Raw genomic sequence first — 67,285 nt, forward strand, 5'->3', positions numbered from 1 at the left:
TGTTGAAACTATCTTGCTGCCAAATCCAGATATTGACTGGCCATCTTGCTTTGAGGTTATACTGGCACCATCTGTGGCTTCTGACTCAAATGCCTCATTCAAACCACCACTGCCTATTGCTGCACCTGTTCCAATGCTAACAGTGGGTTTGATCTGAGTTGCTGATGCTGAGCCATGTTCTATTCCTGCACCTGACCCTATACCAGCGGTGGAGTTGGCAGGACCAGACAGCATAGTCAAGTCTGCTGAGCTGTTGCATGCTGCTGACCTAGACTTAGAGCCAGCATTTGACGTAGGCTCAGCATATGCACCCCATTTGTTTACATGAAAGTTGGATGTCCCTGTTCTGGAGGCTTGTTTCGGGATGCCTACTGAAGGTACAGCTTTTGCATTAAGGCCCATAAGGCGGTTCTTGTTTGACACGAAGTCGTCCTTCGCAAAGTGCTGAAAGCACACGCGGGGACTTCGTGGTCTGTTGATCTCTGGATCGATGGGAACATTCTCCAGCCAAGCAGAGCGCAGTTGTGCACTGGTTTCTTCGCTAGGCAGCGCAAACAACCAGAGACCAATGAAGCACTGGCCAGTGCTTGAGGGACATCCTCGGACACTACACTTGTAAGGGCTGCCTTCTTCTTTCACCCTGCAGAAAGAACAAGTGGAGGTGGCTGGCTGAGTTAGTGCACTTAACTGGGACAAAGATTGTGTAGAACAGCACAACATTACACAAAGACACATGATCAACAAACACTGTCATCTTTTAAAATGGTGTGCTAGACAATGGATTATCAACTAGTCTGCTTCCATACTCTCATTAGAAATCACATGTGCAGTGCAGTAGTACTATCATCACATACACATCATGCTAGACTCATAAGACTCATACTGGCAAGCAGCAAAAGTGTCAAACTGTAGTTCTCGAGATAGATGCCCCAGCTTTTTGTGTGTACACAAGCAGCTCATCTGTGTAGCAGCCACCTAGAGTAGGTAGGCCAGTCGGCTGAAAGTGGTGCGGACATTCTGATGTCTACAAATGCCCAAGAAGACATTTAGCTTTGCCCAGTGCCATAGGTAGGCAAATTCACTCACACCAACTCATGAGTCTGAATCTTAATTAAATTGAATTCTGGGGTTTTACGTGCCAAAACCACCATCTGATTATGAGGCATGCCATAGTGGGGGACTCCGAATTTCGACCACCTGGGGTTCTTCAACATAAACCCATTGCATGGTACCCTGGCATTTTTTGCATTTTGACCCCATCGAAATGCAGCTGCCGCAGCTGGGATTTGATCCCGCAACCTCATGCTTAGTAGCACAATGCCAAAGCCATTAAGCAACCATGGTGGGCAGTCTGAATCTGAGGAAGCTTGACTAAGTAGGATTATGTCTTGAGCGAGGGATTTAATGGAAAGCCTGCACACTTATTCTCAAAGCAGCCAATCTTCCCACTGACACCACAGCTCTCACCGTCCATGTAACATTCCACAGTGCACAAACAGCCAGCAGCAACGCAAACTACAAAGGCATGTCCATGAAGCGCAGAACGCAATACTGCCACTGGAAATGTGTCATGCAGTGAGGAAAAAAAGACAAGGTGAGAAAGAAAAGAGGTAGGGTGTACGAAGTCCCACAGTTCCCTATCCCCCAGTAACTTACAAGGGAAGCCTCACAGGCCTGTCAAGCTGAAGGACTGGAAATGCTTTCACATTCCCGTCTGTGGGCTCACTCCGCATCACATCTGCTTTCTTCACCAGTGGAACAGTGTTCGAGCTGACTGCAGCATCCATCAGCTTGGCACTGCTTAATGGGGTCTTTCCGCAGCTGTTCTTGCGTTGCACAGGATTATTCCGAGACTTTTTGCCCACTTTTGGTTGCCAAAGTGGTTTGCCACACCCGGCCTTCTTTACGTTTTTTTTGGAAGGCTGTGCCGGCTGCTTGCTACTGCTGCTGGCTTGAGTGCTTGGCTTACAGGTGGATGGCTGTGGCGACTCCTTTGCCGTGCTTTTAATCAATGGCTGTGACTTTGAGCTTGTCCCCTCACTGTCATGAGGGTTGTCGACAATGTCTGATGCCTCTGAATCACTGGTGGGGAGTCCAGCAGCAGACCATGTGCAGACCTTGCCAGTCATCGTCGGTGTCCTTTGCAAGGGAAGTTTGTCATTTTCTGATTGGGAAGGTCCCTCCTCAGTGGACTTTCTGCCAGGCTTGGCTGTGGGCAACCTGATTGATTTTGTCTTCTTGCTTGTCTTGGCAGATTTCGGAGGCACTACCACTGGCTTGGAGGCCCTTACTAGAAGAAAGAGGGCATTATATAATTGAAAACACGTCGACGTTTGATATCACAGTTTCTTCCAACCGACATACACACATGTAATGCTAGCTTCCCTGCGGAGTCTTTAGGCAAATTAATGGAAGTGCAAGCTTCTGTTGCAATCAAATATGTTTTGTGAAATGGAAAGTGTAGGCAAGACTCATGATGAAATCATCTGCCTAAGACAAGTTGCAGCGTGCACAATCAAGTCTTACACTTTAACAGTAACTGGTGCTGCCATTGGTTGGGCAAGTGTTCAATGCAGATGAGCAAACTCCCAAGTAAGAAAAGAGTCTGTTACGTGGTCAGATAAATGGCAATGCAGTGCTGTTTTATGCAAAGAAATGCCAGGGAGAGTAAGCTTTCGATTGTCAACTTTTTCAGAGAGCTAGAACGATTTGCAGAAAGTCTGGGGCAGTATTCTTGACCAAACACTTTGGAAGATAGAATTACTTTCATGAGATTTCACATGAGTTGGCATTAGGAAACATCAAAGTATACAGTTGACAGAATTCATGGCATTGTGCAGTTTTTATCAATTCTGTGTGGCTTAGCAGTAGGTGCGCCGGTGTATGCAGCCGACAGTACTCCTGAACTGTGCCAAGCTATCTTTGCACCATGCCAGGAATGCTGCTGGCCATGTACTTCAACCGTGGAGGAAGTTTTTCATTCCTTTCACGACTTCACCACATCAGGTGCCAAGCCCCACAAATGTAATTGCTCAGGAATACCGCCCACAGTGACCAATCCTCAATTTGCCGTATGAAAATTTCTTAACTAGAACAGCGTGTAACAGAAATTCTGTGTACTGTTGTACGACTATTTTTACCTACAACAAATACTCACACTAAGTGTACAGGTTTTTCAAATGTGAATGGCAGCAGTGGTACGCTACTAAATTTGAAGAAAGCCCATGCTCATTGAGCATGCCTTTCAATCGCACATTTGAGGACAATTAAGACTTGTTTGTATCCAAGGAGGATTTATTGTACAGCCATGGCCGAGACGTGGCCAAGCCATGTCTGAGAAAAGCCATAACTTCCATATCCCATTATCCCATTCTTGCTCAGCAGTGGTGGTGACGAAAACAGTCAGCTCGTGACTAACCCCTATCGACCGACTTTGCAGGTAGTTACTGCCCAAGTGTGGTTACCGATCAGCGCCTGCTGCCCCGTTCACTTCTTCAACACCATATCAAGAATCCAGGAGCCGTATCAAGATCTTACAGTGCCCCCAACGTGACCTACATCATCGGGACGCTTCTACAAAAGGTGCTATCCAGACACCGGAGGACCATTTGCTCAGCGGTGGTGGCGACGAAAGCAGTCAGCTCGTGACTAACCCCTATCGACTGACTTTGCAGGTAGGTGTGCACTGTATCTGCACTTCACTAAAATTGTCGCTGTCCGCCACTGCCACCGCCGCTGTTGCAATAGCTTCCTGTTGGTGATCATTGTAGCTTCCTTTCAACAACCACTGTTACCGTGAGCCTTTGATTTTTGCTCTGTTCTATATGTCCAAGTCCGACGCCTGCCTAGTTTGTTTTGAGCCACTCCTTGATAGTAGCACATATTCAACATGCTCAGAATGCAAATATGGCTATCACCTGGGAGCATGCTCGGGTGTGAGCAAGACGCCCTTCAAAAAAGACGATGCCAGGAAGAAACCATGGAAGTGCCAGACATGCCTTGTTTTGGTGGCCCGAAGCGCACGTGGTGAAAAGAGTCACACCAGCGAGTATAAATTGGCCTACGAGAAAATACTTATTGAAATTAATAAGAAGCTGGCCAATACCTGACAAGCAAAGCAAGGTGGATTCACTAATCGTATTAAAGAATACAGCGGACAAATTGAAGCTGTCTGTTCAGCATTTGTCTGATCAATATGATTCGGTGCTTGCTAATATGCAAAAGCAATCAACTGAAATAGCCGCCCTTAAAAGAAGGGCAGATTCCATCGGGACATCTAACACCAGCATGAATGTTCTTCAGTTGCAAAAGCAAGTTAATGCCCTAGAGCAATACAGCAGGCGACGAAATATTGAAATCCATGGCTTACCTGTCACCCAGAATGAAAATTTGCTCGGGAAGCTGAATTTGGCAACTAAGCTTACCCTTCCTGGATTGACTAGCTCCGAAGTCGAAGGCGCGCATAGACTGCCATCAAAAGCTGGCAAAGTTCCTGTCGTGCTCGTCCGTTTCACATCACGTCACATGTGATCAATGGATGGCTAAGGAAGCCGAATTGAAAACCGCTAATTCTGGCGCGTATTTACTTGACAATCTGACGCCACAGAACAAGAAACTTCTCTGGCTAATAAAAGCAAAACCTGAGGAGTTATCATTATCAGTTCGCATGGTACAAAAACGGCAAGTTTTTTGTGCGCAAGGTGCATGGTGATCGAGCATTGCACTTCCACAGTGAAAGTGACCTTGATAATATTCACTGAATGGCTTCTTTTCTTTTATCCCTTGCATTATTTCAGTTGCTAGTGTTACTGCTATGGCTATCTTACATAAAGCCATATATCATGATGCTGAATCTTTTAAATCTCTTGTGCAGTGCCCTTCTTTTAAGAAGCAGGACAGAACATCGATTTTCCATTTAAACATATGCAGTCTTAGAAACAAACAACCTGATGTGCTGCTTGATTCATTAGATCATACGTTTCATCTTTAGGCCTTCACTGAGACCTGGCACTCATGTGTGCTCGATGTAGTATTTTTCGAAAGATACAAACATAAAGGTGCGTATAGACCAAATTGTAGGGCTGGTGGAGTGTCACTATATATCAAAGACGATATCTTATATGGCGTGGTTCCTGAATTTTGTTGTGTTTGCGCACATTATGAATTTATCGCCGTTCATTGTGTAACATCTCCGATTTCCTCAGTTTATCGCTCCCCATCAGGGGATACTCAGGAATTTTTTGGATTTATAATTACGGTTTTTGAATATGCGTCCTTAAGAAATTTGCCTATTGTCCTTGTTGGTGATTTTAATATTTATCTGCTATTACTTAGCCCACACAGTAGACAATTTTTAGATGTCATTGAATCATTCTTGTGTACGAACTTAATAGGATTACCCACCAGAATAACAACTGTAAGTGAAACTCTACTAGACTTATGTATAACTAACCATGATAGAAATGATGTCAATGCTGGTGTGCTAACAACTTATCTTAGTGTTCATTTATCAGTCTTTTGTTTTTTCCATGTGACAAAGAAAAAAAAAATGATGTTTACGATGCTCCTGTTGCATATCGTTCCTTCAATACCAATGCCTTGTCGACATTTCATGCTAGTATTGAAAGTATTGACTGGAGTGATGTGTACAGTGACCAAAACCCTAACGTATTGTATGATTTGTTCCTACAACATTTAAAGAACCGCAATGATGCTGCCTTCCCACTGCAATACTATAAAAGGCATAGAAAGTCCAGGAAACCATGGATCAACAGAAATCTTTACAACAGAATTAGAGAACGAGATAAACTATACTATAACTTCATTACACTAAGAGATGCATCTCTATTACATGAATACAAAAAAGTTCGCAACAAATCAGACTCAGATTTGAAGAGAGCTCGTATTCAATATTATCAAGCAAGATTTGCTGGAGTCTGCTGTAATCCCAGGAAAGCTTGGAACTCGGCACGTCTGCTCATAGGGAAAACAAAGGCTAGCCTTCCTACGACACTAACCATTGACGGCTTTGAGGTCACTGAAGCCGATCTAGCGGACAAATTCAATAATCACTTCCTAACTTCAGGTGCAGCAGGTCAAACAAATAATACAACAAATGAATGTGAACAATACATTTCTTCTTCCTGCGCACAATCTATTTTCTTGACTCCATGTAGTGAATTAGAAATATTTACATAACTGAAGTTGTTAAATAAATATACTGCCATTGGCTATGATGATGTTAAGGCTCACCCAATTAAACATGTTGCTGAATTACTATGACGCCCACTTCAGCACATCTGCAATCAAGCTTTCGCCACGGGTACTTTTCCTGAAGGCATGAAGACAGCCATTGTTGTAGTCATTCACGAAGGTGGCTCTCATAATGACTTGAATAACTACCGACCTATATCTGTGCTACCTTTATTTTCTAAAGTGTTGGAATATGCATTAAAATCATGATTAATGAAGTTTATTGGCGACCACCAAATGCTTTCAAAGCAGCAATTTGGCTTCCGTGAAATGAAATCAACCGAAACGGCACTCTTAGTTAATAATATTGATAATAAGCAATATATTCTTGGATTATTTCTAGACTTTAAAAAGGTGTTCGATTCTATTAAGCATCTCATTTTGTTTCGCAAACTCCCGCAGTACGGTGTTAGAGGTTTGGTATTAAATCTGATACGCAGTTATCTGTCCGACAGGGTGCAGTTTACTAGCCTAAATGGTTACTGTTCCCAATTACAGCCAATAAGATATGGCGTACCGCAAGGCTCTATCCTTGGACCGTTATTCTTTATATAAATGATATTGTGAACATACCACGAACTCCTGACATAGTTCCCTATGCAGACGACACAAATATTTCTTTTTACAGGTAAACACTTATTTGAAGTTGAAAAGGCAGCTAATAGATGGTTAACTAATCTATCAAATTGGGTGCATTATAATGAACTTCAACTAAATGTACAAAAGACTAAGTGTATTATTTTGAAAAGCCGTAATAAGCCTGATGACTATAGTACCTGTATTAGATTTAAAAATTGTGTTATCGAACGGGTTTCTACTTATAAAATTTCTAGGTGTCGTCTTTGAAGAAGACTTGAGCTGGACACCACATGTAAACAAGATACATGCAAATATGTGCAGGTCAATTTCTATTTTGTATAATACCAGAACCTTGGTGCCAAAATGGTTAAAACTACAGCTATACTATGCCCTTGTACATACACATATACACTACTGCCTACTAATCTGGGGTACAACTACTAAGGCAAATTTAGATAGGTTAATAATCCTACAAAAAAGAGCTGTGCGTTGCATAGAAAACCTTCAACGTAGTGACCACACTGCACCATACTTTTCCAAGCTAAACATACTCACAATGGATCATCTATTCCAACTAAGGCTTGCTATGTATACACATAGGAAAATTCTACATGACCCAAATACTCTGTTCACATTTTCGTCATCCAAAAACTGACAATATCACCTTAGGCATAACAGACTTAGAACACCTATGTTTAGAACCAAATAAGGTACTCAGACACTTGCCTACCTAATGCCTCATTTCCTAACTAATAATCAAGAAATCGCTACTATGATTCAGGAATGCAGATCAACTTACAGTCTAAAGAAAAAGGTTAGGAATTATCTTTTGCCAAGTTCCTAATGGTACTTACCTAGCAATTTCGATAACTTTCTTTTTATTTTAGTAATTTTTTCTCTTACATGTTTTCTCCTATTTGCTACATAATGTTTTGTAACACTGATCAGTATTACTCAATTGTTTAAATATTTCCTTGTTCTCGCACATCACTGATTATATATTATGTATAAAGAGCAACAATCTTACTTCTTTGTATACTTGATTGCTTGCCGCATACATTTGTTCTTTTGCTGTTTCTACATTGTTGCACTGTATATTCATGATGTTCCACCCCCTGAGCATTGTACGGGTAGGGGGGCCTTTTGTCAGGCAGTTGCATCTGCCTTTAGCCCCTGCATCCCAGACAATGCATTGTCTAAACAAAGCATTCAAACATTCCCACGGTGTCCCAGCGCCCTTTAGCATACTTATGTAGACAATGGTACCAAATTTCCGTTTATGTAGTACACAGGAAAAATCTAAAAGCTCATCATGCAGTAAATTACATCAGAGGAGAACTTGCTTTTCTTATATGGGTGGCACACGGTGCACTTTTGACCGCGATGAAGCCCGATCGGGATCGAATTTCTCGGTCGCGATTGGTTTATTTGCGCAAGCTGCGCGAGGGAGCCAATCGCGGTGAAGAATTTCGATCCGAATCAGGCTTGATCGCGATCGAAAGTGGTCGTGTGACACCTGTATTAAGAATTGTGACCGCACAGGTTCAAGCTTTTCAAAAAGCAATACAAATTAAGTTATTTTGTTGATGAGTGTTTCCACATGCAGACTTTTGGTCTTTTAGTGCCCTCTAGATTAGCGTCGTTAATGGCTGATACACAAGTTAAAACTAGAGAACGTTCTCTAGTTCAGCGAAACCTTACATGATATCGTATGCACAAGCCCAGAGTTGAAAATCACTTCATTTGAAATCACTTGAGAAGTACCACCACAAATTGCCTTGATAAGGATCGAAAGTGCCCGTGCTGCGTGTCGCCGATGCAATGGGAAGTCGTGCGCTGTGTGCAACGAAGACAAAAATTTCAGCGTGAACAAGTTTGCGCTTTTACTGGCCACATGGTAATAGTTCAGCCACGCTAGGTGCTTACAACCTCTCATAAGGACACTTTCAAGCACGCCCGAGTCAACTGCTATTTTTATAATCATTCGATCCCCTGCACTACTCAATCACATTTCGGTAATCTTTAGATCGAAGTGCTTGAGCGTGATCACAGGCGACGTCAGTTCGCTCGAATGTTGCGAGATGCCGAACGCAAAATGACGAAAAACTTCAATTGGGATTTAAGGCATTGGATTTTGTGCTTATCATTAACAAGTTTAACAAGAAGTAATAACATTTCGCATTAAGATTCAAGCCCGTGGTTCAAACGCTAGCACACATCAGATCAATAAAATCTAACGCTCGACTCATCCGCCGACTGTGCTAGAATTTTGTTCACTGCGACACCGGACACAATGTCGCCGACTTAGTTACTCGCTATTATATAACCAGCAATTACAAAATTACCTCAGTTCTTCATGACAACTTTCGATTTCGAGCACCGCCGTACCACCATAAAATGAAGAACCATAGAAGAACCAACCACTGCATGCCACTACGTTCGCTACAGACGCCGTTGTTGTGGGAACAGCCTTCCCATATCTCCGCGCCGTGCCGCCTCACTCGGCGTGCGTTCAGCCAAAGGCATTGGTTCAGCTTCCTCCATGGGTTCCGCCGTCGCACGGCTGAACATTGGGCATTGAGTAACGGGTTGAAACATTACCCCCCGAACATCTTCATGGGTAATGGTTGAAATAACCAAACGGGGGTTATCTGATTGGAGGCTAAAATCAAGGAAAGAGTGAAATTTCACCTTCCCGTAAGTACAAAATATATTACTAGTCACGGCTAGGTGGCGTGTGCCGCCGCCAGATTTAAAAAAAGTTGTTCAGCTAGTTCAGCATAGGTGTTCTGTAGTTCAGCCATGGTTCAGCGCTCTGCCATTCATCGCAAACACCATAACGACTGTCGCAGCATATTTCGGCCAGGTCCGCATCGCGTAGTGCATGGTCAAATGAGCACGCATCGACGCGCCGCCTCCACACCTTACCATTGACAACAGCGAGCTTACTTCAGGGAGCCAGTGAGAGAGCGTTGATAGTAAACTGCCAAAAAGCATGCACTCTACTCCCCACATCATTTCCTTCTTTAGGTCACTATCTACTTTACTCACATTTCTTGCGTATCGAAGACGACATTCCATATGCCAGCAAATGGCTACAGTCGTTGGAACCAGCGTCAACCAGCGCTTAGTCGTGCTTTCTCAAAAGAAACGCAATCGCTCGAAACAAGAAGGGAACGCCGCACGAGCAGGCTTGCGACCAAATCACAGAGCCAAATATAGTACAAAATTCCCTTGCGGGACCTCTAGGTGCCTAGGGACCATGCTAGAGCACAGCCATGGCCATAGGCATGGCATCCACGCTAGTTCCTCTGCCAGGGTCTCTACCGGTCTCTACTACTAATTTACGCTTCCAATAAAGTTTGCGTCTCTCTCTCTCTCTCTCTCTCTCTCTCTCTCTAGGGATTTTTAGAAGGTGCGATGGTGGCGCCAACTGACGCCGTGGTGCATTCGTTCCTGTATATGCTCCCGCACTAGTTGGTTCTTTATTCTAGGTAGTGACTGCGGATCTAGGATCTGCATCATGAGACAGAAATAATCAGAAGAATAAGAATGTGCGTTTGGCAGGCATTCTCAGATCATGAACAGCAGGTTGCCATTATCCCTCAAAAGAAAAGTGTATAACAGCTGTGTCTTACCAGTACTGCACCTACGGGGCAGAAACCTGGAGGCTTAAGGAAAGGGTTCTACTTAAATTGAGGGCGACGCAACGAGCTATGGAAAGAAGAATGATGGGTGTAACGTTAAGGGATAAGAAAAGAGCAGATTGGGTCAGGGAACAAATGCGAGTTAATGACGTCTTAGTTGAAATCAAGAAAAAGAAATGGGCATGGGCAGTGCGCTTATCTTCTCGTCTCATATATGTAATGAGAAGGGAAGATAAGCGATGGTCATTAAGTGTTACGGAATGGATTGCAAGGGAAGGAAAGTGTAGCAGTGGGCGGCAGAAAGTTAGGTCGGCGGATGAGATTGAGAAGTTTGCAAGGACAACATGGCCACAATTAGTACATGACCGGGGTAGTTGGAGAAGTATGGGAGAGGCCTTTGCCCTTCAGTGGGCGTAACCAGGCTTATGATGATGACAATTACAGTAGTCTTCCACTTGATGGGGACCGACGAAATTGATGGAATTATCCAGCGGGTCGAATTCAACAAGATGCATAAAAAACGCCAAAACACATCGCTGATTGATTTGGCAGTATTTGCCCAATTTCAACATGAATCAAGTTTGCCCGAATCAAACGCGCGCCCACTTTGTAGGTGTCCAAATTAGTAAACATAGAAATGACCATAAAGCTCCTAAACGTGTAGAACTCTGACGCGCACCTGATTTTTTAGCAAGAAAAGAATTGCTGAACAATGGCGACCTTTGTTTAAAGTGAGATGTGTCACACGGTAGTTTAAGTTTGCTTCGCCGCAATACTTACCTGTTGTGCGGCAAAGCATGCAAATGCTGCGAAAGCGTTTGTGATCCTGTGTCTGCACCACGCAGGCAATCTTCGTCCCTATTTTCTTTTAAAAATATTTCACCGGCGATTATGATACCCCCTAATTCGAAATTGGAGCGCAGCTACTTGTTCTCATTTCGCGATATATTGAGGCATCACACCGATCACTGCACCGACTGGCAGAGCCGCGACGTGCGATGCTGCAGCCTGCAACTGCAGCCTATGTAACGGCAATCTTTACCGGGAACGCTATGCGTAAAGGCGAGCTTTCTTGTCTTTTTTTTTTCCTGGCTTGGCCGGTGCCGCGGATGGATGGATGGATGTTATGAGCGTCCCCTTTGGAACGGGGCGGTGGCTTGCGCCACCAAGCTCTTGCTACTATGCTGTCTAATATCCTACCTAGGTTAACCAATGAAGAAAAACAAAACACTATGAACTACCACGTCCAAATTTTCTGATCCCCTATTGCGAACTGTGCTTTTGTACGTCTCCGTCTTTTGTCATTTCCCTACTTTTCTTCCACCAATGGCACTCACGCAGACGTGAGTGCCATCTGGTGGTGCTTTAAGGTGGCTTCTTCCGCTTTCCTCCTCGCACTCTCTTCCCTATTGCAGTCTTTCCCCAGCCATCCCTTGCTGCGCTCTGCGTTCGCTCTTTCATCTTTTGATGGGCTCGTTAGCTCTGTTACGCCGAGGCACACCGATGCTCAACGCAGGAACGGGCACCTAAGAGCTGCGCTCTAATGAGGCACACATTATCAGACATTGTGAGCTGTGGTTATTGCTTAAAAATCTTCTTGGGGCTGGTCGAAAATAGGTGTTTTAGATGAAAGATGACGTGTGCTCAACTCAGTACCCTAAGCTGCGTCAAGACAAACGTTGCCACAAGAAGGGTAGCTATCGGGGCCACAGTAGAGGTCAGTAACATGCATGCTGACTGGTCAAGTTCAAATTATCCAGCAAATGCCAATTTCAGCATCAAAATAATAAATGTTTGTGCTCACAGACATGCATGGGCACCAGTCGGAACAAATTAACCGATAAATTGCACTGACAGGAGTCAAATTAATGTAAGTCTGCTGTGCTACCCATCATTCCCTTAGGCAGCACCAGGACGGACGGAGGGTGTTTCACTTGGGAATTTCCACCCTTCTTTAGTAACTTTAGGAGCAGTACTATGCTTTTTCACACCCTGCTGTGGTCAAACACAGTGACACAGTGCAGTTTAAAGACCACAATGTCAAATACAAGCTTTATTTACATGTAAAATGAAGGAACGGGGGTAAAAGCTCTGCAGCAAAGGCAATTGTAGATGCCAGGTGATTGTGGGAGCAGAAGATGTCAGAGCTTCTTGCAGAGGTTCTCAATGGCCTCGCAGAGCTTTTTAACTGACTCATCACTGGTGTTACTGGCCATCATTTTAACCACCTGCACACAGAAAGGAAAAGGCAAATGAGGTAGTCAAAGTTTGGTCGTTGCTAAAAAGTAAAACAATGTATATACGATAATATCCCCTTCGGACATGGCATGCACAATTGTGTATGTGACTTCATTTTGCCAGCTCTGCACAATGGTTTCAAAGGAAAAACCATGGATGTTTATAAATTCTATACCCTCTGCATATTGAGTGTGTTTTATTTTTTCCGCTTCAATGTACTGCATATTCCTATGGACGACATATTATGAATGCACTAGCCTGTTTGATGAATTGGTGGTCGTGCCGGATTCCACAAGCAACAATGCAAGAATATTTTTTTTCTTTCTAGCTTGCCGGCAATAATTAACTCGTGTACATGCTGTGAGTCAGTAATTGAACTCTTTCAGTGCAACATGTGAATGCAACATTCCTTACTCCCACAATATATGGGTACTTAATTACTATAATTATGAGCATCATCCTACCACCTTGTCTCTCTTGCAGAGGAGACTGCTGCATTTTCGTATTAAATCATGTAACTGACACACTTAGCAACAGCCCATCTCAATTAGTTACAGAAGGATTAGTGAACATGAAGACAATATAATGAATCATTGGTATAATGGACAAAGATATAACGACGTGAATCAAACATTCCTCACCAATATCAGTGTTTGACAAATATAAGATTTTAATAAATAACATATACTATAATGATGGCATTTGAATGTTGTATATGTGACTTCGTTATACTGCTAATGTTCAACTGCATAAAAAGTAATCTAAGCTAGTGCATGCAAAAGATATCAGCATGTAAAGGATATTGGATATAACGAAAGTATCTTTCTGTCTGATGCAACCTTATTACAATTGAATTGAGCTGTGTTAAAGGGACCTCATAGAGTTTGTTTCACACAATGAAGGAGCTTGCTTAGGCACCGTACAATGCTGTCACAAACATCTGAGTCAAATACTTATGGACTAAACAATAATTTGCACTGTTCAAACAACTGCAGTGTTGGAGTCATCACACAACATTCTGCTCATATTTTTTTTATTTTTGATGAAAAACCGCCGTGAGTGCTTAGTGGCTATGGTGTTAGGCTGCTAAGCATGAGGTTGCGGGATCGAATCCTGGCCACGGCGGTTGCATTTCGATGTGGGCGAAATGCGAAAACACCCATGTACTTAGATTTAGGTGCGCATTAAAGAACCCCAGGTGGGCGAAATTTCTGGAGTCCCCCACTACGCCGCGCCTCATAATCAGAAAGTGGTTTTGGTACATAAAACCCCATAATTATTTTTTTTTATGAAGAACAGTTGTTGTTCTATAAATGACCTATGAGACTGCACTATGAGGAGATGCTTCAAGTCAGTGAAGCAAGTATATAATGTGCATGCCCTGATGGGCATGAAGCTTATACTCTCAGTTTCTGAATAGTGTCTAAAGCATAGCACACATTCTTCAACTTATATATATACTGCAGATATGTGAAAACTCAAGATTTCAATTATGAATCAAGTACTTTTCTTCCAGATGACATATTACATTTGGGAATTAAATGAAAAATTTCTTTTAACGCTAGGCTACAGCTGTATGTGTGGCATTACTAGTTACTAATTGTGTTGGATCATGTCTGCCACGCAAAAGGGGCCCATCCATAAGGTCCAAACGTCCACCAGCTGCATTGAATGGCTGTTGCAGGACTTGCTGTTGTGGCGACTTTTCACTTCTGCTCATATTTTCATCAAGCTGCCCAATCCAAGACACTTCCACACAGCATTGCTTGTGTTAAAGGAAATAAATTGGTTTTTATTTTCTCCCCTGGTTTTCTTCTTTAATTTTGTTAAACAAAAAATACTCATTGAGTCAAACTTCAGGATAACAAACACGGATATAACGATGATCAAATACAATGAAGTGAATCCACCATTTGGTTGGTGTTGCTTTATTTCAGTTAGCGTTATGCTGCTATTATAGTTGTTGAGTGAGTTGAGTTGTTGTAGGCTACTGGTGGGATTAGCCTTGCAGTTGCTGCCGGCAATTGCTCCACCGTAGCGACACTTAAAATAAGTAAATCGCATAATCAGACACAGACCACACAAAATACAAATGGTCCCTCCTCAGTATTATAATGCTGCTATTATAATGAAACAGTAAATGCATGGTTTTAGGCAACACCGGCTGCAGCAAAGCGAATGATGTTCGCTCAGCAGCTTAAGGGGGCACTAAACACAAATATTAATTCAAGCTAAAGTGATAGATTAGTACTCCAGAATGTGAATATTACCGAGAACAGAGCTTTAGTAATCGACAAATTGAGGTAACTGCAGGACACGCTTTGAGACTCCATTGGGACATCCAAGTACTAGTCTCACTCACCAACGATAGCAAAGGACAATGACACCGTATACGTCAAATCACGTCTCCCCAGTCAGGGTTGGGTGATATGAATTGCACCAAAGGTGTGCAGACCCTTCAGATGCAGTTTTCTCTTAAACTAAGTCTCTTCTTGGCACAAAGCAAGCACTGGGAGGTTTGTGGAATGGTATGGTAACAGTCCATGTAGACTTAATGTTTGCCATAAGTGTCCCTTTAAAGTATGTTTTCTCATAGCAAAAATGACAAATACTCAGCGAGAGCAACTTGACATGGCATGCTCTTGATGCACATGCATGTTTTAGCCAACGGCTCGGATTGGTTGGCTCTCAACCGGCAAGCCAACATGCCAAGTTTATGTGGTCACACCAATCACACAAACTGTTACTTATTAACAAAGTGCAGAGCAAGTATTTTTAATTCAGCAATCTTCATATTGCCATGTATCGGCATGGTGCACTGTAGGTCAGCGTACTCACCCACAATTACAGTAACTCATCATCGCTCCATACTCATTTCTCAGGCGAGTGGATGTGGCTGTGAACGGAAGTGAGTGTCAATTAACATGGGTATGAATGAAAGTCAGTAATGGCGAGTTTGACTGGATGTGTATGAACATGGGCGACTGTCGGTGAGCGTGAGCGTGAGTCATGCATGTGAGAGTGCTGGGAGGTGGGAGTAGAAGCAACTGTGACACGAGTGAGTGTTGGTGGTTATGAGTAGGCACAAGTAGGACCACAAGTGAGTATCGATGAGTGCGAATGCACATGAGTGTGAGTGAATGCATAGCCTATAAAAGTATTAGTGAGCGAGTGTGAGAGGGTATTTGCTTGTTCTGCCAACCTATGCTGAGCACAGCCAACTCGCAATCACAGTCAACTGGAGACCCTTTCATTTCATTTCATTTTTCATTTCATTTTATTACCTTAAAGACCCACGAGGGTATTACATAAGGGGTGGGTACATATATTTTGGTGAGCGAGTGTTAACACAATGAAACATGACTGGTAACGTTATCGGCAAAGTTGGATGAGCACGTGATGGCTGCGATGTCATTGTGTAGGTCGTTCCAGTCTGCTGCAGTACGGGAGAAAAATGATGCGGCAAAAGTGGTAGTTCGGGCACGAGGTCGGGAAACTTGAAGCGGATGACGAGCGCGATGAGATATGCGGGCTGGAGGGACGATGTAGGGTGGGCGACCTAGTGAACTATGGAAAAATTTATGAAACAAGCAAAGGCTGGCAATGCGGTGACGAAGTGATAAGGGCAATAAGTCGGATTCAGCTTTCAAAGCTGACACGCTGATGTCGTAAGAATATGATGAATGGATGAATCTGGCTGCTCTGTTTTGGACTGATTCGAGTGCATTTATAAGGTAAGCTTGGTGCGGGTTCCAAATGGGTGAGGCATATTCTAATTTTGGTCTGACAAGGGATTTGTACGCTAATAATTTCACATGTTTAGGGGCTTGGCGGAGATGACGTCTTAAAAATCCAAGTGTTTTATTAGCGGATGAAATGATGTTCATAACGTGTGTACTCCAGGACAAGTCGCTACACAAGGTAATGCCTAAGTACTTGTATGATAGAACCGGTTGTACCGGGACGTTAGCTATGACGTATGGGAAATGAAGTGGGTTACGGCGACGCGTGAAGGACAAGATATTGCATTTTTGAGGGTTAAGTTCCATTAACCAATTGGCACACCATTCCTGAATGCGGTTAAGGTCGTCTTGAAGAGATGTTTGGTCAGAAGCGTTATTAACCTTGCGATAAATTACACAATCATCGGCGAACATGCGAATATTACTAGAGACATGCGTTGGTAAATCGTTAATATAAATTAGAAACAGAAGCGGACCGAGGACAGACCCTTGCGGGACACCTGACGTTACTGGGATAGGATTGGAGTTATGGTTGTTAACGGTGACGTCCTGTGAGCGGTTAGTCAAGAATTCTTCTATCCATTTAAAGATATTAGAGGGAAGGTTCAAATATGAAAGTTTTAGTAGTAGGCGTTTGTGAGGAACCTTGTCAAACGCTTTTGCATAGTCGAGAAAGATAGCATCGGTCTGTACGTTAGAGTCAAGATTAGCCTGCAAATCATGAATAAAAATGGCCAGCTGTGGTGTTTCACATGAGAAGCCTTTTCGAAAACCGTGTTGCGCAGAATGAAAAAAGTTGTGACAATCGAGAAAGCTCATGACATTGGAGTAGATGACGTGTTCCATGAGTTTGCAGGGTACGCTGGTAAGGGAAATGGGACGGTAGTTAAGGGGTGAATTTTTTTTACCCGATTTGAAGACTGGAACGACCTTACCGCTTTTCCACTCGCGTGGTAGTTGACCTGTTAACAGTGACTGTGAAAAAAGTAAGCATAAAAATTGCGCACAAATATCCTTGTTATTCTTCAAAAGCTTTGGGTTAATATTGTCGATATCGGATGAAGATGAAATTTTCATGGTTTCAATTAGGGACGAAATGCCAGATGACGTAAAGACAACTGGTGGCATAGCATAATTTATCACTGAGGGTGGTGCTGAAAATGATGGTGGCATCAGTGAAAACTGTGCCTGACTCATCTGTGAGGGTTATTTCTGGTGCGTGATGCGGATTGATAACTTGCCAGAAGTTTCTGGGGTTACTAGTTAGCATATTCGGCAAGTCTGAGTGAAAAAAGGTATGCTTGGCATCAGAAATAGCGGCGAGATATGATCGTTCAGCTTCGTGATATTTCACCCATGCGCTATGCGTCCCCTGAGACCTGGCTTAACGGTAAAGACGCTTCTTTTTGTTCTCCAAACGTTTCAGTGTTTTAGTAAACCATGGCTTTTGTGAATTAGAGTGAAAACTAATTTGGGGGATGAATCTATTAGTTAGACTTTCGAGTTTGTCTTTGAACAGTAACCAATTTTCTTGAACACTGCGGGAATAAAAACGTGACTAGAAGACTTGAAAAAACGCGTTAAGTTCATTATTTATGGTGTTATAATTTCCTTTGGAAATTAACTGGAGACCCTTTGCTGCTCAGTTCGGCAAAAATATCTAGCCTGGATTTACGTTTGTTTGAGGTTCAATACAAAATCAGTAGACTCAATCGGTAATTTATGCAGTACTATTGTCTCAAGAGACTGTAGAAATATCTTTGATTTAACAAGAGTTTTGCTTACTGACACGCATTGTAGGGGTGCAGCACTATGTGTCATGCGCTCTCTTGACACTGTTTTAAGAAAGGGTAACCGTAGCAGCTGCAAGTATTCACAAAAGCAGAAAATGACATGGTGCTTTGGCACAACATTTACATTTGCTTTGCAAAGAAAATTTAACGCGTGGGGCAGGGTTTTAGAACATTTTGGATTCTGGTTCTTCCTGAAAAGAAGAAAGAAAAATAAAAAAATCTGTCAGTGCCAATTGTGTTTGTTAAAGTGCCACAGTATTGATGTGCGTCCATGTTTATCGCTTTCCTGTCACCGGCTAACAAATGTTGAAAGTTAACACAGCGCAAGATGTGTCTGCGCATATCTGAGCATTCTTGATTGTTGTTTATTTTATCTGCTGTCTGTGCTGACACAGGATATTGTGTAATCAAACTGAGTGCGTGATGTGAATAGTGCTGTACTTTTTGGAAGGTGTGTGAGTGCCAATTGTTATACTGGAACTGTCTATGAGTCATGTATAAATATCCGACATGTCTGACCTCGATATCAGATTTTGATGATCATCGAGCAAGCTCACCACTATCATTGTGTTACTTGTTTTACTGGGCACAGATTCATCCAATGAACAGTTAGTTTCGTGACTGTTAAATTTGTGACTTAGTTTTGTGACTTGCGTTGTGCCACTGTGGTTGTCCACCATCACTACAACATGAAAGTATCATCTGAGATTCAGTTTTACACAGAAATATAAAAATTCTGGTTCCGATAAACAAACGTTTTTTAATTACTGAAACTGATTTAGGGGCAATTCTTCTATTTGAGGGATTTACATTTATCAGGACTCTGTAATATTGATATCTAGTCGATGAGGATATCAATTTTTGTGTTCTAATGAATCTGCAGGTGATAATCTATAGCTTTAATATTCTTTCTTTACATGTCCAGAGATATTAAATGAAGCATAAGAAATGTCAGGAATTCTTTGTGCTTTGGCAGAATTAAGAACTGGTAATTGTAGCTAACATATTTTTCAACTCCATAGCAAAAAATTGTTCTGAAGACAATTATTATTGCAATTTTTTACCGAGAGCATCTGACTGCTCGGCAGCATTGATTACATGCATCTTTAGGACGGGTACTTGCTGGGCCCATCAGATCATCTGTACGGGCTTATGCAAGATGTGAAAATCTACTCACAAGCTGCTTCATCACAACAGCTTTACAGGTGTGGCTGTGCTAATCAGAAAAATTCACAGCGTAGTGCAATTGGATACTTAATTCACTCACTGCTGACGTGATACCCTAATGCTTTACCACTCAATGGTTTGAATCATTAAAAGACAACCATGTGAAGGCTAGCTGCTATAAAACTGAAGTACTATCTGAACCCAATCCATTACAGGACCATGCAATGAATGATGCAATGAAAAATTATAAGGCAATGTTAAAGAACATAAGCCAGGGGTTTGGGTTAATGTTCTAGTTGACAATATAGGGAGCGAGAACCAATTTTTATGATAGCCATCATTTAGTGCGACGTACAGCTTACTGGCCAGAGTGTCCAAGCTTGCAGTGATAAGTAAAACATCATGCAACATTTTTTAACAATTTTTTAAGGCATAGTCTCGATCGTGTTTATGAAGTCCTATACTTGAAGAGTGATTGGAGAGTGCAATAGCCATTGTACGCTGGCATTAGTGGGAAGCAGACAAGTGTGGTCCTAGTTGTAAGAAACTAGTCTGTTTATCAAGCCGATATTCAGGCAGTTCATTCCTGAAATGTTGAAATATTTCTGCAATAATAGCTATGTGCTTTCTTGGTTTCTTGTCCAACTGCATTTGTCGTATAACAGGCAAGCAAAGTTCTTTTTAGCCAAGTCAAGAAACACATTTTTAACTGTATGCGCAGTTCTGTCTGCTGCTCTAACCATGCAAACGCTTTTGATTTCAGTAGCATGTTGTCTCTAGAAAACTTGAGCGAGCTGGAGTGAGAAGAATTTTAGCTTGCACATGTCATTAGAACTTAGATCCACAAGAAATGCTGTAAGGCAATGAGGGAAGCCACTGTTCTGCTATTCAACGCATTCCCATGGCAGCAGTGCCACTTGTAAGTGTGAACTTTTTTAGATCTTAATAGATGTAGAATAAAGCACAAACGAATATAAACTATAAAGAATGCGATATTAAACAATAAATGCGGTGCACTTAAGGACAGCCGACTTATGAACATTAATCTGGGGTCACGTGGTGAACCTGCAATGCCAATATACCAATGTTCCGCCGTCTTTTGCGACTTTCTTTGTGAATTTAAAGTTTAAATTCCTATTCAAACTGAGAACGGGATGTTCAGTTGCATCAGTACGAATCATGTTCTTTTCATTGCCACCAATATTTTGTGACACATTCTGGGAAATTGTCAGTTTTGGGAGTTGAGCAGGGCATGTAAGTTGTAAGGGCCGATTGGTGGTCTTTTACAGTTACAGTACATATGCCAAAAGAAAGGAAGAGTAGTTGAGGACACTAGAGAATTAGGTGGTGGCATAAGACAGCAGTAATTGTAGATTTCCGGGAGAGGTGTTTGTCTTACAATGGATATAAATAGGCTGATGATGAACGTTGTTTTTACAAATAGGACCTTATGCGTAATATTCGCCGCACCAGACCACAGAAACAGTAGGCGATTAGTGTCCATTAAAGATGTAGAAACCAAGTACTTGGGACATGTTCCAGGATTGTCAGTTTTAGAACAAGGTGTTTAGGGAGGCCAAGCTCAACAAGCCTCGTGTTTTAGGGGACAATATGCATATATAATAATGGACAAGGAATGTGCAAGCTCATTGTTGCAGTACCTGCGCCACACAGGGCCACATGGGTGTATTTGATGTGTTTTCGTTCACTTCCATTTTTTTATTGCATATGCCTTGCAGCAAATCCCCCAAATAAAGGCAAAAAAATTATGATGTAATCTGTTCTTGCGTTGCATTTTTGTGGTGGACTGGTCCCACACACTAGTCAGAGTGAACAATATTCATTTCAATGCAACCAATATTGTCATGGATCTAGCATTTCTGGTTTCATTACAGCACTGGAGTACTAATTGAAATAAAGCATAGCCAATCAATTATTATAAAATCTGATCATGTTATAATGAAGTCACATCCGGCAAGAAGACACCATCATATTTTTAATTTGTTCAGAATATGTACGCTGAGATCGAGAAAATGGGGAATTTTATATTCACTTCATTATAATTGCATTCAATTTATCGAGATTCGACTGTATCGACTTCTTCGAATCCAGTAACTCGCTATGTCCATATTCGCTATATCGTGGCTTGATCGTAAATACTGCGAGCCACTGTGTTGTGCACTCTCTTGTTATGTGACAAGCTGCCACCTTCACACTACTCACCTGGCCTTTGTCGACGTGGATATGTACGGGAACCTCCGGAGGCTTGATTGAAACGGGGCTGCCCGTGAGGGACAGCAGTGTCTCTCCCTGGCGCGCCTTTCGTGCCGTTGTTGGCTTCTTTCTGCATGCGCAAGATGATCACCACGGGTTACGCTTGCCTGTTGAATAAAAACACGGCTGCGCAAATTCAGCTCAGAGGGATGTAGTTTTTAAATGGTACAGATACTCGTGCATTTGAATTTCACTGGAACAACCCGTAATCAGAAAAAATAAGAAAAAATCGAGAAGCTAAAATTCCTGCTATATAATCGTGTTTCAAATCTGAAAAAATTTCCTGTGCCAGATAGCACTACAGTGGAGCCCACCTATAAGGATACCGGTTTTAACAATATATTGGTTATAACAATGAAAAGCTGCTGCACCGTCAACTTTTGTATGTTTTCTATGGACGTCAGACTCTGGAGTTTTGCAAGACGCATAGCACCACCTGCCGGTGTGAGAGGCAGTAATTGAGTAGTGCGAAGCCCGACTCCCTTGCTAAGTTGCCTATGCAGCTAGCGACTGCGAAACAACAATTTAACTAGAGTTTGGTCCATATTGCGAGTATTTTGTGCATTTAGCACCCAGACAGAGAGCAATGAATTTCGACGCTAGTCGGACGCGCCGTCGAACTGCCATAAAGCGCTTGCTGGCTCACTCTTCAGACTGATGGCGGAAACGACGGCAACCGGGATAGCTCCTCGTGCTACGAAGAAACACCGCAATCGACGCTACTGTTGTGTTGTAAATTGCCATGAATGTGAAGGACGAAATAACAATGTTCAGTTTTACCGATTTCCATTGCGATCGTATGAAGGGGAAAGGCGAGAGCACTGGATACGGGCCATTCAACCTGTTGGGTAATCGGATTACTTGCACTCCCCACAACAAAGCGGCTCGCATGAGAAAGTGCGACAATTTTGTTCTTCTGTAATTGTGTTGCGTAGCCCTGACAGAAGACCATGGTAACCAAGTGAAAACTCAAGAATCTGCAGCCGCCACTTCGCTGGTAACAGAAAAAACAACGTTGCAAACCATCCTGCACATGTGCTATCGATATCTCCACCTTTTAACAGACGTCCGCCTCTGCTTGACTCAACAAGTGGAATGAAGAGATTTGGCAGGTCAGCTTAACCAAACATTTTGGTTCGTTTATCAATTCAAAATCCTGTTCTAGAGCATCGTTGTATCGCGGGCTCATTTCTACTTTCGGTATTTTGTATGTTCTGCGCAGATACAACAAGCATGCTTCGCAATGTGCTGAGCCTGTTCGACTGCGTTTTTCAAATGTGAGCAATAAAGTTGCTGTAGCAGCACTGGATGTGTAATTGTGAAGTAATGCACATGTGTAAAGAAAAATATTTCACGTTTATTTACATTTATTTGTGCGCGCTTGTTGCTCGAAGGGTCTGCAAAAAGTTAAAATTAAGGTACTGAGCGATGCTGTAGCTCCTGCGAGAAAGAAAGATGCAGCGCGTAGGCACTGTAGGAAGCTTACTTTCGTTATGATCGCACGCTGTTTGCTGCCTTGGAAAATGTTTTCTGTTTGCTACCTTGGAAAAGGCTATGAAAGGATTTACTCTGTAAATAATTGCGAGACAATACATTACTATAAAATACATAAAAATATAGGCGATACTTAAGTCTTGTGTTCAGGACTTATTCAATATGAACCAATTTGAAATGCTTAGATTTTTGTGCTGATATGCCTATAGACAAACCTGATGCTCTCTGTACTTGAGAATTGCAGCACGCCGAAATAACACTTGAGACTTTATTTTATATTGTACACGTACTTAGCCCTGCTGCGCTTCCTTTCCGTAGCGTGGATGAGCAGAAGAAGCTTTCCAGGTCCTTGATTTTTAGGAAACCGTGCCTCAACACAAAGGAAAGAGAAGGGTCCATTGTGGCCTATGCACCTTCGCTTGCGGACAGCTCTCCTTGCACTACTCAGTTCGCGCCAAGACTCCGATGGGGGCGCTGGTGACGGATTTTTCCGCAGCGCCGCCTGGACAGAGTCTGAGGTCTTATGGAGAGATAACCCGCTTACTACAATGTCTCCATGCTGCATTATCGATCGGTTATAACGATGAAGTCTGGGTGCTAGGTGTCGGTGCCCGAAAGGTAATGGAATGGGAAACACTTGAAAAGAAAAATGAACAAGTGAAATGGGAGCCGCTGCACGATTTCCCGCCACGCCAACTGCCGCCGCGCCCTTCTCTCCATAATACATCCTTGCCAGCATCGTGTGCATCTCTGCCGTCGCCCTTCCAACCCTCCGAACACGAATGGGCTGCGTCCATAGCTCTGCGCCGCGCCCCCCTCCGAAACACTAATGGACTGCCCACACTGCACTGACAACGCTGTCGGCGTAAAATGCCAGTGCTGCTGCCAGATTGCTCGTTAGGCGTTCTTTATTATATGGCTAGGCTTCTATGGCTGGGCCCTCATACTGCGCAATTAGTATGCTAACGGATTATCGCTCGTGCTTGTCTTTGTTCGTTGCGTCGAAGTCGTTGCTGTCCACGTAGTTTCTCATCCTCGTTTGACTCGCCGCCGAAACGGAACGTGGCTGATCCGCCGGCTGATCGTCGGCAATGCATGACGTTGCCGGTGAAAAGAAAGCGCAACGAAGTGCTTCTAGCCGATGAGACGATCGTCGCGAACGTGCTTGCATCGGATAGCAACAGTGACGGCCACGACGGCAACGCTGGCGTGGTAGGGCAGGCTGCCTCAACTTTTTCCCCGCGGGTGGTCTTGCAGATGATTCAGTCCCTCACGGGCTTGTTTTCGCGAGGGGTACCTTCCGCTTCACCACGTGGATCCCCTGGATGCCTTGGAAAAGGATGTCGGCAAACTTCGCGTAAATCAAGCAAGGCTGACGGACATGCGGTTTTCTCGTGCAAGCCTCCAGAAAGTACGTGGCGAGATGTTTGTGGCGATCTAGTCCCAGCGTTTCTTCTGGATTTCTCAAGCTGATATGCTACCGCGGCAACCTTCCCGCATTTTTGAAAAGGCGCTTTTTGGGGCCATCAAAGTGATCCCTCGGTGGAGCTCGTATGTCACTTGCCGCCCGTGACCCCTGTTTGCAGTTGTTATAGCAGTGCCATTCTTGAACGTCGGCAGCTGCGGCTTGTTAACAACACGCGATCAAAGCGCGCAGGAACCAGAGTTAAACAGCTAAACGAGTCGACACAATCAGAAGCCGGATGGATGAAGGTGGTGGGAAGAACTGGCCTTTCGCCATTATAGTTTTCTCAGAACAGCTATGCCAGCCCCTATTTTGATTTCTTTTTTTTTTCATGCAACCCTGTTATAACAATTATCGGTCATAAGAGTGGAATTTTCGTGGCACTTGAATATTGTTATAAGTGGGTTCGACTGTATTCTAATCCTTGTGCCGGACTGTGAACAGGACTGGACAGGAAAACTTTATTGGGCTCCTGCAGGACGCACTTCGCGCGTAGCAGGCACACGTTATCTACACAAGAAATCAAAATGCGTACTAATAGATCATCTTCACCACCTTAAGAGCACCCGAAGAACTTCAGTTTGACCTAGTTGGTGTTTACTGCATATCATATTGACCGCAAATGAAGACGGGGACAGCGGAAGAGAACGCAAAAACGACACGGGCGGTACGCCCGCGTCGTTCTTGCGTTCTCTTCCGCTGTCCCCGTCTTTATTTGCGGTCACTATGATATGCGGTTTAGAGCACATGCTCTGGGGCAATGCGGTGCCAGAATAACTGTATCCCTTGGGGCTTTCTCGACCGAGTTCAAGGGACCATTAAGGGGAATGTCAAAACAATGCACTGTTCGTGTATTTTTTCATTTAACTTTAGGGGAAGTTGGGGGGAGTCCACTCCCATTGCAGAATATTTTTATCCTTACCTCTATCATGGTGCAAACACATTTCCTTTACCACAGTTGCCCTTCACCCCGCCAGGAACTACTATAACTACTACTGGCGTGCCTTGCAGCAGTAAAAACTTAGCAAAACTCGCGAGGTTGGTCTATGGATTAAATGATAACAATGCACTTCTGTATCTTTAACCAATTACTTTATGACACATACGGCAATTTACGAATTGAAACCGAGGAGCATCTACTGAGAACAAATTTTGAAACTGGGTCATCATCAGTAATAATATAAGCGCAATAACACTTGCAGTAAGATGCACTGTTGTCCTGCTTATTTTTTTTAACAAGACACTCTTTTACACTGCATGACGAGAACAACAGGGACACCAATGCATTTTGCCGCACAATATACGAATGCATGTCTCAAAATCAGGAGTCATGCTCAGTATTCACCTTAAAGGGAATCTCGAAATGCTTTTCTAACATCATAGTTACCCGCTGTTAATTATAGTACTCTTAAGAATGTGCTCACGATGATGAAATCAGCCAATAACTGTTGGTGGGTTTGGCTGCTTGCAATGTAGCACATTATGGCAATACGAAGGAGAGAGCAAATATTTCTCACCGCTTTTGACACGAGATTGTAAATTACCTGCAGCCTACAGTGCAATAATAGGCGTCTCACATGTTCACAGAAGCCTACCGGTCGGCAATGTTTTCCTACATCCACAAGAACGAACTCACAGGCTACCATGCCTAAAATATAATAAAAAATAAATGAATAAAAATGGGGATCTGCATGTGCGGTGGTGAAACGTGCGTCTTGGGTGAATACGTGCGCCGTGACCACACTGCGAGGAAAGTAGTAAGACAATCTCCGCTGCGAGCGCTGATCAGTCACAAGATTACGAGAATTGTAGCTTCCGTGCTGCTTTTCTGTGGAATAGATACAGGATTTGTTGATTCATTAAGGAAGTAAAAGCGTGTTGATGTAGTAAGCATTTGCTTGTTTTCTTGATACCGGTGATATATCGACATTCGTTTAATTCGGACATATGTTCTGGCCTTGTGACATCCGAATTAATTAGGTTTTACTAGCTTTCTTGGAGAACCACAGATAACAATCGTTGTGCACGGTAGTCTGGGTGTCTCACACGGGGAGGGGCTTGTCCCGTCACCTGGTGGCTACCGCGTATGTACGCTGCGCAGCGGCATGACCTCCAAGATTCCAGACGTCATGTCAAGCAGCCGCACATTACCTCATTTGTAATTTTCAGGAAGCGGTAATGGCGGTGTTTTCTTTAGAGCGCAGCTCTTTGGCGCTTGTTGTTGCAGCGAACATCGGCGTCGGCGTAACCAAGCGAAGGAGTGCAGCGAAGGATGAAAGTGAACGCAGAGCGCAGCGACAGATGAAAGACGGCGATAGCGAAGAGAGCGCGAGGAGGAGGGCGCAGCATTAACATGAGGCGGAAAGCGGAGGAGGAGGGTATGGTGCAGGCGTTAGAAGTGTAGTGCCGCGCAAGACGGGCCCTGCGGCGCCTCTTCTTTTTGACAGCTACACACTCTCTCTCTCTGCGACGACGATGGCTACAAGATAGTGCCAGAGTAGTACACGTCTTCGAGGAGGCCTATCTGCGGTGGCTGCTGTTGCACCGCACTCGGTCCGTACCAACCAATATATCGCGAAATTGAAACATGTATAGTGCTGCGCTCAAATTTCGCATTACCGGGTATCGTAATTGTCAGCGATTTTTTTTTTGATCAGAAATGGCTATTTTTCCGAGATTTTCGTGATGCGCCCGCTTGTATTTAAACATCAAATTTCGCACTGAGGCTCCTTCATATCTGCATCATATTAAACTAAACTTCTTACACGGTCCAAGATTTTGTTGCCTTTAATGCTGTATTGAACGGTGGTGAATGCGAGTACATGTTTAGTGAAATCGATCTCTTTGTAGCCTTCAGAGTGTTCCCTGCTATGTGTAACATAGATTATAAAGAAAGAATAGAAAATGAGAACAGGTGTTATAGCCATGTTTCCTGCTGTACATCTTCCACTGGGAGTTTCGCTGCTTGCTAATAGAGGATAAAGTCACTATACTAGTGGCAGTGTTATGTATCCGCCAAATAGTGTTACGTGTCGGAAGCTTAGTTTCAGATCACTAGTTAAGAAATGCGGTTTTATTAGGTTTTGGGGTTTTATGTGTCAAAACCACAATATGACTAAGAGACAAGCCAAGGATTGCGGCGTCTCAATTGCCATGAATAGCTTCGAAGACTAGGTGCTCTGTCCTGCTGTAGATGATAACGAGGCCTTCGAGAGGAATGATGAGTGACCTCTGTGGATCCAGTATTGCTCAAGTGCAATAAGTTTACTTTTCCAATTGGGAACAAATTACTGTTACTTATTTTTCTTAACCACAAAAATCAGGTGACGGAACAATCAAGGCCGTCGCATGTTGAGATTTTCTTTAATTTTGAAAATCGGGTTGGATGTTACATTTGATGGCAATGGATTTTTATTTACGCTCATTAAAATCAAATGCGTGTTATAAGTGGGTTTATTGGGAGTGCAATAGAGTGCATTATAAATATAATAACAGCAAAGCTAATCAGTGGTCTAGCAAATCCATGATGAACACTCTATTCATGTATGCCAGGGTAAGTTATGTCAAGCTGCAAAAAGGTTGCTTTACCTCTAGCGTACTTCTTTTATAATTACTTGATGTCGTTGCCAAATCATCTTGTGTATACCGCAGGAGGACTTGGGCTAGTTGGTGTTTGCTTAACGACATATTTAGCGTGAAGGCAAAATCACAAAGGCGACACACAGACGCATCACACATGCCACTGATATGCCTGTGTGTCTTCTTTTTGATGGTGCCTTTGCGCTACATCTCATATATAGAATGCTGTGTTTTGTTTCTTTGCTAAGGCTGAAATCAGTGCCCCTTTTCATGTTTTAGGCCAATCATTCATCTCAATGAAGATTTGAATGAAAAGCTGCACTTGCCGGATGTCAAACTTGGGTGCAATGACCGGGGCCCTTCCACCTTTGCTGACTTGTCCAAGTGGAGTCCACGGGCTCCCTTTGCACCGCACCTCTGATGGCTTCCTGGTGGTCTCGCGAGTCTGGCTTCTTGTCTACAAACAAGAGCATGTAGGTCACAGAAATGTCAGATTGTTTGGTGGCCAAGCTGAGACAAAGGATTTATTTATTTATTTATTTATTTATTTATTGACAGGCAGGGTTTGACATCCCAAAACAATGTAGCGGATTTCAGAGACACCACACTGGAGAACCCCGGGTTAATTTTGATTGCCTATGGTTTTTGCATTACACCTCGAGCAGAATGCAGCCATAGCAGCTGGGAGACGAATGTGCCCCTACTGATTAGCTGTCATTTTTTAAAAATGTGAATAGTCATAAACACACCATCAAGAGATATGCAATGTGCAGCTGCAGTTACATTATGCATCAGGACAGATTGAATAAAAGGGTTGTCACGACCTCAGACGGCAGGCTATAAACATTAGCAGTAGTTGTGAAGTATTACTAACTATTAATAACTACTGTTAATAGTGCCAGTGGAGCTTATCAATAATACAATGATGCGTAAACAGTATTAGTATCTGACACATCAATAAATGTTAAATTCAAAGCATTAGTTAACGGTATATGGTCGACTCGTTATTTCTACCCTGACGGAACGGACAAAATTGATCGAATTATCCAGCGGACCGAATTAAACCAAATAAATAGAACGCCAAAAGACACTTGATTCAATAATACCTTGGTTTGGACGAGTTGGTTCATCTTGACAGTTTTCGTAAAAACGCACTAAACACGAAGACGAAAGGAACACATATGCACCCGTCCCTTCGTGTGTGTTCCTTTCGTATTCATATTTACCGCGCTTTTATGAACACTTGATGTATATGGCAATATTTGACCTATTCTACCACGCCCCCGAATCAAGTGCGCGCCCACATCTTATAAGGACAAAACTAGCGCAGAAAAAAATATTAGGGCTCCTTAAAAAAAGTTGAAATCTGAAGCGCACCCGATTTTTTAGCAAAACGAAAGTGTGTGTGTTTGTGGGGAGGCTCCGGTCTAATATACGTTGCGCTGCGGCAGCCAGTTCTTGAGAGTCAACTTCGACGCGCAAATACCTAACGTCGCCTTTGCCCCAGGACGCTTCTGTTAAGTGGTAAAGCATACAAACGCCGCGAATGCGCTTTTGTTTTTGCATCCGATTGCACCATGCAGGCAATTTGCGGCCCAATTTGTCGAAAAAAAATTCGCCATCGATTACGATACATTATAATGCGAAATTTGCGCGCAGCTCTATATGTATTTTTATTCCGTGATATATATTAATTGGCGCAGACAGTCTGTCTCGTGCAGATTGTCGTGCCGAATGTGGCGCGACTGCCTTGCTTATCAGAAAATCGTGAGAGGCAGCGCGTGGGTGACGCGTGCACGCGATTCACAGTGGTCTCCGCTGACTAACATCCGCTCTCGCAACGCTCGTTCTCATATATTGCATCAGTGGCGTCATTGCTGAACTAACGACCCGCCCTACTCTGGCACCATCGTCGCCCCAAAGCCCGTCTTGCGCAGCGCGACGCTTTTCTCATGACGCTTTCGCCATACCATCATCCTCCGCTTTCCTCCTCGCACCCTCTTCGCTCACGCTGTCTTTCATCCACCGCTGCGCTCCGTGTTCGTTCTTTCATTCTTCGCGGTGCTCGTTCGCTCGGTTACGTCGAGGGATGCCGACGCAAGAACGGGCACCTAAGAGCTGCAGCCTAAAAAGGCACTCGCTAGGATTGGGGAAATACCGTAATGAGGCATTGCGGAGCTATGGTTATTACTTGAAAATCGTCCTAGCGCCGGCCTAAAACAGGCGTTTTCGATGGGAGATGACGTGTTCAAGACATTCATTGTCTCGTAACCGTTCTGAGGCAGAAGCTGCCACTAGAAGGATTGCTGTTGGGTCCCCACAGCGGTCAGGTGCGTGCGTGCTAACTGGTCAAGTTTGATTGTTCAGTGAACGCCAATGTTGGGATCGAAATTATTTCGATCCCGACATTGGCCTTCGCTGAACAATCAAACTTGGCCAGTTAGCACGCACGCACCTGACCCCTATGGGAACTTTCGATCCCAGCGTTGGCCTTCGCTGAAAGTTTTATCAAGTTTCGGCCCATAGAAATGCATGGGCGCTGGCTGGGATATATATAAATTAAAACTCAAATTAATGAAAGTCTACTAGCACTTAAAACTTGTTTGATATTGAGGAGCTAAATAATGACTACTATATAGATATATATGCACACGAGATCAGGCGGACATGGTCAAGCAATGTCGTGATTACCAGAGTAGTATTATTGTGGCAATAACTTTACTGTATGCTGGCTTCAATTTACAAACGAACATGGTACATAGCCACACACAAGGTGCACATATGTGGCGCCCGCTGCTGGTCACTCAGAATTTTCAGATATGCACTATACTTACCTTCTTTGTCTCTACACTGGCCGGAACCGTGGCTTGCATGCACGAGCTGGAAAGAAAGTTACATGTCGGAAGCTGCTGTAATTAACCTCATATTTGCACAACTCATATTATTTGAGAAACTAGAGAAAGATAAAATTTTCGCTTCTCAGAAATGTTTGGCAAAGTGAGCCCTCAGGGTATAGCCTTTTGCAATCGTACCATCCTGCTATGTCTTCTTTCCAACACCTTATTTTCGATATGTCATCACAAATTATAAAATGAATAAGGTCTACCACAAAAAAGAAGTGACATCTATTAAACCTGATGTGTCAAGGCCATCTCAGGTACCTCCCTCGAGGGTTAAACGATAGATGGCAGTACAGTGCCACTTTATGTAGACTTTGTGTACACTCAAGGCAAAATTATGCTCGTTCCACCTTTCTAATGGGCAGATGAGCGTGTGAGTGCAGGATTTGCATAGAAACAGGTTATTGATTGCACGCACTCACAGGTATCACTGAGTTCACTGTGGTGTTCTGACATGCAGACAGTGAGTACGTCACAAGATATGACCCTGAAAACGCAAGCTTGGTTCCCCACAGTGAGATGGGTGAATTACTAATGATATTCCAGCACCTGCACCACAAATAGTGTTGTTGAATACTACAAAGGAAGAGCGGTGGCAGGCCCTTGACTGCAAGAAGAATAACTTTAGTGAATATCCTGTCATTCTGGTTTCATCAATGCAAAGTACACGAAAGAGAAGTAAACCAAGTTTGGCATGCTGCGATAGCTTGCGCGCTGGTGTGGTCATCTAGCATGGCTGAGTGCGTCATTGCAGACACATGCAGTATTTGGCTATATCATAAGGTCAACTAGTCACAACCACAGTTGCTTAGCATCTGATCCATGGATCAACAAACATGATCAAATGAAACATGACCAAATCAGAACCATTCCCGCTAGGAAACAGAGGCACGCCACAAGGGGCGGTGATCTCCCCCCTCCTATTTAACATTGCAATGCACGGACTCTCGAAGCGGCTGGCCGCCGTGCCAAACGTGGGACACGCGCTGTACGCCGACGACATTACGATCTGGTGTCCGGGAGGCTCGGAGGCGGCCGTGGAACAGGCGCTCCAGGAGGCCTTGGACGTGACCCAGTCCTTCCTGGAGGGCACGGGTCTCCAACTCTCCCCGACCAAGTCAGAGCTCATGTTATACAGACCGGCAAGGCAGGGGGTTCGGGGGCTCGTGCCGCTCGAGCAAATCCCCATAGATGTATACACGCGGGACGGCCAGAAGATCCCCAGGGTGAATTCGATTAGAGTTCTAGGATTGTTGCTCGATGCCAGGGGCTGTAATGCCAAAACCATTGCGCATCTGACCGCCAAAACCGAGAATATTCTCAGATTAATCATGAGAGTCTCCAATAAGAAGGGGGGCCTAGGCGAGGACAACCTACTTAGGGTGCATCACGCTTTTCTTATGAGCCACATCAACTATGTGGTCTCGGCCCTGCAGTGGACAAAGACTGAAAGGGACAAGCTTGACACGTTGATGCGGAAAAGCGTCAAGAAGGTACTGGGTATTCCGATCACGGCGAGCACGGACAGGCTAATGCAGCTCGGCGTTCATAACACGACCCTCGAACTCATAGAGGCGCAACGAGCGGCGCAGATCACGAGGCTTTCGGGCTCCAGCGCCGGTAGGCGCCTCTTGGAGGCTGCGGGCTTGCAGCCACGTTACAGTCACAGCGAGGTGGTTCAGCTGGACGAGAACTCCAGAGGGACCTACGTCGTCAGCCCCTTCCCTAGAAACGTTCACCCGCAACATAATGCGGGCAGGCGAGCAGCTCGTGCCAGGGCGATATTGAAGAAAACGGTCGGCATAAAAGCCTTCGCGGACGCAGCTCAATATGGGCGCTCCGGTAAATTCACGGTCACGGCGGTCAGCGAAAAGGGCGAGCTCCTATCTGCGGCCTCGATAGGCGCTGTGACGGCCGACGTGGCAGAACAGGTGGCGGTGGCGCTGGCGATGCAGGATTCAAAAAGGCCGTATATCTACACTGACTCACGCGCGGCCGTCAGGGCTTTCGCTTCGGGAATGGTTGCGAGACAGGTGGAGGCGATTCTGAAAAACAAGTCCAGTACTAATTGTGACCCCGTGCATTATATTATATCGTTCCCAGCTCACATGGGCGACAACGTGCTGCCGGACCGCCCGAACCCCAATGAAATTGCTCACTGCCGTGCGCGAGAATTAACGCGCCGCGACGGCGATGGGGCTACATTGGATCCGGAGGAGCTCGGCCACAGCGACCCCTTATTAACCTTCCACGAGATCGTCTCCCATTATAAAGAGGAACGCAGGCGCTTCCCGCCTCCACATCCAAATCTATGCAGATCGCAGTCGATCACGCTTAGGATGCTTCAGACGAGGTCATATCCCTCGCGAGGTTTCTTAAGCAGGATTTATCCAGAAATTGACCCACAGTGCCCGGATTGTGGGGAGGTTAGCACTCTACCTCATATGCTCTGGCAGTGTCCTGCGTTACGGGATACGTCCCTCACCAGCGAACGGGACTGGGACGAGGCCATATCTAGTACGCAACTCATCCATGGCCGTCCAGAGGGCCCGTGAAAGAGCGGAGAGGCTTGGCCTCCCGATTCCGACATGGAAGCAGCCAGCGGCGAGCCGGGGGCCCCAACGGGTCTCTACCGGCTAGTCCCTCAGGACCTCAATAAAAGTTCATTGTCTGTCTGTCTGTCTGTCTGTCTGTCTGTCTGTCTGTCTGTCTGTCTGTCTGTCTGTCTGTCTGTCTGTCTGTCTGTCTGTCTGTCTGTCTGTCTGTCTGTCTCAGAAATGTTTGGCAAAGTGAGCCCTCAGGGTATAGCCTTTTGCAATCGTACCATCCTGCTATGTCTTCTTTCCAACACCTTATTTTCGAAATGTCATCACAAATTATAAAATGAATAAGGTCTACCACAAAAAAGAAGTGACATCTATTAAACCTGATGTGTCAAGACCATCTCAGGTACCTCCCTCGAGGGTTAAACGATAGATGGCAGTACAGTGCCACTTTATGTGGACTTTGTGCACACTCAAGGCAAAATTATGCTCGTTCCACCTTTCTAATGGGCAGATGAGCGTGTGAGTGCAGGATTTGCATAGAAACAGGTTATTGATTGCACGCACTCACAGGTATCACTGAGTTCACTGTGGTGTTCTGACATGCAGACAGTGAGTACGTCACAATATATGACCCTGAAAACGCAAGCTTGGTTCCCCACAGTGAGATGGGTGAATTACTAATGATATTCCAGCACCTGCACCACGAATAGTGTTGTTGAATACTACAAAGGAAGAGCGGTGGCAGGCCCTTGACTGCAAGAAGGATAACTTCTTTAGTGAATATCCTGTCATTCTGGTTTCATCAATGCAAAGTACACGAAAGAGAAGTAAACCAAGTTTGGCATGCTGCGATAGCTTGCGCACTGGTGTGGTCATCTAGCATGGCTGAAGTGCGTCATTGCAGACACATGCAGTATTTGGCTATATCATAAGGTCAACTAGTCACAACCACAGTTGCTTAGCATCTGATCCATGGATCAACAAACATGACTGCTGTCATCTACATGGCTTTATGCTAGTTACGTTAGCTCATAAGTGCTCATTCTGCAAGCTGCCCTGCATTTTACTGATGAAATTCAGAAAAATGCATATTGAATGAAAAAGCAAATTGAATAGGACATATGTGTTTTCTACTTTTGCATGTACTATACACTCTGCACGTGGCGTTCTGGTAGGTGGTAGTGACGTAGTGTTTGGATATGTTTGCGGCACGAAAACTTCAATTTAACGCTGTGCATGAGGGCTCATTAGCATGGGAAACTCACCGAGATCGCAAAAGCAAGTTGTCTACAAAGCGATCCAACGCAAGTGGTCGTAAATAGTTATTTTGTTCGAAAAGTGACTGTTTTGGTTGGTCATTTATTCACTGCTCGATTTTTCTGTTGTGCAACTGCAGTTGCAAAGCTGCTGAATCGATCAACGGCGCACGAGCAGGACATTTGTATACTATGACACTTATCTTACGTGTCGATCGTGGTGCGGGCAGACATTAATGGCACCAATCATAAGAATTTTTGTATGGTGAAGGAAGATCATGTATGCTAGTGTGTGCATCGGTTGCTGTGAGTGGCTCCTTGGTTGCCAGTCGCGGTCGGTCACGCGACCTCTGTCAATCACCATTGTGAATGCATCCAAGTAGCCTTTGTGGAAACCACACAGCAATTCTGGCGAATAGAGGTCGAATAGAGTTGCGAATAGAGAACTGTGCTTGCTTTGGCCAGTGAGACTAATGTCCAGGCAGAGACAGCATGGAAGAGCTATTTTGTAGTTGGTCAAGTTAAGAGGGTGAACAAGCGAGCCATGCACAAGTGTGACAGTGTGTCACTGACATGCATTACCAGCTTGAGACATTTCTGCTACCTCCTGAAGTATTTCGTGAAATATTTTTTTCCATATGATGAAAAAACTGAAGGTAGGCCCACCATTTCATCAGAAAAAAGGAGTGTTGCAACTTGTGCATCCTTGAAACAAAGCTGGACTAACCAAAGGAAATTGCGCTCATGGACTCACTCGAAATCTGCAGCTCAGATTCACTGTGCAAGACATCCTGCAGTCACATCACTGGAACGACCCACAAGCCCCCATTCATCTGGTTGTCGCACACCTATATATCTATGAGCGGAAAAGATGAGTTGAGAACTCTTCGTGAGGTCCCTTGCTGTGATTTCCGAATGTTTCAAGAAGACGCAGTGCTGGTCTCTGTGAGTCAAAGAGAAGTTTCAACCAAGGTGAAGAGGATAAATTACCAGAAACAAGAAGGATCCACTACTTTATTAAGAGTGAGGAATATCAATATAAAAATAAGAAGAACTTCTTAAACCAGTGCCACAATAAAAACGATGTTGGTGTGGCAGCAGAGTGGAACTTTTTTTTCAATGTTCCATTGCAACAGTGTTTGCCATGCCATAAAGCACCTGGCAGCTAGGCAATCCTTCCATGACGAAATAGCTACACTATTGCAACTGATAAGCTCATAGATTTCACAGCCCTGTGAGTGCTAACCAACAGTGTTGAAAAAATAAGAGCGAAACCAACTGTGAGGCTGAGCACAGCAGTAGCTGTTGTGGGCATGTGAAGGTTTCATCTTTCTGTACGTATGTAACTGTCAATTCTCTGTGCCAGGCTCACATTTTAAGGAATTACCGACAATGTGAAAACCTCCAAAAACGCATGAGAGACTAGCTAAACCCAAATCATCACCACACATACAAACATGACATCTGGTGATGTATCATCTTGCTGAAGATTCAATATTTGAGTGCAAGAGCCTAACCACCATGCTTCATTAGGTACAATATTCGAATAAGAACAATAAACGCAATTAACCATTCTTGCTTAGGAGTAACATTAAATTTCAGTATTTAAATATTGGTACATAAACCTATTATATGTGCACTGAACCAGGACAGCATTGATATCAAGTCGTAGCGCTGAGCAACAGCAGTTCGCGTGAAAAAAAATTGTCACTTTAAACAAAAATCACCCTGATTAATATGTACTTGTTAATTTTATAATGGAAAAGCATGTATTTTGCAAGGCAACAAAATATACATTTGACGTTTTACATCAGTGATGGATGCAAAAACATTACAGAAGTAGCCGCTGCATGAAGATAATTTCCTTAATTTCCTTAAACCGGCACCGCTTGGCATTACAGAAAAGAGAATAAAAATAGCAGATGTTTGAATAAACTCTAAATTTAGACAAGTATTAAAAAACGATGTTCCTAGAGCACCAATGTGTTACTCTCAAGTTATAGTACAAGTAAACGCTTTTTCATATCATGGGTAGTTTCACTTATTTGGAGAAAATTCGGTTGTTGGTCGGATGATGATTACACTTTTCTTCAAGAAAAAGAGCTTCAAGGGACCATACGTATTGCCAGAATTTTATAAATCTAGGAACATAAGATGGTTGAGAGCAATGTCTGGAATGCTTGGCCTGCAATGGCGCCTCCATCACAAATAGTGCGAGATATGTGTGAACGGATGTATGGCCATGCAGCTGGGAAGTTCACAGACGAAGTTGGTGCACAACAAGCAATATTGAATTTTGCGCAATTATGTAAATTATATAGCAGCAACATTATATAGTCAGAGCTGTCCCCACAGACACAGCGCTTGCATAGCGGCACACGTACATCAGTCGATTGGCATACCACATTTCAAGAATTACCGACACAAGAAGTTCGTGTCCCACATTGGTTGCTTTTTTAGATATTTGATGACTCCGTATTAAAACATAAAGGCTCTACTTCTCGTGAGGGCCATAAATAATTAATTCGAGCACATTTTAATGCTACCTAATCAAAATTTACATAAAGTACCGCAAGGCTTCGGATGTCAAAAAGGGAGCCTCACCACATCACCAAAAGTGAGTGACAGTCACATGGCACTATCACATACAAATGGAAGAGCCTGCCAGTGAGCCTTGTTCGGTGGCTGAAGGCCATCTAATCTGGCACTTCCAAACGTTTGCTTCTCTAGGAAACACAGGGGAGCACGCTCTGTTCTCTCTTGTCTCGTCAAGTGCTTAAATGACTTGGCTTTGGTGGCATGGCCATAGCGTTTATGTATGCTCCAGCAGTGTCAGGTAGCATAATACTGCCACGACACGTCTCTATAGCGTGAAGAGTCTTCTTTCTTACGTCCGAAGTTGCGCTGCACTTGGCATACATATTGAACTGCTCACATTAAAGGGTAACATAATTACTTATTTGGAGAATTAATTATTCGATGTCCTCCATGACAAGAGTTCTGGTTGTGTTGTAGAACTTTTGTCATGGAGGACATCAAACGTTGGACGTTTGCTATTTTCACCCCTTCTCCAAAGGTGTTTCTGATATGTGTTTACGAGTGCTTCTGCATAATTCAAAAGGATGGTCTAATCACCCGTCAATGCTCGTCTTAACGGTGTGGAAAAAGCAATTTCGTTTATACTGTCGAGCAAGAAGCAAACAGTTGTCTACCGTTTCTTGATGTACTTGTCAAGCGGAGTAACTCTGGCCTGTCTTTCAACGTCTACAGAAAGCCCACACATGCCCACACATGCAGGCTGGTGCCTGCATTTTAACTCTAAATCCGCATTCACACTAAAGGTCTGTTTCTACTGCGCAGTCTCGGCGATCAACCATGTTTGAACAAGACAGGATGACTGTGCGAGGACCATGCGAAAAAGGAGGAGTGTGCGAAAAAGGACGGAGCTACCCTTCGTCCTTTTTGTTCTCTGTATGGAAAAGGTGTCGCTCTTAGCAAGCTGTGCGTTCGACGTCGCCTTCCCATAAAACAAACTCGCATTCATACGTCCCTGACACAAGTGAGACCATCGCCCGTATCATGCGCAGGTACGATGTCAAAATTGCGCATTTCCCAACACGCAAACTAAGGAATCTTTTAGTAAACGTAAAAGACAAGTTGTCACAAAAAAATTTCCCTGATGTAGTCTACGTCATAAAAACTAATGACTTTGATTACAAGTGTATCGGAAAGACAGTTGACTTCAAGAAATACGTGAAACAGCATGGGTATGACGTTAGGAAAAAGGACGTAGTCTCGAGTGCCCTTGCTGAACATGTGGAATATACAGGCCACAATATTGACTGAGCAAGTGCACGTGTTCTGGCCAAGAAGCTTGTGTCGCGCCTGCATCTAGAATCCTTGCTCATATGGACAACAGCGCACACATTCAATAGGAATGACGTGACACTTCCAAAGGTGTATACTTGTTGCTTGCGTCACGTCCAGAAATGTACTTAAATACGCTGTGTCTCTGTTATGCGTTTTATTGTGAACAAGGTTCCCGAATGGGGAGCCGAAATGTCATTACATTTTTAGTTCTTTTGGTCGGTGTATCTTTTCGTGCTTCCTCATTAGGTATTCCCCTGGCCAGGTGGGTCGCTGTCAAACTTTGGGTTTCTGTAAATCTTTGTTGCGCTCTTGGGGGATTGAGGCTCCAAAACGTAGTGTCTGGGTCAACAGTTATCCAACAAAACAATAAAAAATCCAGAATTTTTCTGTCCCACTCCTTTCAGTGAAGGAATACTGGAGAAACAGCACAATATATACAAGCACATAGTGGTGCAGGCAAACAGCCTATCAGACACACCGTGTCTATCCCACATAGTGGGCGCTGGAAGCCAACGTCACCGCACTGCAGCACAGGGTTATCAGCTTTGCGCAAGTATCCTATAGAAGGTCTCGCTCAGATTGCTTATCAGAGGAGAACTAATCGCTTGATCTTACTGTGGCTGTTTAGACGTTGATGCTTCACCATCAGCCGAGGTGCTTGCAACAAGCGAGGATCCAGCAGAGCTTGGCAGCGATGCAGTCGCCATGGACATGTCTGGAGGTGGGTTGGGGGCTGAAAACAGAAAAGGCACCAGTAGTTACATGAATGAATGTTGCAAAACACGTAGAACATGCACCTACAATTTTTAAGGTGTCAGTACTTTGCAGAACACTCAATGCATCTGCCCCTCTCACCCCAGTCTGTACAAACTCTGTGTTGCTTTGTGTTTTCAAGCACTGCTAAATATACGTCAGTATGACAATTTCTATGATATCGTGTCCTTATACTGCACTCTGCATGTACATATCTCCCTTCTTGTGTGATACAAATAATTAAATTCGACAGGCTTACATACTTCCTTCCCACTTGTGTTCAGTTTCTACACACATAATCTTGTGAAGCTGGCTCTTTTGTGTTATGTTTTTTCTCGACATGGCTATTGTTCTGTATTATTCTGTACAAACTGCTTGTTAACCTGACTGACTAGCTAAGTGGCTGAATTCTGATGGGGGTGGAATGCAAGAACACTCGTTTACCATGCTTTGTATGCACATTAAAAAACCACATGTATGCACAAAACTTTTTCTACAGTCTCCCATGTCCTGTGACTTGCTTTACCACATTAAAAATCACAATTTCATTTTTAACAATATTCAAGCAGTGTCAAGCTGATAGACGGTTGCCTGTTTGTTGTGCTAAAGTTGCTGGATTGCTTGATTGATTGCTGAGATGTTTTAACTTTAACTGGGAGGTTAGATGCCTTCGTAAAACATGCAAGGGGATGTTCACCACATAAGTCCCCCCTTGTAAACTTTGAAGATACACTCTTAAAGTGCTGCAATGAATAACAGTGAAAACTGATTTGTTTATTTCCTTGTGTTGGGGGCAACAGCAAAAGCAAAAAAAATTCAATTTGTTTCCCTTGTTTGGGATTGATCATCCACACAATACAGAAGAGGACACAGACATCTGCGAAGATGAGTTCTTGTAAAGCGAATGCTGCATTAAATTTGAATGTTGGCCACGGGGACATACCATGACGTCATCTACTGGAAGCTCTCTCTGACGTAGAAAGCAACATTATGGGACACCAGCTGCGAAGTCGGCCTCTCCAGCGGTTCAGTCACAATTTATTCCAAGTGTTTGCATGATTTAAGTGTTGTAGGTGTGGCGTCTTGGCTGCAAAACCGCTTAGTACTTACATCCCAGTCGTTTGTGTATTGAAGCAAAGGCTTTCAGGAAGAGAGAAGCCTAATGCTTTCATACTGGTTATTCAGTTCGCACGATCTTTCATAAAAGTAGTTATACGCACTTATGCCGCAACACACTACTGTTCAACATTTGTCATGGGGAGTGCAGCTTGCAACATTGGCCAGAATTATTGTGGGACAATGACTTACCACAGGTCTATTGTAATATGCGTATCTTCAATCGTTTTCTCCTCAATCTGTGCTTCCACTACGTGTGCACATGCAAGTCACATGCATGTCTGCGAAGGGTATTTTGACAGATGTTATGCCAGGCAAGCACGCTACAAACCCCGAGTGCATTGCTTGCTCGACTCTTACGATTACCATAATATCTCGTTTTCAGTGACCTTATAAGCCAAGTATCTCGCTGCCGCTTCATTTTGGAGTACGCTTAAAAGCTAACATCGGGCTTGGTCGGATACATCTGACACTGCAGCACCTAGTAGTAAACCGTGCTGTAAGAGTAGGCAAACTGAATTGCTGCTTTGGGAATGAAACACAATATCTGCAATCTTACAATGAAGGCTTCAGTTTTCCAGCTAATGAGCTGCGTTGGCTATTGCAAAGGTGCAAGCGTATGTCGCATGATATCACCTTCTATGTCATAACGATAGTTGCGCCGATCTTTACAGTGGTGACCCTCGAGGTGAATAAACATCATAGCCTTTAAGGAAAGGTGAGCAAATTAATCAAGTCTAACCAGTGCAATACTCTGTGGTTTGGGGCTTTTCTGCCTGCTAAACTGAACATGCTACACACAGGGGGAACTTTATGAACAATGCTCAGAAAAACAAAACACCGCTTAGTGTTGCTTACACACTTACATATGCTATCCCACACCTCCTTGTAAGGGCGGTTGAGCACGTCCTGAAAAAAAACATATTCATTCGTTCAAAAACATATTCGGGTGCTTCGATGTAAACCGACAAATACCAAAGAAGTGCACCTGCTTGTATTTCATAATTCGATGCTAAGCAAAACCTTCCAGAATCTCAAAGTTAATTTATTGACCGCTCTACAAACTGATATTGAGGCCGCCCCAACCATGGCTGGTGTTTTGAAAGCTACACTAATCAGAGTGCAAACAAAAGTGTTGAAAGACATGGTGAATATATAGAGTGTGAAAACATACGAGGACACTATATACAAGGGGACAATTGTCCTGTCCTTTAACACATCCTTGTCCATCCTGCTGCCCTTTTAATTGTTTGTCATTTTCTCGCGTTCTGTATATTCGACATGAATGGAACCAAACTTGCAGCATAAAGCTAGTCGGGAAAGTATAGGGGAAGTGCTACAGAACAGAAACAATCGCCAATCTTTCAAACCTGCTGTCACTTGTAATAAATTCTGCACGTGCTGGCATTCAGTGCTAACACGGACCAGAGTTTTCGGCATATCTACTTCGCACACCGAAAATTGGAGTGCTGCTTCAACCGCAACTTACGAGTGACGCATGTTTTTGCCTGTAAATGTATGGACCCACCAAGAAGCTTTAGTTACAATTATTTCATGCTCCATCATTCTGAAGTACTTGCAAGCGCTAATGAAGTGCAAGTAACATGGAACACTTCTGCGCATGTCTTTTTTTTATTTTCACAGCACCTGTAAGCAAACTTACATTTATCAGACGCATGTTTTTGCCTGTAAATGTATGGACCCACCAAGAAGCTTTAGTTACAATTATTTCATGCTCCATCATTCTGAAGTACTTGCAAGCGCTAATGAAGTGCAAGTAACATGGAACACTTCTGCGCATGTCTTTTTTTTATTTTCACAGCACCTGTAAGCAAACTTACATTTATCAGACAGATATAACAACAGAAGATAATACTGGGGATATTTAAAATGCAGGAAATTTGTAACACAATCAACAATTGCCAAACTTTATGACAGAAAGCAAGTACTAATGACTGCCCACCAAATTGACGGCGCACCAATTATCCATATTGTGTAAATGTCACCGCAGCAGTAGTACAGTTGACTGGGGGAAATTTGAACATCTAGAGAGCAGAGATACTCGTCTAAATGATCAAATATTGGAATTAACGAATGTTAACGGAATACTCAGTACAACACACACATACATACGTGCAGGAACACGAGCACACGCATGCACACACACACGCACACATTAATATTAGTATAAATCTTGCAGATATGTCAAAGAGAAGTAGGTATAGCACACATTTTTAAAAAGTTTCTCCTCAGCGCACATATTTTCTGAAATACATACACATTTCATTTACAATGATTTACCTTTTTAGACACGGAATTTTAGACACGGAGTAGCAGACTTGAATACCATAAAAAGCAATACATAGTTTCTCGATCGTGGTAACTATTTCAGTTACATTGCTCATGCCAATTTGGCCTACTTCAGAAAATTGTCCTCATAAACTTGTTCAAAGCAAATACTCTACTCGCATAATGCTTCTTGTGCTGCCACAAAAGGATGGTGGTGGTACTGTGCCAATTTATTTTCTGTGTGGATTTTTGTCGTCTTGCCTTGCCCCATCTTTCAACAACCTTAGTTTTTTTTTCAATATACTTGATGCAACATTTCTAAAACCGTAGAACGAGCCCACATTCTTAAGCGTTACGGAAAATTTCGGAGATTTGGAAGGCATGTCAATGAGTTCAAACGCTCATTGCTGCAAAGGCACACAGGATTGTTGGAACCAGGGAATAAGCAGCGGAGTGGATATCAAATGTGAGCATGTTTCTGCTATCGAAACATGCCCACCGTGGATGTGCTCTCGTCAACTGTATTAGTCGAATTTGCCTTTTCCTGAGAATTTAAGCTGAAGACTTCAATGTAAGTGAAAAGGGTTGTTTGAATTGATCGATTGTAAGATGTATGGGAAGCAAGGCAGCTAAAAAAATTTCATTTATCCAGCTAAAATTTGCATTATGCGAGTGAATGGTCAAGATTCCATTGTAGCTGCGAGCACGATGAATTACGTGCAGTGTGGAAGCGTGGCGAATTGGAAACCTTAAACTCAGAAGAAAATACACTGACTGAAGAAATACAGTGGCAACTGTATAATGCCAACATCACAGAATGCTTATTCCGTGCCATAAATGTGCCGTGATACTGCGACGCTTTAAAGGGCCCCTTACGAAGCACCATTGAGATTTTTGGTTATAGACGATGGAAATGTGCAGCAATATCTAGGAAGTGTTACAGTGCTAGAATTTTTTCAAATTAGTTTATAATTGGAGGAAATAAGACAAATTGAAATACCGCTTCGTCATGCTGCCATAAGGTAAGCTCCACTGCCAGCAAATGCACTCTCTCCTTTTGCCTCAACTGGCATCCGCAAAAGACATTCTTTCCTTCCCCTTTACTTTATTGGGGCCGAGGGAGTGTGCCACGTTTATATCAGATGTCCACCTCCTGTTTTCTTTTCTTATTTTGATGAGTGACACAAAATAACGGTGCAAGTTTGGTCGTTCTTCATTGAACAATTTACCGAAATTACGTGCCATAATCCGCGATATTTCATGCAGTGCATATGACGTAGATGTGCTTATGCAAGCGACCTTGATTTTCCAGCAGGAAGTAGGGCTTTTGAAGAGCATGGGCGCAAAGGCTTTCTTTTGAAATTTCAGTCATTTTGGTGCCATATAGCATTTTGACATTCTGCAGACGCAATTGTCAACGCATTTTATACGCAGTGCGCTTGCCTAATTGCAATGCCAAAACTTGGCGAGGTGTCCTTTAAGCATTCCCGCATGCCATCGTGATGTTTACTAATTACTAGCTGAATAAGTTTTAGCTGAAACTAAGATTTCAATGTGCTTTTTCTTTAGAAATGTACTCTCCATTGCCACAAATAAAGGTGAATGGGTTGTCTTAATTTTCCTTGATGTGAAATTGTGTTTGGGCATTACAACATAAAGATACACTCAATATTTATGCAGGTGTGGAAGTGTAGATTAATAACAAAAGAACGACAACACTTGCATATAAATCTACAACAAGGATATAGTAGTCACAGTGAAGGGTCAAAAAATAGATCAAGTTGTTGGTGTTATCCAGAAAAGTATCCATGGTAACTGAGATAAATAAAGTATGAGGCAACATGTTCCATTCCGCAATGCACTACTGCCCTTGTGGCATAAGGAGGTGATGCCTTTGTTACACAAAGAAATGCCTTCAACGTGTACTGATGGGCGCATTAGGACCCAGTGAATGCTTGCTTTGCATAGTGAAAAAGGCTCCCTTGTTGTTGTTTATTCTTGGTGGGGGGGGGGGGGGGGGGGAGGGTAGGGTAGGGGCAAACACCCAAAAGAGAAAACAGTGCGGTGGGCACTGGCAACCCAGTATTTACCTTGGGCACGGTGCGGATGATGTTGTCGAACCACATGTCTGCGTTGCGGCAGATCAGACGTGCATAGGCCTCAGTTGTGGCAAATGTTGATTCCAAGGTACACTCCAGCTCTTTGACCATTAACTCCAGATACCTGCACTCAACAACAGAAAGGAGATGCGGCAGGAGCATTGTTATGACATTTTTTTCGCATCGACTGCTGCTAATTACACTTATTTCTTATGTATATATTTGTATGTAAAGGCTCATAAAGTTGTTGGCACAGGGAGGGAAGGGCTATATTTTAAGTCATCTTTGCGGCAAACTACTTGAGAATTTTATCTATACGCAATGATTTTAATTATCTCTGGACCCACTGGATATAAAATGGAAACAATATACATAAGAAGGTATGAATATATCATTAAATGCAAATACATTGCCATGTACCATGCCGACAAGGACAGAAAGCACCAAAAAAGCAAGAAAATGAAAGAGAACTAGAGATAAGCACACGCTAGGTAACATGAAAGAAGGAAATAAATACATAAGAAAGCTCCTTCAAGGAAAGTATCATGCAACTTTCGATGAATTAATAACGTGACGGTTCCATATGCAGGCAAATCTCTATGTATAACAAAGCAGGTGTAGTGCTTAGGATGAGAACAGCGCTTTCAGACGGGATGGTGAGTGCACGACAGACCAGGCGCTGTCACAGCCAGGCGCTCACCGTCCCATCTTCAACCACCTTTTGTTCTCGTCCTAATGACATACCAACCAGCTTGCGAGGTGTGCTGCAATTTTATCTGACACAGATACTTCGAACAAGAATAAAAGGTATGGCCTTCAATTGCAACCTATGGGTCATCATTAGTTTTCATTTTAAATAAGATGACCTTTCTTTTTTTTATGTACATGCTGAAGCACTACCTAAAGGGCAATGTTCAATAACAATGTAACTTGCTCCAATGTTGACCTTCACTATCCTTTTTTTCAAGTGGCCACCACAGCTGCTAGACACTATTCTGACACTAATCCGCCAAACAAATCTAACTGCAATATAACGACAGAAATACGGAAACAGAAGCAACATCCACAGGCGTTTTCGTATTTCACGCCCATCGAAATGTGGCCGTGGCGGTTGGGATTTGATCCCACGGTTTAGCAGTGGGATTTAGCAGTCACTTAGACACCGGAGCAGGTTCGCTAAAGGATACTAAAAAGAAACACTGAATGAGCTTAGACCGGTATTCATTCGAAGTGACATCTTCATTCATTTTAGGTACTACGGCACTTATTAGAAGAAATAACGAAGGTCCAGGTTCAACTTCGTTAATTCGCCACAACTGCAGTGCCACTGTCTCGGTGTGACGGTAAAGATTTGAAAGTATTTTCTCCCATGTTCTCTTTGGCTCTTATGGAGTAAGTGTCCAGTCTTGATATTACAAACGCAAATATAATGAATTAAATATAAATTATTTATTGTCAATATTAGAATGTAACAAAGAGTTGCTTACCTATTATTAGAAGAGGGGTGCAAATTAACACATACGCAGATATGGACAGGCACTTGTCCTGCCACTTGCTCTGTGTGTGCGTTAATTTGCACCCCTCTTCTATTAGCTATGTTTTACCAGCTAGCCCAAGAAGAAGTGCGCATACGGTATTAAGGAACATCAGATAAAACAAAGGTATACTTATTATGACTTTGTGATGGTGAGTTTTGATTGTACAATATAGTCAATCCTTAATGGTGAAAGATTAACTATAACACGGCCTGAGCAGACGCGAAATCCAAGACATCACGGCAAGCTGCTGCGGGAAACTTCGAGGTGGTGCCGCCACTCTTTAGTTTTTGCATTTTCTTTCCTGATTTACCAAGCTGGCTTTCGCTACATATAAATGTGGCCTTTCTTACAGTATTGTAGAAATATCATTTGCCAATAAGGCTCAACTTACCTTGCAATTGGTGCCCCTTTAACATGCACCCAAAGCAAGTTACTAAACATTTTTGCACTCTACCTCCAGTGGAACGCAATGGCCAAGAATCGAATCGATGCTGTCGGAGCACCATACCTAGTGAGGCACCATAGTGGGGCAGCAAAGCAGGGTGTCCATGAGTATGATTGTCAGTCAGTCGATTAAGCATTTTATTTCCGTCTATTTCGACTGATGGGTTTTCATTGTCCATCAGTTTGCAGTGTAACATATTATTGTCACAATGCAGTGGCGGTGAAGAAGCAGAAATATTATCAGAAACAATGTATGAGGAATCAAACTGTTCATTGGGTGAAATTGTGCCCAGAAAGGAAAGGAACACTGAAATGATGGGAGCACTGAGCACAGTCGTTGAATCTAAATCAACTGCTGATGACTGTCAGTTACTTATGCATGCCGCATTCCATAAGAATAATTGGTACTCACATAGATTCGTGTTGTACAGCACCTCTTGCATCACGTTTGCCATATGATGAGGAATTGCCACTAAATTCACGATGATAATCGTGACATTTCAGATACAGCAATTAAGCACAGCTTGCATCAAAAATGATTGAACAAAAGCGGTCAGCGACTAAAAGTGTGATGATGACACATAGCAATACCATGAGAAGTAGACAAAGGTGAAAATGTGGCTTAATATCATGGCTGTCAGTGTAGCTCACCTGACTTGGTCGCTGTCGGGGTCAGCTTCATGAAGGGATGACGAGTGGCGCGAACGTGCACCCACTGTCTTGGTCCGAGGCATCTTCTAAATCAGCCGTGGAGACCGGTGAAAGGGTCTGGGTCACAGCAGCAGGCTAAAATAAAAAAAATAATTCTGGATCAATATGTGCGTAAACGAAAATGTGATTGTGAGGCACGCCGTAGTGCGTTGGGGTACTCAGGATAAATTTTGACCACCCGGGGTTCTTTAACATGCACCTAAATCTAAGCGCACAAGCATTGTTGCATTTCGCCCCCATCAAAACATCTCCGCCGTGGCTTGCATCAAACCCGTGCTTCATGCTCAGCAGCAGAACCCCTCGTCACTTAGTTATTGCAGTGGGTTACAAGTAGCAGGTGCAGTACATGCGTTGTAATTACTAGAATAAATTTGAGGGGCATTAATATCGAGAAATTGTTTAAAGGTTCAATTCTCCCGGACTTTACTGACCGTGGCACTGGTTTCTGCAGCTGTCTTGCTGAATAGCTTGCACTTAAAGAAAAATTAATTACGTGCCTGATGGTCGGATCAAACCTCAGTATCCAAGTACAGCAGCTGAATGCCACTTTCACAATCACACTTTTTGTCTTTGCTGCATATAAACAATGTCAAAGATGTAGAACACATTATTTACAATAAGTGTAGACACACACATGGACAAAACAAGCACACTGTGGAAGTATATTTAGATCAATATTGCCTTACACTAACGATTCAGGTTAGTGCGTAGTTTAACAATGTAAAAAAAACAAAAGTACCATGAGAATTATTTTATTGCAAGAAGTCGGTCCATAGGACGTGAAATGTCTTCGTCATAGTGGAGCTAGTGGAGCAAGTTGCAGCCAGGATACTAGGGATGCTACGTAGTTTCAACTGGGGTGCGGTGATTACAGAAAGCTACACTGTGTCGTGGTATCATTTGGCATCATGGCTGGCAGCGAGATTGCCTCTGTGTTTTTGTGGTGGCAATACGATGTGTCGTTACATTGCTTTATTGGTAATTGCATTAACATTGAAATTCATTGCGAGATGGGTTCCGTCGAAATTGTTGCAAAGTAACTATACAAAATTCCAGTGGCAAAATAATTGTTGAAAGGGAATGCACTCACTCTGGTGTGTTCTCACTTCTGAAAAAAAAAAAAAACATGCTCCAGACCCATTTAATTTTGTATGAGCAAAGTTGTAATCCACTGAACCCAGATGGGTAACAGAGCACGGGTCCGCCTTGGATAACGCAGCCACCCAAGGAAGCTGAGTACAGCGAGGTCAAAGAAAATTTTTTGTGCATATGTGCACACGTTGGCTGCAGCCCAAGTGATATTGTTGGTGCAACAAGCTGGTGGCCACATGCGACTCAAATTGTTGTCTGTTAGATATTATATGACAGTCATACGTGCAAAGATACTGCTACTTGATCAGTATTGAGCATGCTGCATACATAGGTGCATACAGAAACATTTATGTTTCATGTATTGTTAGGTGTCATAATATTTCAGTAGACTCCTTAAAACTCCATGGCTAAACGAACTTCAGTGAGGCTTCGCCGTGCTTTGCTAACCAAGGTTGGTATTTTAAGGAAATATTATGGAAATGATGGGGCAAAACATGTGAGCAAAATTGATTTACATAGTATTACACATGTAATGGTAGTTAAATGTGAAAGGTTCAATGATTTGGCAGCTTGTGAATAAGCAACATGGGAATGGTCATCATGAAAAGTGAAAGTGTAACAATGTATAGTCAAGACAAATAGGGGTGTTGTGCAAGAAGGTACACATAAATATCTTACTTGATCGTAAACACTGCCCTTCACGTTTTGAGTAAAGCTTTCTAAGGAATACATGCGTGTGCACCTGCACACGCAAACCGAACAGAGAAAAGTTGCAATTATTTGACCACATTGCCAATCCATGTTTAGATGCATAAAACTGCTGAAAACTGAGCAAGGGTGATAAGTCAGAGTTGCTTTGTTCTAACGTCTCTATACAAAGGATGTGTGCAACACTAGTTTATACAGGGTGTCACAGCTAACATTAACCAAGTCGTTAGAAACTGGCAATTCGTGGTTATGGGCCTAGCGGTGTTCAGTCACAAGTTCTCTTCTACCATAGGGGTAATTTTTGTGTAGTACCAATTACACGGCTAAATAGAGGAGAATAATTAAAGTTAGTTTTTTTCTAAATTAAAGCCGTGACATCTAATGAAAAATCTGTCATTGTATTCTGAAATATCCTATTATTCGTTTCCAGCATGCAATATGTGAAAAACACTGCATGATTATGCGTGCTCCGACACCAGTGGTCCCAAAGTGATTTGATGGAACTAACTCCGCTGATAGTCTGACTCGGCAAATGCTTGGACGCAGCAAGCTGTTGGCATAACTAGACATCTGTTTATCACGAACTGCATGTCCCTCCCGTAAGATGATCGCCGCTCCATAATGACCACGCAGTTGCAGAGCCAGGCAATGAGTGGAGTTATTTCCTTTCAACAACTTTTGGGACTGCTGGTGTCGTAATGCATGAACATGTAAATCAGGCGGCAGTTTTAGTACTTTGCACGTTAGTATATTGCAGGAAAATAATTACACAGGACATAGTGTGCTGAACATGACTGAATAGGGTGATTTAGGACACAATGACAGCGTTCCCATTGAAATTCACACCCTTTATACACAAATAAAGAAAAGTTATTGTTATCTAATTAGCCACGTAATTAGGATTAAAACATTCTTCTGGCGGCAGAAGAGGACTGACCAAAGACCATACATTTCATAATCGTATGTTGCATTAGTTTTTTCAAACAGTACACTAGGATAAGTTAACTGGGATGCTCGATTTACTCGTAGCGATACTTATTCTGAAGGATAACTAAATTATGGCTTGGAAGCAAAAAGAACATTCACTGGCAGTCTCACTTCAAATATGTTTTGTGGAACGCAAGCTTTCTCTGCAGATAGTGCGGTATCTGTGCTTTCTCAAAGACCAAAGTCATTGGATATGCAACATACAGTCAAACCCCGAATATATCGAATGATTACTTATATCGAACACTTTCTAATCACCTGGAAAATCGCATGCATTCTTTATTTAGAACGGGGTCGGGCGTAAAATGAGTATATCGAACTCCGCCACCCCAGACCACGTGGGCTCTGTTGACTGGCGGCGAGTATTCCCGCAACAACCTCGAAGATAGCGGTGGCGCGGTGGGCGTTCTCTACAGCTGCGTCGACAGCGCCATTTAAACGTTGCGGCGCACGCACGTGGCGGCTTGGCTATTTGGACAACGTCAACGATGCACTATATTGGGTGCAATGACTCCTTCTCAGTGCCGCGCCTTTATTCTATGGCCGCGCTCTGACGAGAAGTTCATTTTAAGGCTCGCCAACCGTTTGGGCGTAGACGCAAGTAAGAGAGGGCGCGAGAGAGAAAATTTGGGGGCTTTTGCTCTTTGAATATATGACTGCCTAGACACTACGGAGGAGATTTCTTAGCGCGCGTTCTAATGTTGTATTCGTTTGTAGTCAGACGTGCCGGCATTGCGGAGTACGGTCGAGTTTAAGGGCCGATTTACGCTCAAACAGCGACAAGTTTCTGACTGGTGTTGTATAAGTCGCGGGTCGCTTTTTTCGTCGCTACGATAGATTGCATTTTTTACAAGCACTGCTCCAGGAGGGCACATGTAACCGGCAAACGGAGGCCTCAGGGGAGCACCTGAGTTTATAATAAAGCAGGCGGCGCAGGATCGCCAGGGCACCCAAGGAGTCGCGGGGACACCAAAGCTGGAAGAAGTGCGGCCCGCGAGTTGGAGCCGCGGAGGCCGAAGCGTGCCAAGGGGTGTTCGCATAAAAAATTTGCTGTCAGCGACAGCGGATAGCCGATCTTATACACCCCTTTGCACGCACAGGCCTCGGCGAGCCCCAACCCACCTACCAGTCCAGGTTCCAGCTTTGGTGTCCCCGTTGCCGCTTTGGTGTCCTGAAGGCGCCGCCAATAATGCGAAATAATGACACGTAGTTACAATTAGTAAAAACACGATTGAATAAATGTAATTACGTCCTGCCGCCAACGTGTGACGCTAAGTTCAGCCCTACCGCGTCCCGCGACTGCTGCAACACCAGTCAGACCTTGCGACTCTCCGAGGTACTTGGAGAGCAGCTTGGCGGAAATGCCTGGAGGAGTAGAGGGCACACACAACCAGACCAGCGAGCCAGGAGCGAAGTACGTAGCTCGTATTCGATATTAGATGCCTACTCCATACATCACCGGAGAAAGGACACCACGTGACGTTTCAGTGGCTGCCAAGTCACTGCGGTCTCATAGGAAACGAAGACGCCGATAATGTCGCTCGGGCAGCTCTTGAAGACACACAGGAAGAGGCCATACCACTTTCACGGTCCGACGCAGCTAGCAGACTTCAAGTGCTTGCACAGGAGATCACGCTCTCTCTATGGTGCACACCAACCAGCCAGACCAACCGGAGCAATGGTCAATACCACCTGCCCTCTTTGATGCATTTCTGTGTGCCAACTGGACTCCGCCGAAGAGAGGCTGCTTTATCGCTTATGGCTAGGGGTGGTATGCACGAAATCTTACTCTTTTCGCATTGGAATGACCGACAACGCTCTCTGCAATGTCTATCTTTGCGAGGGGACGCTAGAACACATTCTGTGCGACTGTCCTGAATATAATGATCAGCGACAGTCCCTGGCGTCCGTTATAGCGCACCTTGACAATAGACCATTCTCACTTGAAACGATTTTCACATGTCGCCGACGCAAGACATAGCAGCTGAAGGCGACGAAGGGACTACTTCGGTTTTTGAAAGAAACGGGATTGGACAAGCGGCTGTGACAGTGATGTCACGTACCACGCAAGAGTGATGGACTCTAACTGACGATGTGTGTGCTGTGTTATGTGCTCTCTCTCTCCTTTCCCCATCTTTCATCCCCCCATCCCGCTCCCATGTGTAGGGTAGCAAACCGGTTGAGCTAAACTGGTTAACCTCCCTGCCTTTCCGTCTCCACTTTTCCTTCCTTGCTTCCTTGCCTCTGTAGGTACGTTGGACAGACTTCCTCGCGCCTACGGCGCTGGTGCTGAGTCAGTCACCGTCACCGGCAGCCTTTCGCCCACTTGCGCTCAACCGTGGTTGCTAAGGCGCTCTGCCTTCTAGATTTTCAATATATGCGGCCCGGGCTCTACTACGGTCGCTATACTGCTCCCACAGAAACATCTGTGATGTTATTTACAAGCTACGGTGAGGCGATCGCCAAATCGCTTCACCTATTTTACCGCGCCGGCAGCCAGCGTTCGAACGTAAACAAACTCGACCCCACTACGCAATGACGGCGTAGTCATATATTAAAGCAGCAAAAGCGGCCAAATTTTCTCTCTCGCGCCCGCTAAAATGCTTCGATTGACGGACGTGGAGATCGCCGCGGAAGTGGCGGCCAAACAAAGACGCTGCCGAGGTTGATGTTGCAAGCGCTGATGTTGCTCCGCTCCCGACTTAACTGAAGCTGTAGCTTCTTTGGCCCTTCGTCGCCGCCACTGCGGCGCAATCGAAGGCACCGGCCTATCACTTGTGGATCGCTTAGACAATGTTGAGGACTCCAGCCGCGTTTAACCAGCACGCGGCTGCCAGTAAGAAGCAGGCTGCACTGTTACAGTACTTTCAGTCAAATAAATAAACGCATTGTCTGAAGCTTCAAGGGAGTATTTACTGCGCCACGATTGGGGCGCGATCGGCGATCGCTGTTCGGAGCGCGTTGAGTTGCGCCGCGCGCCATTATTGACCCAGGCCACGCCTACTTCGCGAGGCTGACCGAGTCTGTGCGGCCTAGAGGTCCGTTACAGCGCAACACAAGACAAGGACAAAGGAAGGTATAAAACGACGACACGGCGCTGACCCTCAACTGATATTTTATTGAAAATATGTCTAACACACACACACACACACACACACATTATATATATATATATATATATATATATATATATATATATATATATATATATATATATATATATATATATATATATATAGGTGCCAGTTCATAACCATGGCATGCAGGAGGCAGAGATGCATCGAGGCAACTGTGACAAACTGACGCATAATCAAAAGTGACGTAGGTAACGCAGTTCCTTGTCATGAAGAGTGATAGCCGGTTCGCTGATACATGCCTTGTCCCCAATATTTATATTGTTAGCCTCGGCGATTTCCTTTGTCAATTGGCTCGCGTGTTTAAAGATGACAGTAGTGCTTTTTTTGATTCGGTGCGACAACCGCACGACTTGCAATACTCCGGGAGATGACGTGGCGCAACCCCTTGAAGAAGATAGCTCATGCTCCCTAAGTCGAACATTCACACATCGCTTCGTTCGTCCCACGTACTTTCTACCACAAGATAATGGAATGGCATACACAACCTGCTTAGCACAAGTGATCTACCTGTTCACATGTTTGACAGTGTATTTTCCCTTCACTACCTTATCCTTCAGAAAATTATCAACTAACGGGCATATTGCGACCTATCTTATGTTTCGCAGAAAAACGAACATCAATGCTGTACCTTGAACCAACGTCCTTAAGCCCATGGGCTAACTTGTGTACATACGGTACTACTGCGTTTTTTTTTTCGTTTTTCTTCTAATTTAGTTTTAATGCCTTGTTAATTTACGCTCTTAGTTGATTGCTATGGATCCCAACCAACTGGCCCAACTTGATGCGGCCTTAGGTAATTGCGTGCGGCGCACCCGAACGCGCTTCTCCGAACAACAATCCCCGATCACACCCTTGGTTCATTGATTGATGCGCATAAGTGTTTACGTGATTTTATATATCGATTTTTGGTTATATCGAACTATATCGCGATCACCGCGCTGTTCGATATACCGAGGTTTGATTTTGACTATGTATATATATAGCTCAGTGTTGAGGCTAGCTCAGTGAGCCAGCTCAGTGTTGCTTGTTTCCAACAAAACCAAGAAGGTTTTTCGCTTAGAACCCGCAGTTCTTAAGATGGAAGGCTATGCAGCTGAAGAAGCTTTTATGTGCACATATAGGTGTGTACATTTGTGTACGTACAGGTTATTTCAAAGAACACTTTCAAAATTTTTTCTTAAGTTGCCTGTGGCAGATAGCACAATTCTAGTACATGAGCTCGCCTACTCGAAGAGGTGGACATTAACTACTTGCACAAGAATTGAAATGCACAACCGGCTAATTAAAGAACTAACTACTGAAGGTTTTAACTAATTACCTTAAGGCACATATTGCAATTTACAAATTCTAGCGGGTGAGATTGCGAGGCATATACACTTGAAAGGAATTGTGGGGTTGATACAATTTACGAGATATGCATTGTCAACTTGCGGTAAAAATGCACTGTCATTCCACTGACTTTCTTAACAAAACGTCGCTTTATGCATTGAACCAAGAAAGTAACTGGAACACCAATGCATTTATATGCAATATTCGGAAATTATTATGTCGAAAATAATCTCATCCTGAGAATTCTTTCCAAGTGTATCTGCCTTGCGAACTCCCCGGCTAGAATGTGTAAATTGCAGTAAGTGCCTTAAAGTAATTCGGTAAACACTTAATTAGTGAATTCATGTTAATTGGTCGATATTGCATTTGAATTTTTTGTACAAGTAATGTCCGCCTTTTCGAGTAGACCAGCTCATGGACTAGAATTGTGCTATCTGCCATAGCAATTCTTTAAAATATGTTTGGAAGTGTTCGCTCAGACACCGAGTATATACAGACAAAGATGAGCACCAAGTCTAGACGCGTCATTGTCACATTGTCCAGTGTTCCTTCATTTCGCGCGCCATTCTCCACAGTGAACCTATATATAAGTTTGTACGCTGTTTGATCAGCCCAGCGCTGTGTCCAGCAAAAACTGCTTTCTTGTGAAGATTTGCAGAAGATGGAATCTAGTTATTCGTGTGCTGTCAGATATCTCTAATCTATAACAACGAAGTCATCTATGGATGTAATATGTTAGCAACTGCTGATACTATTTGTGGGAGTAGACATTTTCTGCCAGCTCAAGATAAGTGCACCATATGGCCACCATAAAATGGTCTTTTTCTGGTTTGGTTAATTAGGTAGAGTTAATTACGGCACTCAAATCTACTACCTCTAGTGGGACAAAAAAAGTAATACGAAGTAACAACACATTCGAATGATAATGTCAAGTAATTTAAGAAATATTTCGTGAGTGCGCAGGCTTTCGCCTTCACGCCCTTTGGCGTTTGCTAAATGGGACCATGACTCGATATAGCAGTCGAGTCATATCGAGAACATAAATTTCTCGATCATGAAGCATATGTAAGCGAAGTGATTCAAAACGCCGAAAAAATACAGAAAGAATGAAAGAGAACGTGCAATATCTTATTTAGAAAGCGACAGTTCCTCGCGCAAGATTTCGTGAGCACAATATCGTAAAAGTAAATACATTTTTACATACAACGTTCAAGTAGCCAGCCAGTCATGAGTACGTCCCCGCGCAAAAATCACTAGCACTCTAAGAGATGCAAGAATTGGCAGAAAGCAAATGCTGGCTATTCGGGAGCAGTTATTTGGGAGAAACCAAGCGAGAAGTGTGTCACACGGGGAACATTCGATCGCGATCGATCCCGATCGTACTCGATTGGATGAGGAAATCAGCGCAAGAGGTACGCAAGAAACTACGAAGTGTACAGGCGCTGTCCTTTGACTCAACGGTGTTCCCTGTCGTATTCACGAGGTTGATGCTTACCGCGTTCTATGCGTAGTACAGCCACCGTAGGCGCAGGTGTACCTTGCTTGTGGCGGTAGAAGCCACGCAGCTGAACCCCGCCGGACCACGGCCTCCTCAACGGATGCTCTGCGAGCCGGTGAGCGTACTGGTGGTGCGGTGGTTCCAGCGTACAATTTGAACCAGCGCGAGAACCATGCGCGGGTCACGCGGCCACGCGTACGTGGCCCGTTCACCTGGTTTCAGAGGGCATTGCGCTCTTAGTCGTGTAAAAGATTTCTTTTAACGACTGTTATTATGGAACTGAATAAATATGTTTAGACACTTAAAGCCTGATAACGTCGTTCACTGACTTAAACCATTAACGAGAAGGGGTCCGAATACTCTGCCAAAATATCCACATGAGTGGTGCGAGACGCGCTTCACAGTTCCTTTTTTTTTCGTGTTTAGTGGAGTCGTTTACTGTACTTTTTTACAATGCAGGAAATGCACTGTGCTCTAAAACGGTGGTTCCTCCGTGTTTAGGAAGATGTTCATCGCTTCGTACCATTCCTCTAGGGGACCAGAGGGCAGCACATGACTGCTAAACATAAAGCTCCCTGGTGTCGGTGTGCTCATTTCTCCCGGTGCAGAGGCTTCTGTTACGCCCATGTTACGCCCGTGATATTGAAGGCCCCGCGCACTCTCAAGTTCCAGCGATCGCCACAGACGGCGAAATATCAACCACGGCGCGTTCCAGCATGAAGCGCACAAGTGGAGTTACTGTAATCTGGTTGCATACTTTTTCTGTAAGGGGCGCTCAACGAGGCTAAACATTTGATCTAAACATGTAATAACAAGCAAACATGATTAACTATGTCAATTTGTTACAGAATAAGTAGAAAATGTTTATTGAACTTCTGTTATTAAGCTTTGTGCGTTATTAAACGTTTTGACACCTTATTGGCGTATGATAAAAAGCAGCCTACTTGTATCAATTGCAGTACGTGCTGTTTTATTGATTCAAATTGTACGGCGGTAATATTTGCGAACGGGTTGGTCGTTTGATTTGAGCAGAATCACGGAAATTCGTTTTAATTGGATAACTATATCTCGGTCAGTGTATGCGTCCAAGTTTCGATAGACGCCACCAAGCGAACCTTTTCGAAGACTGGGAATTTTATTAGCTGCTCCGTTTCACCAGCATAACTCCGCATGCACCGCTCCCTTATTTAGTGATCTGTCGCGTCTGGCCGCGTTGTGACGTGTTGCATTTAAAAGAAAAACGCGCTAGCTAGCGTGAAATTCGCCGCTGGAACCGAGAAGAATCCGTTTGTAAACTACCCTCAAAGCAGATTAACCTTGCAGCCTCTGGGTGTGGGCACCCTTGAGTAAAAAAGCACTGCTCGTATGTTGAACTTTAAATTTATTTGCGTGCGTGGCGGATAAAACAGATTCTTGTAGTCATTTATTAAAAGTGGCAAATAATGTTTATGAAGCGATTGCTCTTTCAAGGGAATTTCAAGCAAGGCTCTTGTTTTTTTTTTTTTTGCCACGTTGCTAAAATTCCCCACTTGGAGTATAGACTAAATAATAAATCGTTAAGGCTGTTTCAAAAGAAATGATACCCTGCGATAAATTCACTGCACATTGGTGCAAATTTGCTTCCGGTGATACAATTGGATTAATTGCAGTTAACACATGATAAATTACTAAGGTTATTACCTGGTTTCCGGCAAAAAATTTCATCTAATCAAGGCTTCACTAAGCTCAGCCCCCCCCACACACACAAGGATACTATTGAAAGAAAAAGCACTGTTCGTGCTTTTTGCGTGCGTGGCATTGTGCACACACACATGGTTGTGCAGTGGTATTTGTCATACGTGAATCACAAACTCACCCACACTTCCGCCATAGTAATTGAGGCTCTCTTTATTTCAACAATAGCCTTGGAAACGCTGCTCCTCTTTGTTACCCCTCTGGACTGTGTTGTCTCCGGACGTACAAGTCAACAGTGAATGTTTCACCACTGGGCCGGAATCCTCGCGATGTATATTTCTGAGCACTTCACCTAGAATCGTGATTTGTTCAATGGTCTGACTTTTGTTTCACCATTTTTTGCTTGCATATTTGTCATGGTTTCGTCAGTTCTCCTTCCAGGAAGACGGACAAGAGAAAGATTATTGGTCTGCAAGCTGCCCACACACAGCCTTAAGAAACTCAACGGTCACCATAATGGCAACAGGTTTTCCTGAACTATGTGCCTCACCATGAAATGTTGGCACGTTTACCAGATAGAGAGATCCGAGCCCTATCAGGAAAGCAGCAGTCTACAGTGCTGTATTGTACTGATTTTAATGCTAAAATTTTACATACAATTTTGCTTGTATTTAAGGGCGTTTCATGACATGTTGATTGCCAAAGCGTTTCTTTTCAAGTCAATGTATCCATGACGACCAGAACAAACAATGTAGCAAGCTCCTACTTGCTAATGCACAAACTCTGCCATCTGCTCTTTGGAAATGAGCTTGATAGGCATTACCACCAAGTATCATATGCTCTGTCACAACGTTAATTTGTTACATGAAAATGCAAATTTTAATACCTTCAAAAACGGGCAGTGCAATTTTGAGGAAATTATACTTCATGTTGACTCAAATACTGGCAGTCACTCTGGGGTTTATTATTCTATTTTTTATTTAAAGTTCACTCAGGGCCATATGACATTGAAGAGGGGAGTGTTTACAAAGTAGTAGAGTAAAGCAAACCCAAATAAGTGCAGTGAGTTCTGGTAACGTAATGATCCTCCAGAGTATACGATGTTAGCTAATGTCTTGTACATAAGTTTGGTATTGGTGATGGCTGCCATACTGAAGGGAACGTTGTTCCATTGCGGAGATGTATGGGAAATGAAAAATTGAAAGAAAGCCTTAATGTAACATGAATCAATTCCTACCTTACTGCGATGATCGACGCGGTTTGAAATGTACTGAGGCCGCAGTATGAAGTCATCGTGAAGTGTGGTGTGATGGAAACATTTATGAAATAGCGTAAGACGGAGCGGACGACTTTGCGGTGGTTATCTACTGGAATAATTATTACATTAGTTTTCATTGAGGTTATACTCGCGGTGTCGTTAAAATGAGAAAAGAAGGAAAAGAGTAGAGTTCTTTTGTACTAGTTCAAGTGAAATAATAAAATTACCGCTACTGGGTTCCCATATTGCAGATGCATATTCAAGTTTTCAGCTAATTAGAGTCTTGTAAGGCTGTAGTTTTCAGTTGACAGTGCTTTGGAAAAGTTGGGCCATAACTAACTGAACACGGGGTTAGCATTGTTAATGACGTACTCTATATGAATGGTCCAATTTAATTTATTTGTAATGCGTGCACCAAGGTATATGACATGATCAAATCTAAGAAAACGTTGTTAAGATGGTAAGTGCGAGAGATAATGTGTGCTCAACTCAGTCTCCCAAGCTCCGCCGAGACAGACGTTTCCACTAAAGGGGTCGCTATCGGGGTCACGATACAGGTAACGTGCATGCTGACTGGTCAACTTAAATTATCTGGCAAATGTCAATTTTAGAACCAAAATAATCATTGTTTGGGCTCATAGAAATGCACGGGCACCAGTCGGGGTCAAACTAACTGAAAAATTGAATAGACAGGAGTCAAATTAATGTAAGTTCCTTAGACAGCACCCTAGTTCTCTGTAGTACTGGAAGTGAAACGTGAAAAACATGGACAGACGGAGGGTACCACCATATGCGTCCGTCCCTGTTTTTCATGCTTCAATTGGAGCACGTCTTACTTACTAACAAGACCGAATTTCCACCCTGCTGTAGTAATTTTAGCAGCAAAATTGTTTTTTTTTAACACCATGCTGTGGTGAAGCATAGTGACACACAGTGCTGGTTAAACACCACAATGTCAAAAGCAAGCTTTTTTTATATGGTAAATTAAGGAACGTGAGAGGGGAGCTTAAAAGCTCTGCGGCAAAAGCAGTTGGAGATGCCAGGACACGTGTGCGCAGAAAGTGTCACAGCTTCTTGCGGAGGTTCTCGATCGCCTCGCAGAGCTTTTTCACAGACTCGTCACTGGTGTTGCTGGCTATAACTTTAACCACCTGCGCACAGAAAAAAAAATGCAAATAAGGCAGTCAGACTTTCGTCGTCGCTAAAAGGCGAACGGTGTATGTACGATAATATCCCCTTCAAAGCAGGCGTACACAATTGTGTACTTGACTTGATTTTGCCAGCCCTGCACAGTGGTTGCAAAGAAAAAAACCACGTATGTTTATAAATTCTATACCCCCTGCATATTCAGTGTGTCTTATTTTTTTTCTGCTTCAATGTAGTGCATATTGCTACGGACGATCACACTATGAATGCACTAGCCTGTTTGACGAATTGGTGGTCGTGCCCCATTCCATCAGCAACAATGCAAGAAAATTCTCTTTTAGCTTGCAGGCACAAATGAACTTGTGGACATACTTTGAGTCAGTAATTCAATTCTTTCAATGCAATATGCGAATGCGACATTACTCATTGCGCAATAAATGGGTACTTAATTACTCTGTAATTATGACCATCATCCTACCACCTTGTCTCTCTTGCAGAGGAGTCTGCTGCATCTTCGTATTAAATCATGTAACTGACAAACTTATCGACAGCCCATCTAAATTAGTTACAGAAGAAGATATAGTGAACATGGACAATATAATGAATCATTGGATAAATGAAACTGATATAATGGACACAGATATTACGAAATAAATCAAATATTTTCACAACTATCAGTGCCTGTCGAATATATGATTATAATAAATAATAAATATTATAATGAAGGCATTTCCATGTCATATATATTGATTTCGTTATCCTAGTTATGTTCAACCGCATAATAATCTACGATACTTTATGACGATATCAGCACGTAGAGAATATTGGATATAACAAAAGCACAAAAGTATTTTCGTGTCGGATGCAACCTTACTATATTTGAGTTGAGCTGTGTTAAAGGGGCCCCACTGTATTATTTAACACAATGAAGAAGCTTGCTTAGGCACCATACAATGCTGTCACAAACATCTGAGTCAAATACTTATTGACTAAACATTAATTTGCACTGTTCAAACAATTAGTGTTGGATTCATCACACAAGATTTTCCGCATCTTTTTTTTTTTATGAACACCCGCTGTGATTGCTTAGTGGCTATGGTGTTGGGCTCCTAAGCACAAGGTCGCGGGACCGAATATCAGCCACGGCGGCCGCATACCGATGGGGGCGATATGCGAAAACACCCGTGTACTTAAATTTAGGTGCACGTTAGAGAACCCCAGGTGGTCGAAATTTCAGGAGTCCACCACTACGGCGTGCCTCATAATCAGAAAATTGTTTTGGCACGTAAACCCCATAATGTATTTGTTTATTTTTTTTTTGTTTTTGATGAAAAGCAGTTGTCTTATAAATGACCAATAAGACTGCACTATGAGGAGATGCTTCAAGTCAGTGTAGCAAGTGTACAATGCGCATGCCGTGGCAGGCATGAGGCTTATACTTTCCGCTTCTGAATAGGGTCTAAAGCTTAGCACACAATCTTCAACTTATAGATATACTGCGGATATGTAAATATTCACTATTTCGATTATTTATCAAGTGCTTTTGTTCCAGATGAAATATGACATTTGGGAAATAAATGAAAAATTTCCTCTAACGTTAGGCTACAGCTGTATGTGTGGCTTTACTAGTTACTGATATTGTTGGATTCTGTCTGCCACGCAAAAGGGGCCCATCCAAAAGGTTTAAACGTCCACCAGCTGCGTTGAGCGGCTGTTGCAGGAAAGTCTGTGGCTGTGGCGACTCTTCACTTTCTGCTCATATTTTCATCAAGCTGTCCAATCAAAGACACTTCCACACAGCATTGCTTGTGTTAAAGGAAATAAATTGGTTTTTATTTTCTCCCCTAGTTTCCTTCTTTAACATTGTTAAACAAAAAAGGATACTCAGTGAGTCAAACTTCAGGATAACAAACACGGATATAACGATTATCAAATATAATGAAGTGTTTCCAATATATGGTTGGTGATGCTTTATTTCAGTTAGTGTTCTGCTGCTACTATAATGAAACGGTAAATGCATGCTTTTAGGCAACACCGGCTACAGCAAAGCGAATGATGTTCGCTTAGCAGCTTCAAGGGACACTAAACACAAATATTAGTTCAAGCTAAAATGATCGATTTGTGCTCCAGAACGTGAATATTACCAAGAACAGAGCTTCAGTAATCGAGAAATTGAGGTAAATGCAGGACACGATTTGAGACTCCACCAGGACATTCAAGTACTAGTCTGCTGACGTAGCGACTCATTATAATTCTGTAACTAGTCTCAGCCACTCATATTGAAAAGATCATTGCACTGCATAAGATGAAAGGAAATGCTACTCATTGACTTCTATTTGATTCTTAGAAAAAAACAACTTTTCGACGTTACTTTTGACAACGACGCGGATGATCGAAACGTTTTGGTTTTACTCGACTTTCCGCCACCTCTGCTTTCACTTTTCAGTAGTTCAGTTATCCTATGGTGCAGCACTGAGTTTGCTGACTCATGAAACTCACACTAACTGCAAGTAGCAGTGAACAAATTCCATCGCAATGAGTGTTAAAGATCATGTTTATGATTGGGTTTGCACTTTCCTTTCCTTTTTCGCGCTGTCGGCTTTTTCTTGGCTCAGTTTCTGGCCGCACATTTTCATTTTATGCAAGAAAGCATAGTCCTGGCTGTTGGGTGTCGTTTTACTCACCAACTACAGCAAAGCGCGGTGACGCCATATACGTTAAATCACGTCTCCCCAGTCAGGGTTGGGTGATATGGATTGCGCCAAAGGTGTGCAGACCCTTCAGATGCACTTTTCTTTTAAAATAAGTCTTGGCACAAAGCAAGCACTGGGAGGTTTCTGGAATGGTATGGTAACAGTCCACGTAGACTTAATGTTTTCCATAAGTGTCCCTTTAAAGTATGTTTTCTCATAGCAAAAATGACAAATAGTCAGCGAGAGCAACTTGACATAGCATGCTGTGGATGCGTATGCATGTTTTGGCCAACGGCTTGGTTTAGTTGACCCGCAACTGGCAAGCCAACATGCCAATTTCATGTGGCCGCACGAATCACAGAAACTGTTACTTATTAAGAAAATGCACAACAAGTGTTTGTAATTCAGCAGTCTTCATATTGCCATGTATGGGCACGGTCCACTGTACGTCGGCATACTCACCCACAATTACAGTAACTCATCATCACTCCACACTCATTTATCAGGCGAGTTGATGTGACTGTTGACTGGAACTGACAGAGTGGAGCTTTTTTGCAACGTTCCATTGCAACAGTGCTTGCTATGCCATAAAGCGCCAGGCAGCTAGGCAATCCTTCCATGATGAAATAGCCACACCATTGCAACTGATAACCTCAGAGATTTCACAGCCCTGTGAGTGCTAACCAACAGTGTTGAAAAAATCAGAGCGAAACCCACTCTGAGTCTCAGCACAGCAGTAGCTGTTGTAGGCAACGTGAAGGCTTCGCTTTTCCGTACGTACAAAATATTCAACTCGCTGCGCCAGGCTCACATTTTAAGCATTGACTGAGGAGGTGAAGATCCCCAAAAGCGCATGAAAGACCGAAGTTAAACCCAAACCATCACAACGCATACAAACATGTTATTTGGTCGTATATTATCTTCTTGAAGCTTGATTATTTGAGTGCCAAGAGTCACACCACCATTCTTCATCAGGCGCAATATTGGAATGAGAGTAACAATAAATATAATTAACCATGCTTGCTTAGGTATAACATTGAACTCTAAAATTTAAATATTGGTACATATACCTATTAATTGTGCACTGAACCAGGACAGCATTGATATCAACTCGCAGTACTGAGCAACAACAGTTCGCTTGAAAAAATATTCTCACTTTCAACGAAAATCAGCCCGATTAATATGTACCTGATAATTTTATAATAGAAAAACATTTATTTTACAAGGCAAGAAAATATACATATGACGTTATACATCAGTGCTGGATGCATAAAACATTACTGAAGTAGCCGCTGTATTGAAATAATTTCCTAATATATGTTTGTAAAACCGACACCGTTTGGCATTATAAAAATGGGAATAAAAAATAGCAGATGTTTGAAAGAACTCAAAATGTAGGCAAGTATTAAAAATCAATCTTCCTAGACCACCAATGTGTTACTTTCAAATTATAGTACAAGAAAACTCTTTTCTTATATCATAGGTAGTTTCACTTCTTCGGAGGAAATTCGGTTGTTGGTCAGATGATGATTAATTTTTTTTGAATAAAAGAGCTTGAAGGGACCATACGTATTGCCAGAATCTTTTAAATCTAGAAATTGAAGATGGTTGAGAGCAACGTCTGGAATGCTTGGCCTGCAATGGTGCCTCCGTCACAAATAGTGCGAAATATGTGTGAGCGGTTCTATGGCCATGCAGCTGTGAAATTCACAGAAGTTGGCGCACTACAAGCAATATCGAATGTTGCGCAATTATGTAAATTATATAGCAGCAACATTATGTAGTCAGAACTGTCCCCACAGACACAGCGCTTGCATAGTGGCACACAGCAGTCGATTGGCATGGCACATTTCAAGAATTACCGAGACAAGACGTTTATGTCCCACATTGGTTGCTTTTTAAGATACTTGATGACTCCGTATTAAAACATGAAGCCTCTACTTCTCGAGAGTGCTATAAATAATTAATTCGAGCACATTTTAATGCCACCTTTCCAAAATGCACATCACGTGCAGCATGGCTTGGGATGTCAAAAAAGGAGACTCACCACATCACCATATTTGAAAGTGACAGTCACGTGGTGCTATCACAAACAAATGAAACAGCCTGCCATTGAGCCCTGTTCGGTGGCTGAAGGCCATCCAATCTGGCCCTTCCAAATGTTTGCTTCTTAGGAAACACAGGGGAAAACGCTCTGTTCCCTCTTGTCTCGTCAAGTGCTGAAATGACTTGGCTTTGGTGGCATGGCCATAACGTTTATGTATGCTCCAGCGGTGTCAGGTAGCATAATGCTGCCACGACACGTCCCTTTAGTGTGAAGAGTCTCCTTTTTTACGTTCGAAGTTGCGTTGCACTTGGCATGCGTTTTCAACTGGTCACATTAAAAGGTAATGTAATTACTTATTCGAAGAATTATTAATTCGATGTCCTCCATGACAAGACTTCTGGTTATAGAACTTTTGTCATGAAGGACATCAAACGTTGGGCGTTCTTGCTACTTTCACCCCTTCTCCAAAGGTGTTTCTGAGATATTTATACGATTGCTTCTCCATAATTCAAAAGGATAGTCTAACCTCCTTCAATGCTCGTCTTAACGGTGTGGAAAAGGCGATTACGTTTATACTGTCCAGCAAGAAGCAAACAGTTGTCTAAGGTATCTTGATGTTCTTGTCAAGCGGGGTAACTGTGGCCTGCCTTTCAACGTCTACAGGAAGCCCACACATACACGCCGGTACCTGCATTTTAACTCTGTAAATCCGCATTCACACAAAAATGTCTGTTCTGCTACGCAGTCCCCGCAATCAACAACCGTTTGAACAAGACAGGAGGACTGTGCGAGTGCTATTGAGAGCATCTGTGAAAAATTAAGAACCTGTGGCTACCCTCCGTCCTTTTTGTCCTCTGTATGGAAAAAGTGTAGCTCCCAGCAAGCCTGCGTTTGACGTCGCCTCCGAAAAGCATTCCATATGTCCCTGACACAAGTGAGACCATCGCCCGTATCACGCGCAGGTACAATGTCATAATTGCGCATGTGCCAACACGCAAACTAAGGAACCTTTTAGTAAACGCAAAAGAGAAGTTGTCACATAAAGATTTCCCTGATGTAGTCTACATCATAAGAAGCAATGACTGTGATGACAAGTATATCGGCAAGGCAGGTGACCAAGAAATGCGTGAAACAGCATGAATATGACGGCAGGAAAAAGGACGTGCTCTCGAGTGCCCTTGTTGAAGATGGGGAATATACAGGCCACAATATTGACTGGGCAAGTGCACGTGTTCTGGCTAAGGAAAAGAAGCTTGTGTCGCACCTGCATCTAGAATGCTTGCGCATATGGGCCAAAGCGCACACATTTAATAGGAATGACGCGACACTTCCAAAGGTGTATACTCGCTGCTTGCGCCACGTCCTGAAATAACGCTGTGTCTCTGTTACGGGTTTTATTGTGAACAAGGCCCCTGTAGAGGGAGCCGAAATGTCATCAAAATTTTTAGTTATTTTAGTCGGTGTGTCTTTTCATGCTTCCTCAATATTTACTTCCTCGGCCAGATGGGTTCCTGTCAAACTTTGCGTTTCCGTAAATATTTGTTACGCGCTCAAGGGATTGAGCCCCAAAGTATAATGTCTGGGTCAACAGTTATCCAATGAAACAATAAAAAAAGGGAGTCAGAATTTTTTCTGTCCCACTCCTTTCAGTGAAGGAACGCTGGAGAAACAGCACAAAATATTCAAGCACATAGTGGTGCAGGCAACCAGCCTATTAAACTCTAACCATGCCTATCCCTCATAGCGGCCGCTGGAAGCCTACGTCGCCGCACTGCAGCACAGGGTTATCAGCTTCGCGCAAGTCTCCTACAGAAGGTCTCGCTGACATTGTTATCCGAGGAGAACTAATCGCATGATCTTACTGTGGCTGTTTAGAGGTTGATGCTTCACCGTCAGCCGAGGTGCTTGCAGCAACCGAGGATCCATCAGAGCTTTGTAGCAATGCAGCCGCCACAGACATGTC

General features: G+C 43.3%; 1 protein-coding gene and 1 long non-coding RNA gene across 2 annotated transcripts in view; both read right to left on the reverse strand.

Annotated features, from left to right (window-relative positions):
- Positions 1-9,309, reverse strand: part of LOC126522396 (uncharacterized) — an 11,526-nt gene extending 2,217 nt beyond the window's left edge. Inside the window, exons 1-3 of the long non-coding RNA XR_011895204.1 lie at positions 9,177-9,309; positions 1,657-2,290; positions 1-640 (exon numbers count right to left, since the gene is read on the reverse strand). The exon at positions 1-640 is cut by the window's left edge and continues 2,217 nt beyond it. This is a non-coding gene — a long non-coding RNA (uncharacterized lncRNA). The remainder of the gene's footprint in view (positions 641-1,656; positions 2,291-9,176) is intronic.
- Positions 9,310-28,499: 19,190 nt separating this feature from the next.
- Positions 28,500-40,003, reverse strand: LOC129382522 (uncharacterized). The gene is made up of 4 exons (XM_055066634.1): positions 39,949-40,003; positions 39,419-39,536; positions 31,066-31,111; positions 28,500-28,688 (listed from the first exon to the last, which is right to left on the reverse strand). Exons 1-4 carry the CDS (start codon positions 40,001-40,003, stop codon positions 28,500-28,502), a joined length of 408 nt encoding a protein of 135 aa, XP_054922609.1.
- Between the last annotated feature and the right edge of the window lie 27,282 nt (positions 40,004-67,285).

This window comes from Dermacentor andersoni, chromosome 6 (genome assembly GCF_023375885.2).
Source record: "Dermacentor andersoni chromosome 6, qqDerAnde1_hic_scaffold, whole genome shotgun sequence".
Taxonomy (NCBI): Eukaryota; Metazoa; Arthropoda; class Arachnida; order Ixodida; family Ixodidae; genus Dermacentor; species Dermacentor andersoni.

Coding starts and splice junctions, on each gene's coding strand:
- LOC129382522 (XM_055066634.1), bottom strand. CDS start 40,003: ATGGTAAACGAGTGTTCTTGCATTCCACCCCCATCAGAATTCAGCCAC. Junction 39,537..39,948: donor AGAATTCAGCCACTTAGCTA/GTCAGTCAGGTT, acceptor TTCTGTTTTCAG/CCCCCAACCCACCTCCAGAC. Junction 28,689..31,065: donor CCAGTGTAGAGACAAAGAAG/GTAAGTATAGTG, acceptor TCTTGTTTGTAG/ACAAGAAGCCAGACTCGCGA.